Here is a 72,089-nt window from a genome sequence, read left to right on the forward strand (position 1 = left end):
TTTAATCTGTTCTATGCGTATAAAAGAGAAACGTTACCAAGGTGGAGGCAGCACTAAGGTAGAGGGGGCACGGGGGACTCTGTCCTCCCCGTCAGGCCAGGATCGTTGTCCCCCACTTTCCCCCAGAACTTGAATTTGGAAAAACCTAAAAAAAATGTATAGTAAATGCAGCTGAATAAGCATAGGCCTACATCAATACAACGTTTTCACTCATCAAATTTTAAACATTTTCTCATCCATGCAGTCACTGTTAGCACAAATCATTCGAGTCATTCAAAATTTAGCTTGCGCTTCGCGCTGGCAGTGGCTGTTGGTAATAGCTAATCTGTTCCATTGGATAACACGGGGCTAAAAAAGGTACGTGTTTTAGCTCAATATATGCACAAATTATTCTTCCCGTGATTCGACTTTTCATTATTTTTTTTGTGAAATACGCATCCTGCTTACTGACGAAGAAAGTGATAAAAGAATATTCTAACTCGAGCTACGCCTCGCATCAATTGTTTAGTTAGACACCCTTCCTATTTATGTTTAAAAACGTGATAAAATATCATCATCATCATGCATCTACTATAATCTTCATCTTTAAAGGGGTCTGCAGCCTATCTCGAAGATGAAACATCAACACTTGGAGGCTATGCTGTGCTTGATGTGTGATCACTTTTTTCCTATCGATGACTGGTTTGACACTGAATTATGATCAGCATACTGAATGGACTGACCAATCACTATCAATGTTACACGCGCATTAGGTTTGAAATACTGACCAGGGACCAATCAGAGCGGTTTTTTCATATTTGCGATTCATCGCAAATCTTTGTGTTACGGAGCCCAGATCTGATTTTTTTGGCAAGTCACCATAACATAATATACAGTAGCATAAAAAAACATGCTTGCACTGGATGACCCACGAAAGCACGAAAGCTTATTTCCAGTGGGGTCCTCAATATACAGAATTAAGATAATAAAATGGTAAAAATATACTATTTACATATTAAAAATGAAGAAAAAAAAAATCAGAATTTACTACTACCAATAGATAAGATATATAGACAATAAAGATATATGAGATAATATATACAAGAATATAACGAAGAAGAAGAAGAAAAGAAGGAGAGGGACGAGAATGAGAAGGAGACGGAAGAAAAAATGAGGAAGGAAAATAAATAAGAAGAACAACAGCAAAAACGGTGACAACAATAACAACACGAAGTGGAGAATAGAAGGAAGCGATAAAAGAAATAAAAAGAATAGAAGGACATATCGAAGTTGCATTCAAACTATGCAAAATACATAATAATACCTGGTAGAGAAGAGAAAAGAACTAGGTCAGTATTCAGGCTAAATCAACTGTACAACATATCATTTGCATCTTCTTTTTGACTCTCATGTGAAAGATATTCTTTCAATTTCCTCTTAAAATGCAAAAAGTTTCCTATTTCCTTTATATCATTGGGAAGGGAATTCCAATGTTTTATAGCATTGTAATAAAAGGAGTTACCAATACTACCTACCCTTTCTGGTAAGCAAAAGTTGAAATGGCTGTTTCTTGTATTATAGTTGTGTATTTCGGTAACTAGATTTAAGTTTGATCCAATGTAATGATTCGATCTATTGTGATAGATTTTATGCACGTGGTGCAAAATAAGCTGTTTTGATTTTTTGTTGACTTCAAGAAATCCTGCTCCAGAGAGTTCGTTGTAGCCAACATGGGTTCTGGGACCAGAACAGTTAATGAATCTAACCATTTTATTCTGTATAATTTTCAACTTCTTTTTATCGAGTTCGCTTATGCCACTAAACCAGGCAGGGTTAGCATAGTCAAATAAACTCTGAATAAGAGCAAAACAGAGAATACGCCTTGCTTTTTGATCCATACAACTTTGATACCTGTACGGAAATTTCAAACGGGCATTCGCCTTTTTTACGATTGATTCTAAAGATGAAAATGAAAGGGAGCTAGTCAACTCAATGCCTAAATACTTTACAGATTCTTTCCTCTGAATTATCTTATTATTGTATGATACTTCAAATTCAAATGAAGTTCTATGATTACTTTTAGAACAAAACAGAATGCTCTCGGTTTTGCCTCCAATCGATACATGTAGACAGCTTTTCGCTAAGTTTTTCTTCAACAAAATTTTGAACAAAGTAGCACGTATATCATCTGCATACAATAATAATTTACAGTCAGCTTTTATACAAATAGACATGTCATTTATATAAGTTGAAAATAGGATTGGGCCTAAAATACTTCCCTGTGGAACTCCACACGTTATAGGCATAATTTTGGAACGATATGTCGATTCGACAAATATGATTTGAACCATGCTACAGTAGCCAAAACCCATTATTTGTAATTTTTTCAATGCTATGATTAACTGTATCAAATGCTTTTTGAAGATCTAGGAGTACCATCCCAACGAATTGTCCCTTAGAAATATTTGTTCTAAGATAATCAGTCAAGTGAACAAGGTATGTCTCAGTCGAATAGTCATGTTGAAAACCAGACTGATATTCGTAAATCATATCATTTTCTTTAAAATGTTTTTCGATCTGAACACATCCCGCCATTTATAAAATTTTCTGATACTATGCTAAAAGCACTGATAGGTCTATAGTTTTCAACAGAAGTTTTATCTTTCTTCTTATGAATAGGAGTTACTTTTGCAATTTTCATATCCTCTGGGAAAGTGCTAGTAAAGATAGAGAGATAGATTTATCAAGAAATTTAATGGTTTGTACAAACTCTTTGCCCCTTCTTTTAGAAACTTCGCAGGTATCGAATCTAACCCAGTGCTTTTTGATACATTTAATTTACGCAACTCATTAAAAATGAATTAAAAATTAATCACTAACAGGTAATAATTCAAATTTATCTTAGCTTGTAATTTTTTTTCATAAAATTCACGAATGTTTTCACTGTCTGCACTGAAAACGTCTTTGCAAGATGAAGTTTATCTACCAACGTAGCTGCGACATTTGTAAAATAGGAATTGAATTCATTGGAAATAGTTATCTTATCATGACATAATTCTCCGTCAATTGAAACGACCAATTCTTGGTCCTTTCCATTTTTCCTTTTTAATCCCAAACTTTTTAGATTCTGCCAAAGTCTTTTAGAATCATTTTTATTTTCCTCTATTTTATTTTTGTAGGTATTCTAATTTGGCCTTTTTTCCTCTCTTTGAACCATATTTCTTAATTTCTTGTATCTTTCGGAAAACGTGTCATAATCCTGATCGCTTAGATTTTTCTTCATTTTTTATACGCCACATTTCTTTCTCGAATAAGAGAAATAATAGCTTTAGTCATCCAGTTTTCTGATCTCTGTTTAATTCTAATCCGTTTTTGAGGCGCTATTATATTCAACGTTGAAATAAAAGTATTTTGAAAAACTGACCAAGCCTTATTTACGTCAGTGCATTTGGTTAAATCTGACCAATCGACGGCAGACAGTTTAAGATCTGAAAGATTCTTCACTATATTTTTTCAACGATCTAATATCAGTGGTTCTGTGAACACCTATAGCCAGCCTAATTTTCTTTCGTGTACAGAAAGTAAAAGAATGGTCACTTAAGTTATACCAAGATCAATAACACCACTTTGACTTATTTTTTGTTCGTTATTACAAATAACATGGTCCAATAAAGAAGAACATGTGTGTGTGACACGGGTTGCATCTTTCATGACTTGGCTAAATCCGTGAAGACTCAATAAGTCAGTATATTTTTTAGCCAGTGGGGATTTCTGAAAAAGACAAAATTCATATCGCCTAAAAGTATGATTTCATCATCTTTCTTTAATGTATCGAGAATATTTGACATCTTGTCAATAAATTGATTGCTTTTCGGAGGCCTGTAAATGACGCCAGCAATAATTGGTTTTGATCTTGGTAAAAGCAAATTAATCCACAGCGATTCAGAATCACCTGTACTTAAAACATCTATGATATTGAATGATTTTGGTGATTGGTGATTTTTTTACCTGATTGCTAAGAAAGCATGAATGCTTGTATAAGTAAGCAACCAGAGGACCGACGGCTTAAGGTCCCCTCTGAAGGACCTGGTACTGAGGATTAATGCCTTACCAAAGGGCACTAGCGCACCAAGTGGGAATCGAACCCGGGTCACCGGAATACGAATCCCCCGCTCTACCGACTGAGCTATCGCGCCTAGCGCCTCCTTATGCAATATCATTTCTGACATAAAAGCCCGGGGGGCCACTTCCATTCACGAGTGGATACCATGCGCGACCATGGGGTCTCGAAAAGCACCCTAAACACGTAATTTCTATATTCCGAAAATGCACCCCTTAACAAGTATTGGCGTGTGAAACCCTACCCTTAACAAGTATTGGAAACAAAACGATACTCTTGGCAAATATTCCCTGAAATGAACCCCTAAACAAGTACAGGAATGTTTTATTGTTACGGGTCCTTCGGTCATCGGCTTTACCTTATTTGGTTTAGTACGACCCAACCTTCTACACCCCGTGCAAATCGGACACTAAACACGAAGTGTTGGGGCAAAAAGGACATCCTTTATAGAACATTTTAATTTTGTTTTATCATCCCCGCAAATTCGACCCTAAACACGTAATTTTCCTAGCGAAATAGATACCCTTTTTTCATTATTTTTGTGTTTTTGACACCCTTATCACGTTACGTACGTAACGTGCCTTATCGTGAAAAAGACATCCTTTTTACGTGTTTTTTTGGTCGCGCATGGTATCCACTCGTCAATGTAAGTGGCCCCCCGGGCATAAAAGCATACACCACCCCCAGAGCCTGATAATATATCATTGCGTATTACTTTGTATCCATGTATATCGATTTCTTCATCGTTCATCACCGAGTCCTTTAGCCATATTTCTGTGAAAGCAATGAATGAAAGATTCTTTCTCTTAAGAATTCGAAGTTCTGAAATTTTTGGTAGAATAGATCTAACATTACAAAGTGAAGACCTTTTACAGCAAATACGTTAGTGCATCTGGATGTTTACTTCACTCTGCATGACCTTAATCTTCCCCGGGACTGGCTACTTAACATGCAGCTATATTCAGCTCGCGCTTCACGCTCGCATTATTTATTTGGTTAGATACCTATCTCCATCGGTCACTGCAAGCAGTCTTTAACAGGTCCCTTTTCAGGTCAGTAGGGCCTATTTTGAAATTTTAACTCGCGCTTAATTCGCGCGCTTGATTTTTGGAGTCACAGACAGAAAAAAATCACATGTCTGCCTTCATTACAAAACTTTGTCTTTACGAATGGACCTCATCTGACACGGCCCAATTTCAAATTCCAAGCTACTTTCACTCGCCCCCCCCCATCCCGATATCAACAAAGAATGGTTATCCTTAAAAGAGATAAATGAAACTTAATTTCCCCCAAAACTGAAGGTGTCAATACCCCACTAGAGCTCCAGTTTACTTATACACGCAAGGCATTATCAGCAGTCAGATGAACCCCACCCCAGTAGGCCCATGTCACAATGGAAATTGACAGAAGTTGCGTTAAATTGACAAAATTGACAAAGATTGCGCAACATTATGCAAAGTTGACATGCAAGTTTAGGCAACTTTGCATTTGCTTGGGCAACTTTGCGCCATTTCCGGCAATTTTGCGCCCATTTCTGGCAATTTTCCGCAACTTCCGGCAATTTTGCGCAACCTTGCGCCATTTCCGGCAATTTTGCGCAACCTTGCGCCATTTCCGGCAATTTTGCGCCCATTTCTGGCAATTTTCCGCAACTTCCGGCAATTTTGTGCCCATTTCTGACAATTTTCCGCAACTTCCGGCAATTTTGCGCCATGTCCAGCAATTTTACGCAACTTCGCGCCATTTTCCGGCATTTTTGTGCAATTTTGCGCCATTTCGGGCAATTTTGCGCAACTTTGCACCATTTCAGGCAATTTTGTACAACTTTGCGCCATTTCCAGCAATTTTGTGCAACTTAGCACATTTTCAGGAAACTTTGGAAAAGTTTGCACAACTTAAGGGAACTTTGCACAACTTAATGTAATTTAGAGAAACTTGGTGCATCTATGAGAAAGTTTTTGAAACTCTGTGCAATATCAAACATTTTTTAGCAATTTTTAGCACCTGCACACAATACAATGCCACTTTGAGCAGGTTTTCAAAATATATATATTGACTTTTGGTGCCTGCTCTCTTTCATTCGTCTCAAAATCTTATCTTGGCATATGATTTCAAATATCAGGACTTTATAATAATACTATTGCATCTTTCCTGTGGTCATGCACTTCTGCCAAACAATCACATAGTTGAACATCATCTTTGAAACTCTGTATTCATACATGTACTTCAGTCACAGAGTATGAGGACACCAAGAATGGTGCAATGTCAGATGTGCATGTATATAAAAGATTTCTTTAAATTTTTTTTATTAATTTTTTAATCCTCTAGCCCTCTATAATATTTTGTTCATATCTAAAGGGATCATGGAGAAAATATTAACATTCATGTGGTTCCAAAATCTCCATATATGCAATACGGTAAAGTGGGGGATGATGCTGTGGAACGGATCACCCACCTTTTAAATTCTTTGGGAGATAATTACATGGAACTCTAGCATTAACTAATTAAATATACTATCGCAAATCTAACGATGACATGCAATGCCAGGAGTATTTTATGTGGTACTAGTGAACAAAATAAAAAGACCTGCTTGCAAAAATATTTTGTAATGGAAGAAACAATTTATTAGGTGGTCTGTCATTTATGACAGATCACCTCTTAATTTCGTCAATTTCTTCTTATTACTTTATTTATTTTTAACGATTTTCTTGTCGCCAAGTTATCTCAAAATGGACTTGATCAATTTCATTGAATTTCATGTCATTTATGGGATCTGTCATGGACACGTCAAAATAAGCTTTTCAAGGTCATCAGGTCATGATGACGTCATCTAGGCGCCATTTTGTAAAATCACATTATCAATCATATCTCCATTATCAATTATCAAAAATCAATTAAATTAACATCACATCAACTTCAGGTCAAAGGTCATCAGGTAATGTCATCAAAGGTCACCTGGAGGTCACGACGCGCGCGTACGCGCGCGTCAAAATTTCAAAATGCTCAAAATCACTTTTTTACCAAACGAGAGTACGTTTCAGGTCATTTTAAGCATTTCAAAAATTTGCGCGCGCGCACATATGCGCGCGCGTTTCCGCGCGTTACACCTTAACGAAACTCAGAAACACCGTTTTTTTTACATCATTGCATTGATAATATAATTCTGAGCAATTTGATACCAAATTTAGCTCTCTACGACCATTAATGACGAAATTAACACCCGTTAAAGTCTGCAGCACGTGTGCGCGCGAGCTCTCACTATAGGCCATATATGGGCAAAAACATGCCTATTGAAAATTCACTGTAGCTCTTTAAATAGTCCATTGACCCCAATTTTTTTTTCATATATCGATAGAGTATGAGTTGTAGATTTGATTTCATGTCATCAATGTCCCTAAATTATATCGTGACGTCATCAAAATGGCGCCTAAACTAAAAATTTCATTTTTTCAAAAATGACGTCATCAAATTTATGCAAATTTGGTTGTAACTTCTCGAATATAGATCGTTTTTCGCCCAGATTTCGATATGTTGTAGTTTAGAATGTACTCTTTCTCCTCAGTTAACATGAATATTCGTTTTGAGAAACGCATCATTGCGTAAAACAGCGATGAAAAGAGGCATGTCATTTTTCCTCATTTTGCGTGTAATCTCTATGGGACATGACTTTTTCTCAAAACCAGATTCGACATTCCTCTATTTCGTGAGCCATATCTCCATTTTTTCTTGTCAGTTTTCTTTAAGCTTTTAGTATGTTGTAGCTGAGATTCTAAGCTTTCGCATGTGTGCCCTTTATTTTTTGATCAGATGCCGAGATCATGCCTGTATTTCACTTGCAAAATTGGACTTGTAATTCTCAAAATTGCTTACGTGTATTCTCTATGGGGAATATCGTGGCTTTGACTGCTTCTTAAAGGGCGCGGGTTCGAGTCCTGGGGTGAACAACATGAATTTTTTTTTCACTTTTTTTTCTTTTTGCCGCTTCTTACATGATCCTTTATGATAATTTAAAGGTATAAAAGTTTAAATTTAGCAAGATAAAACAGATTATAATTACTTTTTTTCATATCACATGTATTTTGCGTGTAATCTCTATGGGACATGACCTTTTCTCAAAACTAGATTCGACATTCCTCTATTTCGTGAGCTATATCTCCATTGTTTCTTGTCAGTTTTCCCTGAGCTTTTAGTATGTTGTAGCCGAGATTCTAAGCTTTCGAAAATATGCCCTCCATTTTTTGATCAGATGCCGGGATCATGCCCGTATTTCGCTTGCAAAATTGGAATTGTAATTCTCAAATTTGCTTACGTGTAATCTCTATGGGGAATATGCTAGCTCAAACGCATTTGACGTGTTCGTCCGTATTGCTGACGTGTAGGTCCGTGTTGCTGACGTGGTGGTCCGTGTAGCTGACGTGTAGGTCCGTGTTGCTGACGTATTGGTCCGTGTTGACGACGTGCTCTGCCGGCATGATCCGTGTAGATCCGTGTGAAGCTGCCGTGTTGATGCCGTGTTCACAGTCATCTGGGGCAAAACTATCCCGGACCTCCCCGGATCATGCCGGCATTGCCGTGTTGATCCGTGAGGTATAATCATCTATCTTGTATGTATCTGTTTGAAGATGTATGTCTGACGATTGTCATCACCACATCAATAATCACATTTAGTAATGGTCAAAACTTATTCTTAGGATGTCTACGATCAAGATTATCAATGATATCTAAATGATTTATTTCATACATCAGACGGCACTGAATGACAAATCATGACAGACCACCTAATTCGTCCGCATGACGAATTAAATTCTAGTTATACTTAAAAATGTGATACATGTGATATGACTGCTGGATTTTGTTTACTACCCTTCCTCTAACTGTATTGAACAGTTCGTCGGCATTGTCTCTTAATGACATAAACCAGTTTTGGCAAAATTGATCATGAAGTATAGTGGGGGGGGGGGGGGGGTCAGGAAAAAGCATTTATCATAGTGAGATATAACTTCCATAATTACACACATTAAGAAGATTTTTGTGGCACTGAAAATGGAGAATTAAATATTGCTGACTTAGAAGGAACTTTTGTCCTGTGGCCATTTTCACCATTAACACTTGTGTAATAAAACACTCGCCATGAGTCCCTTAAACTATGTGCTTCCTTTAACTTAATCATGGTTAAGAGATTCCCTTAAGGGTACAGGATGCTTTCTTTTTAGCGCAGCTACAAAAAGATAATTTTCATGGTTTAGAATAGGAGATTAATGACAAATAAACCCTGAATGCTTTTCTTGGTCATGGAATACAAGTCGTACATTTTGTACACTTTAAATAATTTCTTAATGTATTGTGGTTTTTCAGTTATGTGTCATTTTATGAAGATGGTCCATTTCAACTCTTTTTACATCATAATTGAAGAACCACAAGACCCACAAAATTGTAACTGGATATTTGGATTCAGCATCACACCTGATTTAAAATCTTTACAAATTTCACTATAGCCGATTAGGACTCGCAAGTTACGACGAACGACCAAATCTCCTATGTCAAAAGGTCCTGTAGCCTTAAGTTTACCTCAAATTTAATTTTTTTCCATTGTCTTAAGTTATAATAAGCATATTTAGAGCTGGATTTTGCTGTAAACCCAACTAAAATTATTTGAGTTACTGTTGTAATGGTATGGCCAATTTAGTGCAGCTGAAAATAACAAAATACAAAGGGATTTGAACACTGTAACTGGCTATATCTCAAAATCAACACATCTGACAAATTACTGAATTCATTTGATCACATCACCTATTAATGCCTTTATAACCTAAATAAATAGTACAAATGAGTTATTACTGTAAACAGGTACAGGCATGTGACAAATATTGGAACACTTTTGCATTATATCCTAAATTTTCCAGTAGGGATTAACGCACAAAATCTAGTTTAGATCATTAAATCCCCACTCATGTACTTCAGGGTAGGGAAAACAAAACAAAACAAACAAAAAAACATTCCAAAGCTTGTATGTCCCACAGAATTCAAAACTGGCATTGAACTAGTTGTGAATGACCCCAAAGGTCGAATATTGATTCATATGTAGAGTACAAATGCCACTTTTAGGTGCTTTTGGACATAACTTTTTATTATATATATATATATATATACAGTGCATCCCAAAAAGAACTATACACTTGAAATGGCTACCAAATAAAGGTAATAAGATTCTTGGGTAAAATGTTTATATTTATATAAAGCTCATATCCTTAACTATCATTATGACACCAAAAATTCTGAAAAAAACGCATGCTTCAGTGAGTAATGCCCACTTTTGTAAAGGACACAAAAATTACCCTGCGCAGGAATTCACTATTCATTTTGCACGTGGTTATGAAACGCCATGAAGGAGTCAAAATTAATGATGGAATAAATCAGCAAACAGAGTCAAAAATAAACCAAGAGTTAAAAAAACAATCAATATTATGCAAAAATGTAATATTTTACTGTTTTGTTTTCATATCATTGATTTTTGCCTGTACTTCAATTTATTTTTGTCTTTGTTGGCCGATTGATTCCATCATTAATTTTGACTTATCATGGCGTTCCATAACCAGGTGCAAAATGAATAGTGAATTCCTGCGCAGGGTAATTTTTGTGTCCTATACAAAAGTGGGCATTACTCACTGAAGCATGCGTTATTTTTGGAATTTTTTGTATCATATTGATAGTTGAGGATATGAGCTTTATATATTTATAAATTTTTTCCCCAATAATCATATATATTCCTATTTGGTAGCTATTTAAAAAGTGTATAGTTCTTTTTGGGACGCACTGTATATATATATATATATATATACACCTAATACATAAGATTATTGTTCACTGGTCATATTTACTATCAATCTCACAAACTTGTCACAGGGAAAAAGTTACTAAGCTGAAATGATAGTGCCCTTTTTCTCTGTCCTAAGTCAAATGATAGAACAATTTTTCCCTGTGCATGTTACCATGGCACACGACACTTATGCTTGAAGGGACAGTTGACACTAGAGATGAGTTCATGACACATCAGTCTATCATCACCAACTTTGCATTGACACGTTGAATGGCGGACTAGGGATTCCATACAGCCAAAGATTTATAAACATTTAACAATTAAATTTGAAGTGGGTATGTGCAGGAATACATTTCAGTAAGTTAAGTTTCATTTACTCATTCCAGAAAAATACAGCAATAAATTTCCTAAATAAAATAAATACTAAATCGTTGTGCGATGAAACACCTGTATATTGCAATCCTTTAATTAGCACTATAATCTGTCGCAGCAAGGCTTGGCAGTGATGTCAGTGTGTGCTTTATTGCACACAGCTACAAATTACAAGCGTTCACAGAAATGCACTTGTGCATAATTATATGCGTGTGTTTAAGGATATCGCCTAGATTCACGCAAATATAACTGTCTTTTATTCCAGATTGGGTGGTTTGCTTCCGTTTGTACGTGATCAAATCCTTAGCAGGTTCAATCAATGTATTCAAATTGAGCACCCAAAGCAGATAAGGTGACACTTGTATGTATTGAAGGTTAAAGATTGTTTTGCTTGCCTGTGTGCTTAGAAAGAAACATTGGGTGCTTCTCCAAACAATGGTCCCACAAACTCTTTAAGCAAGTTTGCTTCATCACGTGCATGTTAGCATTTGTAAACTATTCATGGAAGTTGTAGATAAAATGGCGAGACCCTTTCCTCTGTAACAGTTGTCCCACTTTTATGAATAGCCTGTTGGCAAATCTAAGATCCTTGGTCATACTCATCCACATTGTGAGTCACTTCATTGTGCTGCCACTCAATCATTAAATCTGATAAGTTATAAATGGAGTTTTTAAAGACCCATCTCTTGGCTTTCTTGCTAATTAACAGAATGGTGTTTACTGTGAAATACACTAAATGTGTCCATTCTCAACATCATCAAAATTCACACTGATGTTGAATATGCTGATGCCAATTCTTCTTTCCTGAAATCAGTAAGAGTAGCACTTCAAGTTCAAAGGAAGGAAGGGAGGGATAGATTTCATGCTCTAATGCTTGCACAGTGACGTCAGTCCATTCAAATTATGTGAACATGACATCACTATGCTTGCTGCACTAAAGCATGAATAATGATAACATGGTGAGGGTAGACACTTTTTGTGTCTGAGTAGATCACATGGTGAGGGTAGACACTGATTTTGGGTGTTTAATAACTACATTTGTTTGATTTTATGTCTATGATTAATACCATTCTCTTGTTTGCTGTTTTCTTTTCAATGATCGAGGGATGAGTGTTTAATAGTTACATTTATAAAATATAAAGTTCAATTTTATGAGTTACACAGCTCTCTGTTAAATGTCCAATTTCAATTGTGACTTTCATTCATTGTTATCTTCTGCTTCACCTTCATTATGTTCTTCACTTGCTTCACCTTCATTATGTTCTTCACTTGCTTCGCCTTCATTATGTTCTTCACCTCCTTCGCCTTCATTATGTTCTTCACTTGCTTCACCTTCATTATGTTCTTCACTTGCTTCACCTTCATTATGTTCTTCACTTGCTTCACCTTCATTATGTTCTTCACTTGCTTCACCTTCATTATGTTCTTCACTTGCTTCACCTTCATTATGTTCTTCACTTGCTTCACCTTCATTATGTTCTTCACTTGCTTCACCTTCATTATGTTCTTCACTTGCTTCGCCTTCATTATGTTCTTCACTTGCTTCGCCTTTATTATGTTCTTCACTTGGTTCGCCTTCATTATGTTCTTCACCTCCTTCGCCTTCATTATGTTCTCCTGGCGTGCCTTTTTCATTCTGCCCTGTTTGTACCTCTCTCTCTCCACCTTCCATATCTTCCACTCCGTCTTCATCAGTAAAATTGTAAATGTCATTCTGATCCTGCAGGTTGCCAGTTACTACTGCAGGCAACTCTGTATATACTGACCTGCATGCTGTATCTGGGCTGCGTATCTGCAATGTGGTAGAAAAATAGATGCGATATTAAAACAGAGTACATTAAAATAAAAGTTTGCCATTGTGACATTTACCTTGCTTCTCCCCATTCCAGAAAATAACAACAAAAACATTTATACCATAAATAGGCCTACATGACACATGTCTCTCCCCCAATAATTCAATTAGCAGTTATTGGGAATAAAACTTGACATTTCAAATGTCATCAATTTCTAGGTGTTTTTGCACACTGGAACCAGCTGCAAGACTTGGAACGAGACATAATTTCAATTATGTTTGTTGTTGTTGTTGGTTTTATTTTCCAATGTTATAAAAATAATGATAAAAATCCGGCCAACCCTATTGGACAACGCTGGATCCGCCCCTGTATAATACTCGGGATGCTTACAATATAATTACTGTTATCAGTGGTAGATATGAACACACCTAACTTATTCTGGGGTCTCCTCCCCCTGACCCGTCCCCACCACTGTGCTTCTTGTGCTTCAGAAATTTTGAAAATGAATAAAACCATAATGTCCATAGGAGAAATCTATAAGAGTATAAGACTGGGCCTCCAAATACACATGAGCAAATAGAACATTGATTCTTGCCAAACGAAATAAGCTAGTGCGGGCATGGTAGCAGTTAACTCATTCAGTACAAAGTGACCACATCTTGTGATTTGGCCCACTGACAGCCTTACATTAGAAGAAAGAGTAAATACCACACAAATGCCCATTTTTATTGTTGCATCAGTACCCTTCGTTCACGGAAAAGGAAAAAAATAACTAAAATCCTAAAGTTGGCAACGTGATAGAAATATCCGAATTGCTCTTTTCCCACGCAAATTGGGGAAAAAAATAAACTTTTAAAGACATTCCTGAAACCTCAACTTAAAAAGGAAAAAAAAATGCAGCAAAGCTAAGCAACTAATCAATTGTCACGAATGAGAGTATTCAATGTATATGATAAAGGTTTGTTCTCTTATCGTATCCCATGAAATCCGTTTTGTTTGCCTGCGCTCTTAAAAGCCACTAGAACGTAAAGACATGGGTGGCGTAAAGACATTTTATGGCTTTTTTGCCGAGAACCAGCTCTAAATTTACGCATGTACACGAAAAGGAAATAAAAAAATGTATATACCACGCTAAATAGAACTGGGTCATTTTTTAACCATGCCCCTTTTGGATGTATTGAGTACATTCCTTCAGCGCCTTCATTACGGGGGGTTACATATATCTGATAATCATCAAGCATTTTGAAAAGGATGATTATACCTTTGATAACTATGTCTTGCACCAGTCTTCGCACTCATTCAAGATGCCATTTTAAGATCAGCGTTCATAGCTCCACTCAAACAGCATCCCAAATCTTAAGATAGAAGACGATATTTATGATAACAAGACGTTTAATGGCTTTTTTTGCAGAGGACCAGCTCTCAATTTACCCAAGTACACAAAAAGGAAACCAAACAGTGTATTATACCACGCTAAATAGAACTGGGTCATATTTTTAATCATGCCCATTTTGGCTGTATCGAGTACATGTATATTCCTTCAGCCAAGGTCAATATCATGTAAGTCTGTTACCGCGAAAGGAATGTATGTTAGAAATTAACACCTGTACTCTCTCAATATAATACTCTATCAGACTATCAGGAATTGTTAATTTCTCAGATTTTGATTTTTTTTAATTTCTAATGTCCCTTTGACCAGAGTGAAATTGTATACGCTATTTTCAAAATCTGAGCTTAGGGCAAGGAACAGAGAATTGTGCGGGATTAAGGATTATGAAGCATGAAATTTCACACAGCTTTTCATAAGGGAAGGTTACATATATCTGATAATAATCAAGCATTTTGAAAAGGATGATTATACCTTTGATAACTATGTCTTGCACCAGTCTTCGCACTCATTCAAGATGCCATTTTAAGATCAGCGTTCATAGCTCCACTCAAACAGCATCCCAAATCTTAAGATAGAAGACGATATTTATGATAACAAGACATTTAATGGCTTTTTTTGCAGAGGACCAGCTCTCAATTTACCCAAGTACACAAAAAGGAAACCAAACAGTGTATTATACCATGCTAAATAGAACTGGGTCATTTTTCAATCATGCCCCTTTTGGCTGTATTTGAGTACATTCCTTCAGTCAAGGTCAATTTCCTGTAAGTATGTTACCGCGATTGGAATGTATACATGCCTGTACTCTCTCAATTTAATACTCAATCAGGAATCATTAATTTTTCAAATTTGGATTCTTAAAAAAAAAAAACGTCCTTTTGACCCGAGTGAAATTGCATACTTCACTTCTCTAACTTCAAAATCTGAGCTTATAGGCAAAGAACAGAACATAATGGGGGACAGCATTTTAGCAATTAATAAGTCTAATAATTGTTTTTTAAAAATCATATTTTCTGACCAAACTAAAGGATTAAGAATCATGGAATTACACACCGCTTTCTATATTGGAAGATTACATGTAACTGATGAACATCAAGTATTTTGAAAGGGATGATAATACATGTACCTTTTATCTTCTTGCATACATCTTCGCACTCATTCAAAATCCCATTTTAAGATAAGCGTTTATATACATGTAACTACACTATTACAGTGTCCCAAATTCAAAGAAAAAAAATGATAACAGGATGTTCGCTGTCACATGATTTTGATATCAAGGCATCAAGAACATCTTTCAAATTCTAACCTGGTCTACTGTAAGACCAACTACAGTAGATAATCACCAGCCCAATAGAATACTGTAGGCCTACAAATGCAATAGGCTAAAGCCTAATTCATCTATGGTCAGTGCTCAAGATAGCCGGTATTGCATCAGTTTGCTCTAGTTTTGCAGTATTGCTGTAAAATAGGCTACTACATTTATAGACATATTCAACATCCCAGACCAATTAAATTTAGCCCCTTATACATGTACTTGCCTTAAGCAATCAATGTTGTTTGTTTCACATCAAGTACCAATTTAAACTTCCACCCCCCTCTCCATGCTCTATAACATTTAGGCGTCTTTTGATTAGAGTAAACTGTTTATATAACAGTCTGTACTCATTCCACTTTGTGAAAAGACAGTCATTTAGCACTTTCCTTGGAATACTTCTTCTTAAAAGTGCAACTGTTGAAGATGATGACATTGATGATGATGATAGCAGTGCTGATGACTTACATGTAGATGTATTTGACAATGATGGTAGCAGTGCTGATGACTTTGACGTATTTGACGACGATGCTAGCAGTGCTGATGACTTAGATGTATTTGACGATGATGGTAGCAGCGCTGATGACTTCAACGTATTTGACGACGATGGTAGCAGTGCTGATGAATTCGACGTATTTGATGATGGCAGCAGTGCTGATGAATTTGACATATTTGATGATGGTAGCAGTGCTGATGATGACTTTGACGATGATGGTAGCAGTGCTGATGATGACTTTGACTTTGGCGGCGTACAGAATAAAGGGGTGTGTTTTTCAGTCATTTTGGTTTGGATGCAATGGCTGTTATCTTCATTAGCTGGGCTATCAATTTTCATGTGACTCATTTGGGTATCATCCAAATCATTCCCAGCTAATTTTGTTTCTCTCATTGCTGATCTTCTTCTTTTCAAATATGCCCTTCTTGCTTCTTTTCTGTGCTTACCCATGAAGTTGTAAATGGACAGTAACTGCAGGCTATTCAATATGACATCTGGAGATGAAGTAACTAAAGCTGTTTTCTCCTTCTCTCAGTTCCATCATCTGTAACAGAAACATTTCTGAAACAGAACATTCACAATTAATAAACTAATTGATGAATGTTCAATTTTCATTAGTTGTTAGACTAGGGTTCCCAAACTTCCCGCTAGCCTTCAACGGCTCCTCTAATCTGTTGCACAACTGTAAAACCCAGTCAGGATATTTGTGTCCCTTAATGCCCCAGAGACATTATGTGTCAGGATGAAACACTGACAATTTCAGGTAGTGTAGGCATGTAAAACTAATTAGCCCCTTTTCAGCCAATGTTCAAAATGAGCAGTTTGAATGAAGTATATACATTATACAATTCACAACATAATTACGACAATTTGATATTTTGGAATATTCAGCCAATTATTCGTATAAAACAAGAGGAATGCCCCTGGCGGAATGGCATACATGTAATTATCAACTGAATCAATTCCAAATTTTGATTTGCTTATAAGTTTGAACACAGCTAATTTTTCTTTGAAAATCATGTAAAAGATAGATTGAGTTTTCTTATTGTTCTAATAATAATAATATTTGATATTTGAATAGCGCACATACCGGTATCCATCATTATGATGCTCAAGGCGCTACAATATTACCCCAGCTAAGCTAGGTGTCATAAGCGCTCACAGCATTGAAGGAATTCATTCCTACACCCATTTACACCTGGGTGGAGAGTTGCAAACGTAGATTCATGTTTTGCCAATGGACATTACTTAGTGCTGCGGTGGGATTTGAACCCTGAACCTCGTGGTTCATAGTCCGGGGAGGTGGGACTGATCCACAACACCTAGATATATTCTCTGTAGAGGTTTTTCTCTGTAAGCAAGTACACCCCAACAAAAAGTGGAATTGTATGAACAAAGAAAACTCAAACAAGCATACATGTTGATTATTTCATCAAAATCGTACGTGAAAGGAGAAAGTTTAGAAAATTTCATATATTTTCACAAATCTGTCGTGCACAACATGGGTGATAGGCAAATGGTCGAGACAGCCGATGATATCACACACTCACTATTTCTTTTGTTTGTTATTACATAAAATATAGAATATATCAATTTTAGCACTTTTGACAATAAGGAAGGTTTTTATTGATGTTGCAAAAATTGATTTTCCAAATGTTCAGGGAGGTATCAAACCTAATTGTTTAAAGTTTTATAAGAAATATGATATTCCATATTTCATACAATAAACTACAAAAGAGATAGTGACGTCATCGGACCCCCTCAATTCTAAACTGACCAGAATGTGGACATATAGGTCTAAGTGTTTTGTGGAATTAAGCAAGACTTTAAACTGTCATAACTTTATCATTTTACATCCTATTTGATGTAATTTTCAGCATTGTCCTTTACATAAAACAGGCCCTTCACCGAGCAGCTCACAGATTCGATCGAAATTTGATGAACTTCGCCAAATTCGCGCATGCGCCCAACAGTGCACGTACAAGTCTCAATCGGCCGATTGAACGTGCACTGTTGGGCGCATGCGCGAATTGTCTGTCTCTCAATCGGTAATCTGCCATTTTGTAGGCCCTATAGAATTTTGAAAGATGGAGTGGTACCGCGACAGAACTTACAGTAGAGGCGCATGGCCAATATGGGAGACTCTCTCCAATAGGGGAGACAATCTCCCACATTGGAGACTTGCTTTGTAAAACTAAAAGGACAAAAGAAACAACACCAACAAAAGCATGATTTTTTCCACCCGAAATTTTGTCTCACTGAGGTCAGAAGCCCATTTGTTTTGTGTGTGATTGACAACAAAAATCCTTATCAAAACAAAAGTAGACGGTGAATTTTTAAAGTAGACGGTGAAAAGGGGTAATTTTTCACGAGGAATCTGCTTATCACATTTTTATTTGCCGCCAAGGTAATCCTTTTGCAGCAAATGTAAACAAAGGAAATTGGTCTCCACTATTGGAGACTGTCTCTGAAATTGGATACCCAAATTCTTTACAAAAGTCTCTGATATTGGAGATAATCTCCCACATTGGAGACAGTCTCCAATATTGGCCGTGCGCCGGCCTCTACTGACTTATCGGGTTTTTTTAGGTTCGAGCCTTTGACCCGATGTCTGGATGCTGTCCTTAGTAAGACCATCATCCATATAATACATGTAAGTGCTTAATTTATGTTTCCACCTTTTACTTGACTCGTATTGATAACCATAAATACCCCTGTTACGGTCGGAGTGTGAATGAGCGGTCGGAGTGTGAATGAGCGATGGGCTGGGCTCCGGCCCGCGAAGCGGCCGGAGCTCCCTGGCCTGGGTGTCATAGGGTCTAACTAAAATTATAAAGCCAAGACTCTATACCGGTCTGGGCCCCTAAGGCTGAGATGTAGATCTAGCCCATTTACAGCCTTTGATGATTGAATAATGTCAAACAAAACTTACCGAAATAAAGTCAATGCAGCTCATTTCAGGTCTCTGATAATGCATTCAAAGCCCAGCTCTGGAATTGTTTCCTGCGATAACTCAGCTCTAGCTAGCGGCGGCGCGCATGTACTGTAGATTCACGTTTGATTGAATTGAGTCAAAGATAGTATGTATACGACATAATATGGTTGACGGTGAAGACGCACGCATGTACTCGAGCAGTTGCGATGCATGTTTAATTGTGCACGATTACGTTAATGCACACGTGCAAAGCTTTGCATTGCAACTTCGCACAAGTGTTTTCAATGGTGCAGCTAGAATTCAAGTTTTAATTCATTTTGGGGAAGGGAGCAGAAAGTGGAATTTTGTGAGAAGTTAATGGAACTTAGTACAATTTTATGTGACTTTGTGAACCTTTGCGCAATTTTGCATAACTTTGTGAAAAGTTAATGTAACTTTGTACAACTTTGCGCAATTTTTTGCAACTTTGTGAGAAGGTCATGCAACTTTGTACAACTTTGCACATTTTTGTGCAACTTCGTGAGAAGTTTATGCAACTTTGTACAACTTTACGCAATTTTTTGCAACTTTGTGAAAAATTTGTACAATTTTGCGCAATTTAGTGCAACTTTGAGAAAAGTTTGTGCAACTTTGTACAATTTTGCGCAATTTAGTGCAACTTTGAGAAAAGTTTGTGCAACTTTGTACAATTTTGCGCAATTTAGTGCAACTTTGAGAAAAGTTTGTGCAACTTAGTACAATTTTGCGCAATTTAGTGCATCTTTGAGAAAAGTTTGTGCAACTTTGTACAATTTTGCGCAATTTTGTGCAACTTTGTGAAAAGTTTATGCAACTTTGTACAACTTTGCGCAATTTTGAGCAACTTTGTGAAAAGCTTATGCAATTTTGTACAATTTTGTGCAACTTTGGTCAATTTTGTCAATTTTTGGCAACTTTTGTCAATTTCCACTGTGACATGGGGCCTCCCAGTTTAAGCTTTCCCAAGAATCTGAACTTGGGGTTTCAAATACCCCACCTGAGCTCCCATTGGCACAACACGCAAGGCAAGAGTTTCTGTGTTATGAGCTGGTGGGGTTATTTTTAAAGGACAAGTCCACCCCAACAAAAACTTGATTTGAATAAAAAGAGAAATTAGCACAACGCTGAAAATTTCATCAAAATCGGATGTAAAATAAGAAAGTTATGACATTTTAAATTTTCGCTTCATTTCACAAAACAGTTAAATGCACATCTTCGGTATGCACATGAGGAAACTGATGACATCACTCACTCACTATTTCTTTTGTATTTTATTATATGAAATATGAAATATTTTTATTTTTTCGTCATTTTCATGTGAAGTGAAGTTTCATTTTTCCCTGAACACGTGGAATTCCATTATTTTAACATTTTGTGGTTCAGGCAAGTTCCTAATTGTCAAATTCGTAAAAATCGAAATATTGTATTATTCAAACAATAAAAAAAAAAGAAATAGTGAGTGAGTGACATCATCGACTCTCTCATTTGGATGTAACTGACTCGTTCATATAACTATTTTGTGAAAAATAAGCGAAAATTTGAAATGTCATAACTTTCTTATTTTACATCCGATTTTGATGAAATTTTCAGCATTGGGCTTATCTGATTTTTCTCTATTGATTCAACTCAACATTTTTCTGAGGTGGACGTGACCTTTAAACACAGGATTCGCGTAATGTTCCCCCCCTAGTTTTAAAATCCCGATGCTGCCACTGACATAACATCTTATGGAAGACTGAGGCCCATTCGTAAAATTACAGATATTTTACAAAATTCCAAAAACTTTCAGACCCGGGCTCTCGGAGTAATACAATTTTTTTTAATTATGTGTTTTATTGGTATTCAAAATCACATATAATCACAATATTTACAGGTAATTGGAAATGATTTGAAACAGTTCAAAAGCAGTAAAATCACAAAACAAAGATAAAATAAAAAAATAAATGGAAAAAATTTAATAATAAGTGTGACATAAATCAAAATAAAACTTGGACGATACAGGTATACTCTATAGGGAATACACATCGAGATGAATTTACATGTATAATCATTTGTAGCATATTACTCTGTGCATTGTACAAGTCTCAATTTAAGATACAAAAACAAATAGAATGGAAAAGGGGGAACTACCTGTATCTAAAATAAAAATCATATATCAAATCGCCACTTCTTAAAGTGTACAGTGAGTTTGTTTCTTTTCGTGGCTAGGTGATGCTCAATTTCCTTTTGTTTCTTCACAAAACTTTTAAATAAATCCAAATTTGGTAAGATGTTCTTCATGAACTGAATTTACAAATATAAATATAATATTTGGCCAATAATAAAAGGTAAGTAACAAATCTATCCGTTGATACACCAAACAATTTTTGAAAATTAGTGAGATTGAAATCTGAAATATGTTTTTTTTTATCGTAGTCAATAGAAGATTCCAAATTGGGGTAATTATCACAGTCACAGCTAGCTATAGATGAATTATTGATTCCTCTTCATTATCACAAAATGTACAGTTTGGTAAATCTTTCCTTTTGATTTTATACAGAAATGCATTTAGAGCTATAGTATTATGAAAAATCTTAAAGTAAAAGGAACGGAGTTTAGTATCGATATAGTACAAAAGAAATTGGCTTTATGTACTTTTTCCACAAAGTGGGTACAGGGATAGGCATTCATTCCAGTAGTTGTACCGTCGATCGATCTATCTGTCTTATTTGCACATTCAAAATTTTATAGGCATAACATGGTACTTTTTTCGCATTAATCAGTTTATTAGTCAAAATATCATGAACGTGTACATTAGTCAAAACTGTTCTATTAAACCACTCCATTGGAAATTTTTTTTCATTAAAAAATTGTATTTTCTCCTATCAGACACAGGAATATGGAGTAATAAAATGTTTTGAAAAGGATGTATGGTAGGGGGTCCTAAAGCTGCGCGGGTCCTAAAGCTACGCACCATTCATCGCGCATGCAGTTTTCAATGGCAAATGCGCACTCTGTGTGTGGAACTGTGACTGCAGAGTGATGAACAATTCCTATTAATTTTTTTCGACAGAGGCTGCAGTAAATCTCTAAATGCAGAGAAAACCAACAATTGTTAGGAAGTTTGGAGTTATATTCGCTTTAATTTCATTTTATCCTATAATAATTTGAATATATTTTAGAAATTGAGGCACAGGAAATACTATTTTTTTGCATGATAAATCGAGTGCGTAGCTTTAGGACCCCTTCTACATCGGGCGGCGAAATCAAGAGGTGTTCGAAAAACACGACGGGATTTTCGTATTAGTGAGTTTTGTGATATTTTCTACTTGGCTAATGATCTTTAGAATATTTGCCACAAATTAGTGAAATATAATTTGTTGAAATATTAAAATTGGGACAGTTGTTATTGTTTGAAAACAAAGTGCGTAGCTTTAGGTCCCCCCATCATATAGTTTCGTTTTGAAAAGTGGAAGCACTGTGCACGCCCTCTAGCTCTATTATCGAGCGCGGGCGGCCTGATCATATTACGAAATAGCATCGAAGTTGCTGTACCATTTCGTGTTTTTTTAGGTTCGTATACTCTTACCTGTAAGTTAGTTTATTGCTATTTTTTATCTTAAAAAGTGAATGCATATATTTTGATGAATTAGACACAGTTTGTTTTTGATACAAAAGTATTTCAAAGCTGGTGTCGAAACATAAAATCACTCAGTTTGAAAACTTCATTTTGAACGATGGTCTAGCGTAGGCCTAAACTGACTTGGCTCTGCCTCTGCCACTCTGGCACCGGCAGTGACCTAAGCCAGGGAGGGAGCGCCTGCCCGCGAAGCGGGCCGGCGCCCAGGAGCTCACCGTGTATTTACCCATACTCACGGGACAAGGGTAGATTATGGTCAAAATATCTAGCAAGGTAAATTGTGAAAACAGAAATTATGCACTTACCACGATTATATGGATGAAGGTCTAACGAGTGGTAGAATCCTGATGTTGAGGCACAGAATAGTAAAACCTAAAAAAACTGAAAAGTTCTCTCCCCACTTAATCGGCCGTTTTTATTGTGAATCATAACAAAATGGCCGATTCGGACTGGGATAGAAGGAGAGAACTTTTTGGTTTTTTGAGGTTCCAGTCTGTGCATATCGATGTCAGGATTCTACCACTTCATAGACCTTCATCCATATAATCGTTGTAAGTGCATAATTTCTGTTTTTACAATTTATCTTGCTAGATAGACCATATCTAGGCCTACCCTTGTCCCGTGAGTAGGCTATGGGTAAATACACGGTAAGCTCCTGGGCACTGGAGCGATTCATCATTCACCGACCTTGCCTTCGGTGCGGCTTCCACTGCACTCCCAGGGCAGTAGAGGCGCATGGCCAATATGGGAGACTCTCCAATAGGGGAGACAATCTCCCACATTGGAGACTTGCTTTGCAAAAGGACAAAAGAAACAACACCAACAAAAGCATGATTTTTTCCACCCAAAATTTTGTCTCACTGAGGTCAGAAGCCCATTTGTTCTGTGTGTGATTGACAACAAAAATCCTTATCAAAACAAAAGTAGACGGTGAATTTATAAAGTAGACGGTGAAAAGGGGTAATTTTTCATGAGGAATCTGCTTATCACATTTTTATTTGCCGCCAAGATAATCCTTTTGCCGCAAATGTAAACAAAGGAAATTGGTCTCCAAAACTGGAGACTGTCTCTGAAATTGGATACCCAAATTCTTCACAAAAGTCTCTGATATAGGAGATAATCTCCCACATTGGAGACAGTCTCCAATATTGGCCATGCGCCTGTACTGCAGGGGCAGGGGCAGTGCCGCTAGCTTAGCGAGCACTGTGCTGGTGGCTGGTGCTCATTGCGGAGCTGGAGACTTTTGTGAGCTGGCAGCCGTCACTCTGACTGTTTGGAGGTTATTCAAGTAGGCCTAGGCTAATAAAAGATTTTATTAAAGCCAATGCATCAGAGTTCAGCTAATTCAGTGGAACAAGCAACCAACGTTGCGCGCTAGCACTAGTACTACTACCGTACTAGTAGTAGAGAGAATTAGGGACAGGGCCAGGCTGGGCGGGCGTCGGGCGATCCTATTCCGAATTCCGAGGCCTTATAATGTTGAGGATGCCATGATGATGTTCTTAAATATTTTTACATCATTTTATAGACTCTACTTTTACATCACGGAGCCTTGAAATGCTCACTTTATGCCTTTTTAAGCTAAGCTTTACCTTTACCCGAGATTCTATGATCCCAGCAGTCGTGCTTCCAGTTCAAGTCCTTCATCCTTCTCGTTAGTTAGGTATCTTCATAGCAGTCTAGCTTGGAAATCTGCACCTTAACATTACTTAGTGTGGTTTATGCTTCATAGGGTGAGCAGTACCGCTGGTCTGCCCACACCTTGTCTAGTCTTATTTTGAAACTGTTCACCGTCTGAGCAGTGACTACCTCTTCGGGCAGCGAATTCCAGTCGTTTATGATACGCTGGCTGAAAACATCTTGTCTGATCTTTGTCAAGCATGTGGGTTTTAAGAGCTTCAAACTATGCCCTCTGGTGTTGCCTGTTGCATACACAAAGAAAGTATCACCTGGAATGCCTTCAAATCTATGGATTATTTTGAACACCTGTATCATATCTTCTCGTCTTCTGCGGTACTCAAGAGAAGGAAGATTGAGTGCTGTTAATCTCTCTGTGTATGTGCAGTTTCTGATGGCATAGATCATTTTTGTTGCTCTCTTCTGTACCTTCTCAATGGCTTGACTGTCACTTTTAAATCTAGGATACCATATAGAGTTGCCAAAGTCAATGATCGGCCTGACAAGTCCTTTACACAGTTTTGGGATTGTAGATTTGTCTATACATTCAAAACTGCGGCGAATGCATGAAAGTATCCCATTGGCTTTTTTGACAACATATGCAACATGGTTATGGATTTTGAGCTCTTCGTCAACCAGTATGCGCGACTGGTCAACACGGCAAGACTTGTCAACATGGATGACTGATGGATTTCCCTAGGAAATCCAATACTCAATAGAGGAGAGGGTGAAAATTAGTTTGTTTCTCTTGATCTTGTTGATCTTATTTAGAGTAAATAGAGTCTATATGACTATGACAATGAACAAATCATACGCCTAATGTGTATAAAGGGGTAAAAAATATGTTAGTATAATATGAAAAATGAGATTCAATATGACATATGACATAGGTAAGACAGGAATAACCATCATTACTGGGGATTTATTCAACAATTTCTGACATTTTACTAACCGTCGTTTCTGGGGATTTATTCAATGATTTCTGACATTTTACTTTATCCCCATTCACCGACAGTAGTGTGTTAGTGTGAGCCTGCATGTGCAATCATTTCTTCCAATTTGGCTGACCGGGTTTATAACTTTATATATTTATATTTTTTTAAAAATTCTAAATGACATATCATCTTGAGCGAATGCCCACTATTTTTGTTAGACTCTAATCTTTCTTTTTATACTTAACAAATGCAATAAAATATTGAAAATGTACGTACCGATGATTTATTCCTTATTTTTTTATTCTTCTGCCGGAGATGAAAAATGGCAGCGGTGTGTTTCTGCCCTCTACATTCAATGAGTTGTGTTTTTCTCAAGGCTTTCCGATTAGAATTTCCGATATCCTGGCGAATCAATGCAAGCGACAAGTTCTGAACGCACGCACGTAGAATACAAGTGCAAAGCAGCAGCACAAATCATGGTACATAGCGACTGTTGATGATGAGCTATGTTACGAAGTGCCCAATTCATACTGCGAATCATAGAGTAAAATGATTAGTTATTAAGTAATAAAATTTGAATATTTATTGTAGATATTTACTATTAATATTAAATTTTATTATTTGATAAATAATTTTAAACTATGAATTTTTCTTCAAAACAGCACTTAGTAACAAAGCTCATCAAAGCTACAAATGGATCAAGGTATCTACACGAGATCGGTCTGGTCAGAAACCTCTCACTTTTCAAATTTACACTAACATATTTTTTACCCCTTCATACGCATTAGGTGTATGAAGGTTCATAGATAAGTAAAATCAAGAGAAACAAACCGATTTTACCCTCCGACTAAATATGGATTTCCTAGGGAAATCCATCCGTGTTGACAAGTCTTGCTTAGGCATGTATGGTGACCATTTCAAGGCTCCGTGATATAAAAGTATATATGTAAAAATATTAAAAAACATCACAGAGTCCTCAAGGCTAGGGTGATCCCCCCAAAAAAAATGAGAGCTCTGGAAACAAAAATTAATAAAGAAGGAGCCAGGACTCTTGAGTCTGAGTAAGAGGCATACATTATCTAACTTACGACTGAAGCAGTCTTAATTAAAGCTTGTTGCAGATTTAGGTAGTAAGTTGTTAAAGGAAACCCCCAAAAAATTTTTTTGCAGAACTCGAAAAAGGGAATTCCCCCATCTTAATAATGTCGTGCAGTACAAACCAAAAACTTTGTTTCTCGTGCATGCGCATCCCTTTAATCTTAAATTTGATCTTGTTTAATACAGGTTGATGATTGATTGATGACCAATGGATCACAGCGATTCTGATGAAGATGATAATGGTTCGACCATCCTCATCGAAAGTGATCAAGAGCTATACGATTCAGATGCTACAGAAATATCTGAGGATGAACACCATCAGGTTTGCATGACACTTTCAATATTGAAAGAAAAAAAAAACATACAGAGAGAGTGAATTATTGAGAGAAGGGGGGGGGGGGCAAAAATAGCACTCCTTGCAAAGCAGGGAAAGAATTACACCAGAGCTGGCCAGTGGGGGATGTGGAGTTGTCCTTGAAATGCTTAAATAGAAACTTTAAAAAACCCGCAACAACCCCCATTCATCTGTTGAAGCTTATCCTATGTTGCAGAATTCAGTGAAATTTGTTTGCTTGCCAAACATCGTAAAACTTACTATATCTTCAGAAATATAAATACTACCATGACGAATTTCGTATCCAATGAAAGAGTGTATTAAGCTCTTTCACATGATTGGGATTATGTTGGGATTAAAGTATATTTCAGGTTGAATTTCCTTTGAAGAAAAAAAGTAATATTCGTGGCAAATGTATTCTATTGTTATTTTATTTTCAAACATCGTTTCATAAAAATATATAAATGTCAAATATATGCTTGATATTACATTTTCTATCATATGTCACTACTGAACAACAAAGTGTAATCTGAAATGTTTGTGTTGAGAAGTGACAAGCACAAATATGAAATGTTTTTGTCAAGTTTTTATTTCTAATTTGTCTAAAATATGAAGAATTTCGGAGAAAAAATGACACCTAGATATTATTCAGCTCCTGATGACAAAGCAGTGCAATGAAGGGGCATGACATACTCATTTGTTCGATATCAAATTCGTCATGATAGAACAAATATTTTATAAGATACAGTAATTTTATGTTTGGCAATTGTCAACTTTTCTTTGAAATGTCCTGAGTGTATGTGAATTTCTGGCCTTAACTGTACATGTATGTAGAACCCTTTCAATCTCTAAGTCTAATGGTTCACAATCACAGTAAAGGTACTATACTAGGGTCAAGGTTGGACACATATGCTAATTCTGTGGAATAAACAACATCAAAGACACACATTTCTGTGTGAAAAAAAATCTTCTGGTTCTGTTTTAGCCCTTTTTTGAGATATCTCGTGACTCAAATTTGACAATCTAGAGGGGATGTTTTTTCCAAAAAATTCGCATCATCTCACTCCTTTCATTTATTAGTGCCTCTGAATGTTGTCAGAATTTTGGGAAAAATGAGTAGATTTTGCCTTTTTTGTGAGGGAAAATCTGATTTTTGTTGTTGATGCTTGCCAAGGAATTCTGAAATGCTGTTTGTACTCTCCCATTGGTCTACATACGCTTACACTGTACACGTGCATTATCTTTGTGAAAGCGGTCCTCTGATATTATTTGTTACCCAATACCCATGCAGGAACAAGAGGGAGGTTTATCACCGACAAGACTTGGGCAGGAAGAGGGACGTGATTCATCCCATCCCGCTGACCCTAGTCAAGGTCAAGGGTCGCAATCGGACAGTGAATCACTTCTGATGCTTCCTCACCAGAGAAGTGAGAACCGGTTAGATCCAGTTGAATCCAGACAAGACAGAGTGCCTGATGTGGACATTCCTGGGCCCAGTGGCCTGCAAACTTTCAGAACTAGCCAATCAGCTGCCAGCTCAAATGCACATGCAGATGAGCCAAGAACTTCTGACCAATCACAGCCACGAATAGCTTCATCTTCCCAAGGAACTTTGGAGAGTGGTGGTAATGGATCTCCATCCAATGTTGATGGGGGTCAAAGGTTATCTGATGCTCCTCAAGGACACAGCTCCTCCGATGCTCTGAGGGGTCAAAGTTCAAATGATGATGGAGCGCAGCTACCAAATAGCACCGACCCTCAAAGCACAGCAACCAACCAGAGGCCAGAAGCTAATGATATGCATGGAGCATCAGCCAATCAGGATGAAGATGATGATGAACCAATGGAGACAATGACAGAGGATGAAAGTAGTAATGACTCTATGGCTGACTTTCAGGAACCAAAGAAACCAGGAGCCGGTGCTTGCAAATCAGGAAGTGATGGCAGTGGTAGCGATGACGAATCTGTAAGTATACAGATACTGCCTACTTAGGCCCGTATTCTGAAGTCAGGTTTAACTTAGACCATGGTCTAAATCTGTGCTAAAATTATGGGAAGCCAAATGTTCAAAAATTCTGTTTGTATTTTTTTTGTTTCGTATGTTCACTATTTTGTTTCTTTTTGCTTTCGTAATGAAGAAAAATACTTCAGTTAACATTCCCAGACAATTTTGAACAATTCAGGTGTCATATGGGTTCATAATTTGGATGTGTACTGTTAGAGATTTGTGAACCAATTGGCTCTCCATAGTGAAACCACCACTTTAAACCAGCGTCTAATTTAGACCCGAGTTCAAAATATGGGCCTTAGAGTTTGAATACATCGTCGCATGCACCACGAACTGTCCTCTCTGCGCACTTCGATCCATCAGTTAAGCGCACTGTATCTATTCCACGAACTGTCCTCTCTGTTACGTTGCCCACTGTGGTGTAAATAATTAACTTCAAGAAAATATAAAGATACGGGATGAAACTTTGAAACCTGAACTTTTTAACGAAGACACTGGTAAATAATTTGCTCTCCTAGTAGGTGCACTTATTGCTGGTTTAAAAAAAAACTTTTCTTTAAATGCGTTTTCTGCAAAAGTAACTTTCGCATAGAAGTGCGCAGAGTGGTGTGTGCAACGATATAACATTTCATTTTCCCAATGGTGTTCCCAAGGGGTTGTATTTTGCCCGAAGCATGCAGAGCTGAGGGAAAAATATTGCTTCAAAGCAGAGTTGAAATGTTATTTATTAAGATAGAATAGGTAATATGGTCTATGTAGATTCACCGTCAAGGCCACCGCACACTCGTGCATACTTCAAGGAAACTTCCCCATTACACAACTTATAAACAGCGAGTGACATCACCTCAGTGGATGTGATTCCACAGTTTACAGGATTACAATACAACACAGTTGAATTCAGTGAGGTGATGACAGAAGTCTAGAATAAGTGCGAGCTGTACAGCTATGATAGTGTGATGGCGTATTGACCTACATCAGGGGACCGTTTCATCAACATTTTTGTCTGACAAGTTGTCAGATCTGACATCTTTCCTTGATTATGATTGGCCGAGAGGCACTGTTCCTATGGTAACTGTCGGATAAAATGGGACTTGTCGGATAAAACGTCCGACAAGTCCTTTCATGAAACGCTCCCCGGGGCTCCACACTTAGGGGAGACCGGGGTTAGTTGGAACATGGGGTAAGTTGAAACATTGTAATTTTCTTTAGCGCCTGCGAAGTAGATTTATGCAATACTGCCCTCAATTTATTGCTATTAATAATACAACAATTGTAGTATCAATAACAATAAATTGAGGGCAGAATTGCATAAATTTACTTTACAGGAGTTACAGAAAATTACAATGTTTCAACTTACCCTATGTTCCAACTAACCCGGTCTCCCCTACCCTTTTTTTCTACTGGTCCGACCTGATAATGTTGGGCCAGTAGATACCCAGTTTACTGGTCCAAGCCTAAACTTTTTAGGTCTCCAAAAATACAGAAAAACATATAAAAAAGACCGGAGCTTGTTTTGCTGTCTGTTATTGCTTATTGTTACCCCCCAGAAAAAAACGGTCCACACACACATAAAACATAATTCATTAGAGCCATTTCTCAATTTTAGAGTCATTTTTTTGGATGCCAGAGCCATTATAATTTATAAAAAAGAACAAAATATCACTGTATCAGTATGATATATTGTTTACTGGTCATGTTGGACCAGTAACCAGCTATGTCTGAAAAGTTACTGGCCCGACAGCAATTTTCATCGGTCTGGGACCGTCGGACCGGTGCCAGTGTGGCGTGCGGCCCACATGTATCACTGATTCAGATCTGTACATTGTAATACATGTAGGACCCATGAAGCCCATCACACACTATGGGATGTGATTGCACTAAGATCCGACTGCATCAAGTTGCCAATCCCTTCTCGGTGCAATCGCATCGCATTCCTTTCCTTATTGTCTGCAGATAGAATAGGACAATACGCAGGGGGATCATACATGTTGCTTTACCCTCAGAGAGAGGTTGCTATCCCTGCCTATTTCTTTCTCTTATATAAATAGTGTACAATCTATTGTAGAATATACTGGATTATATGTACGACAAATATAAAATCATCCTGAGTACAGGTTTATTTCACAGAGGCTGAAGGCCGAGCTGAAATAGACCTGCATGAGGGATAATTATTTTATATTTCGAGTTCATATAGTCCAGTTATATTGTATGATAGAAGTTCACTATTTATTATAGTAAATTTTACAACGCCTACTTTGCTTGTACGTGAGCAAATGGGAGTCTGAATGTTAGACATTTGTACAGTTTCACACATACCATCCAAAATGTACCGTCCATAATGTAAAGTTGCGCAAGTTTGGAAAAGTTGACGTTACTGTAAAATCTGATTAAATTAATTGATGATAATGATTATAATAACAATCTGCTTTTATATAGCGCTTTAGTACATCATAATGTCTTAACCGATGCTTAACAGATATTATTAAGTGCTTAACAGATATTACCATGGCCATGGGATTGAGGCTTGCCGGCAAACAATAATAATACGCTTTTATATAGCGCTTAATACATCGGAGTGACTTCTTGAAGCTCTTTACAGATATGTTATTACCCCTGTCATAAAACGTATACAATTTCTCCACTCCCTGTGAAGCATTCCCACATAGAGTTCCAAGACTCAATTGCTCGGCATACTACATAGGCTTTCACATCCTACTGGGTACCCATTTAACACCTGGGTGGAAAGTGACAAAGTGTGGATTGATGCCTTTCCAAAGGACTCTAGGCCAGGATGGGATTTGAACATGCATGACCCTCTGATTACATGGCGAGTGTCAGAAATGGTACACCTCGACGCTTCCACATTGCACACACTTCCTCCGCTCCCTGGGGAGCAATCTGACAAGAGTTTTCAAACTTGATTGCTAGGCATACTTACAGGTTTTTGTATCCCAGCCATCATTTATTGTCTATTTTTTTTTATCTTTGCCTCTCTTTCTTTTATAATTCTAGCAATCGTGTATTATCTGTTACGAGCCGTGGACGACGTCTGGCTCACATCGTCTTGTTTCACTTCGCTGCGGCCATCTTTTTGGCCAGAGGTAAGCTTGCTTAACTGCAGTGGTAAAGCCCACACTTCAAAAATACCTCCCCTCCCCCCAAAAAAAAAAAAAAAAAAAACAAAAAAACTGGGGTTATCATGAAAAGCCTGGGAGTAAAACTTGATCAATGTATTCCATCAGTTTACAAACAATTGACAACTGAATACTCCTTTTTACACTGAATGAATGTTTATCAGATGTTGAATACCGATTCAAGACATTCGATTATCAAAAGAACAAGGAACATCTTTGATATCTGACAGCAAAGCGCAAGATAACAAATGAAATTTATACTAAAATTTAATGAATTTCAAGACATCAATGTCACAGTCGCACCAGTGACCATGATGCATCATTTATCTGTGTTGATTGGCATGTCATGGGCGCTATACTCGACTGAGTTAGCTTACTTATGTGCAATCACGGGTAGGGAATCTAAATAGGTCATCTCATTTTTATTATTTCTGATAATCCAGGAATCTCAACTTGAACTATTCCAATTAATCACCCTGGTGAACAATCGAATGGCAAATCGGGTGTTTGTTTCAGGCCATGGTGATGATGATAAATTTTGGCAGTGATAATGATTTTGATGAAAAAATGAAAGTCCATATTTTATTGTTCGAAATAGACATAATTGAAATACTCTCAAAATTTGTTTTGCTCAAGTGATCATGGGCCCGGAAGCCCCTATGCAGCGCCAGATCGACATGGCTCTATCCCTTAAATCGTTGAATACCAAATAGGGTAGCAGCAATTCCCATCTTTTAACGTCCTTTGGTCTGACGCGTCCGGGTTTGAACTCCCAACCTCCCGGTTGTGAGACGGACGCTCTACCAACCGAGCCAACACACCGATGATGGTAATGAGAATGATGCTCTTGTATCCTGTTTCCTTTTCTCTCTTATTTTCAGCTGTATTGAGCAATGGCTGAAAGGCCAAGGTGGTAAATGCCCACAATGCAACAGCAAGGCCAAGAGGTCCGATGTCCGAGTGATCTACGCCAAGGCACTCAAAGTTCTTGATACATCCGAGCGGGACAGAGCACTGAAGTAAGTATTGGTAATACTTCGGGTGTTTCACATATAGTTATGTTTTAATGGATTTTGCGGGTTTGGTCGTAGGTAAATTTATGTGTTGAGTCGTCATTAATCAGTGGACTAATGAATAAATAGCGTTGATAACCACGGCAACAGACGTTAATTTAATTTGGCGCACTGTGACAAAAGCGCGCATCAGGATTGGACATTTTTCATACACGCGCCGGATACGCGGGAAATTAAGCGTAATTTATATAGGAAATCGGCATAAACCTTGGACTCAACCGTGGGTTTTCAAAACCACCTTTGTGAATTCAGGCCGTGTGATTGAGGGATACCCGGTAGTGCGACTCTTGCGCATGATCTGACCAATGTGGTGATGTGTTATGTGCCACACGGTACTGAAATTTAAGTGCAACTCTAATTCACACTGTAAGGTAACAGTTGTGGTAATAATCTCAAATAAGTTCGAACAGAATCCAATTGAATTACGACAAAAGTGTGTGTATGAAAAAAAATATGTGCCAAATAACTCTGGAAGAAAATGTGTCATTGCTGAGAAATGAGCAAAATGAGCACAGAATTCCATCGAACGTCGGGTACTTTTGGAAGCAATATTAATACACTGTCCCACATGTGCTTGTCTGTGTTAGCGATCATCAGAATGATCCCCATGGACTTGTTTTTAGTAATCTGTTCTTCGAGTTATTATTAAGTGCCAAATCCAATCTGTAAAGTGATCAAGGCCCATAAAGAGCTGGGAATTGAATGAAAAACATTCTTAGTAGATATTAAAAGATGATTTTTCATGTCTTTAGGAAGGCTACTTTTCAATGCCATGTAGGGCATGCATGAGCAAAGGTTCTTTCCCCAAAGTTCATTAAAGGGAACCCAGCCTAGGTCATAAATGTGTCGGAAAGGAGAAAAAACAAACAAACAGAATGGTGAAAATTTGAAAGAAATCGGACAAGTGATAAGAAAGTTATGGCTGCTTTAAAATTGAGATCCCTAAGACTATGTAGATTTAAAATTGGCAACTTGGTAAGTAAATTATGACAAGGGGCAAGAACGGTTTTCCAATAGGCCATGTACTTAAGTATCAGGAATTTGTAGTACCCATTCCCCTGGACAGTAATCTCAATATAATCCAGGAAGTATATTTTTTATGTCCTCAGACTCCTCATGAAAGAAAAAAAAATCAAGTATAACTTATGAAAAAATGACATTTAAGCCATTTTCTGTATTGGAGTACATGGAAGAGTAGTTCTTGCCTTACATATATGCAGCCAATTTGAAGTCTCTGTGTCTATAGTGATTACCAATTTTTACACCTTAAAAAAATTCATAACTTTCTTATTGTTTGTCCGATGTTGTTCCAACTTTCACATATCAACTTGTCTGATTTGTCTTTTTCCACTTAAACAAGTTATTATTTTTGCTGATGTGGTTTACGGTACACCATGTGGAGTGTTATAGAAGCAGTGGATAGAAGAAGAGAAGAAGTGGATAGGCGAGAAAGTGGAGATTTGAGAATAGAGTATTCTTTCTTGAAAATAGTCCTGAAAAGGACTGTAAACCAGAACGAATGTTGAGTGAGAACAGCTTGAGTAGTAGAGCTGATGAGGAGATGCTGGCTTGAGTCGGCGAGTAGAGATGATGAGTAGTAGAGAGACTCGACGTTTCAGACAGGTTGACTGTCCGTCTTCAGGAGTCTTCCTGAAGACGGACAGTCAACGGACAGTCAACCTGTCCGAAACGTCGAGTCTCTCTACTACTCATCTCTACTCGCCGACTCAAGCCAGCATCTCCTCATCAGCTCTACTACTCAAGCTGTTCTCACTCAACATTCGTTCTGGTTTACAGTCCTTTTCAGGACTATTTTCAAGAAAGAATACTCTACTCTCATATCTCCACTTTCTCGCCTATCCACCTCTTCTCTTCTATCCACTGTTTCTATAACACTCCACATGGTGTATCATAAACCACATCAGCAATTGTACATGCCACCATGCAAACCTTCAAACAAGTTATTATTTGGGTTGGATTCCCCTTAAACTTTTTGGAATAGCAAGGTAACCACAAGTTGATGAGTGTGGACACCTAAATTAGTCTTTAGTAATTGATAAAAGAAAGATTGTATTGGGTGCTGATCGATGTTGATCCATCTTCTGTGGCCCATTCCATGAAACTTGTTGGGATAACAGTTTTTCAGTAATAGTTAAAAGCTACTGAAATTCTTCAATTTGATTGGCTGATGGTAGACTTGTCATAGAAATTGTGCATTGGTTGCTATATCAAGTCCTCATGAACGTGAACACAGACATGGTGAATTTGTTTGAAATAGACGTAAGAAATGTAACACTCAGAAAATTTGTTTTGCTCAATTGATTGTGGGCCCGGCAGCTGCTGTGCAGTGCCAGATCGATGAGGCTCTGTCCCTTTAACCGTTGGAACGTCAATCACGGTCGCAGCAGCTCCCTTCTTTTAACGTCTTTGGTCTGACGCGGCCGGGGTTTGAACTCCCGACATCCCAGTTCTATGAAACTTGTTGGAATAACAATTTTTCATTAATAGTTAAAAGCTATTGAAATTCTTCAATTTGATTGGCTGATGGTAGACTTGTCATAGAAATTGTGCATTTGTTGCTATAACAAGTCCTCATGAAACTGAACACAGACATGGTGAATTTGTTTGAAATAGACGTAAGAAATGAAACACTCAGAAAATCTTTTTTGCTCAATTGATCGTGGGCCCGGCAGCTGCTGTGCAGTGCCAGATCGATGAGGCTCTGTCCCTTTAACCGTTGGAACGTCAATCACGGTCGCAGCAGCTCCCTTCTTTTAACGTCTTTGGTCTGACGCGGCCGGGGTTTGAACTCCCGACATCCCAGTTCTATGAAACTTGTTGGAATAACAATTTTTCATTAACAGTTAAAAGCTATTTAAATCCTTCAATTCGATTGGCTGATGGTAGACTTGTCATAGAAATTGTGCATTTGTCGCTATAACAAGTCATGAAACTGAACGCAGACAGGGTGAGATTACTGGGTTGTTCATGGTATTACAATGGGGCAGACCGTATCGTGGAGCAGCAAAAAGTGAAGTCCTTTTCCATTATGTAAAATTGTGTTAAGTGAGAAAATTTTCCAAATTACAGTCGGTGTGCTAGTGCCCTTATTTGAGAAGGTTTCCTCATTACCATGTCCCTCAGAGAGGACCTTAAGTCTTATGTCCTCTGGTGACTAATCATATCGCCTTGTACCTTACCGAGGATGAAAATTCGCTTTTCAGGGCTTGCACTTTATTACATGGTGAGAGACTTGCCATAATGTTTTATATGTAGTAAATAAAGAGGCTTTAATAGGAGGGTAATAATAATTTATGAACAAATTTTCGGCATTTTTTAACTTTAAGATCACATGCTAGATCTGTAATGAAAATCATATGTCAGAAACAATTGGAGCCAGTAGGATTCGAACCTGTCATCTACTGCTTGCCGGACAGCAACTCAACCACCAGGCTATTCTGGTTCACGGCTTAGTCACAATGAACCGGAATACAAATACCCTCGATCTTTCTGACTCATTAATATGCAAATGCAGTCCACCGTGGACAATAGATTTTCTGACTTATGATTTTCATTACAGGTCGAGCATGCGATCTTAAACACATAGCAGTAATGCCAAAAATTTGTTCACAAATGTTTTATATGTACAGACATCTACCATTTATTTCTTTTTCCCCCTTTATTCACTGTGAATGTAGAGAGCTTGAAAGAGAGAAAGAACTAAGAAAAAAGGCGGAGATGGACGCTGCACAGACGCAGCTTAGGTACGTCATGGCACTGGAAGAAGTGAAGAGGATGAAAGCAATCTTTGAATCTCATCAACAGTCAACATCACGAAAGTGAGTATGTGGGACTGTATAGATATTTTTCATTATATAGTCTCATTTATCTATCTCTTTATTCAAATTGCTTGTATCAGATATAAATTGAGATTGAAAAGCATTTCAAATTTTGCCAATTTAAAGTTTCCTTGAAACATTTTTGTTTTGCAATGAATATGAAATTATAACAATTATATATGATGTATTTTGGATCTCTGTATCAAAGTTATTAAATGTAGATGCAGAGCTACCAAGTCTCACGCATTATGCGTGAGACTCAAGCATTTTGGACTCTTGTTCATCCCCTCAAATCTCTGTCTCACGCAACTATCACAGCCTATCCCATATACATTGTACACAATGTCTGTGATCTCACTCAGATTCACAGAAAATCTCACGCATAGCATGGTCTTTGAACTTGGCATATCTGTAGATGCCAGTTGTGACAATATAATAATTAATCCGAATGAATCCAATATGAAATGACCACCAAAGTGTGTAAATGATAAAATGAGTTCCAATTAATTCTGGTATCAACGAAATAGGAGAAGTTGACAGAACTAGCATGGTATTCCAGCTATATTTTGGGGCTTTTCCTCAGCAATATTAATGCACTGTCCCATCTATGCTTATCTGTGTTGGTGATAATCAGTGTTTTCAGTTTTTAGCTTAGATTGCATGATATCACAGAGTTGGGTTTAGGTACATGTAGATAAGTCTGATTTAGATATATATGGTGTTATAGTAACAGTTTGAGATAAATGTCAATTGTTGAAACAATTTTAAATTAGAAGAAAACTATAAATAATGAGAGCAGAAAAGACCATGGACGCTAAATACTAGCTGTAGAGGCAGGCTTAATTATTACAGTTCCTTTGCCTGATATATTTACAGAGACAACAAGTCACAGGTGGTCATTTAAAATCCACAGTCTCTTTCGGTTTCATTCAGATAATTGCAATAAGCTCACCAAATGCCTTCGCTATTTAAAACATTTCTAGGACTTATACTATGTAATATTAATGTTTTTTTTTTTCAATTTCATGTTCCAAATGTAGATTGCATTGGTCATGTTACATGTGTATGAATTTATATAATCTTCATGATGTACGGCATGTAGACAAGAAAAATTTCCATTTATGGAAAATAAATAAAAACTTATACATAAATGTTGTTTCATTCTAGCATTAGTTCTTAATGTTTTTTCCTGAGTTTTATTAATCATGAAACCTTAATTGTCTTGTTTGATTTTGAATGCAGTCCACTGTCTACCATATCATCTAGTAGCAACCAGCAATCACATGGCAGGCCAGCTGGTCAGTACATGCTAGACAAGACGATACAAGTATCACCGGTATGTATATCACATGATCAGTCATGTGACGTATAATGTACAGTTATATCACATGATCAGTCACATGACGTTTTGTAATGTACAGTTATATCACATGATCAGTCACATGACGTTGTGTAATGTACAGTTATATCACATGATCAGTCACGTGACGTTGTATAATGTACAGTTAAATCACATTGATCAGTCGCATGATGTAGTATAGTATAATTAACAGTTACTCTATATCACGTGGGGAAAAAGTGGTCTTTGTAGTTGAATATTCAATACAGGTGATAGCTGTTGCAGGTTCAAATGTAAAATGTTCAGTGGTAAAATTGAGTCCTTGCTTATTACCACTAAATAGTAGCTAGTTTATTCATTTCATGAATGAACTATATTCATTTCATTCATTCATCCATCCATCCATCCATCCATGAATTTATGAATTCATGAATTAAACTCGTAAGATGTTTGATACATGTATGTATTTATATATTTTTTTTAATTATAGAATGGTAACTGTCGTGTGATGACTTACGATGCTGCCAACCAACTTCTTCTAGCTTCTATGCCCTCAACTAATGTACTCTTTCAAGGATTTGGATTAAAGAAGGTAAATTCCATTCTCTCAGGATTGTAATAATAATAATTGGATTTTATATACCGCATTATCAATCTTTGACTGCTCAAAGCATTTCACAATTCTTATTACCCTATCACTGGATTCATAGCTTTTTGGCAATCCCATAGGCACACGCCTGCTAATCCAACCACAATGACACTTGTTTCCTACTGGTACCCAATTAGCACCTGGGTGAGAGTGGCAAAGTGTGGATTGGCACCTTGCCAAAGAATGCACGATACAGAGTCAGAACTGCTACACCACGGCGCTTCCACATAGCCAGCTAGAGATGAATAATTTCATTCATGTCACAGGGCTCAGTGCTTGGTGCTGGTCCGGTCTCCAAACACCAGCAAAAGGACAGTTTAATATCTATGTCAAGCCAAATTTGCTGGCCTGAAATGACCAATAAAAATAATATTGTCATGCCCATTAAACATAGAAATCCATGAATTTCAATCAATTTCTGCATACCAATACAAATAAACTTCTAAATCTGCATTCGGACAGATTGTTTAAGGTTGATAACACTGTTGGGTGGCCCTCAGCTGATTAAAAGGAAAATAGAAATAAGAATAAGTTGCATATTTAATGACTAATTTTTGTTCTTTCTCTGTGACCTTGCTAGATTGTAGGGATGGGATCAAAACCGCCCGGGGGGGGGGGGGGGGGTGAATCAACACCTCCCTCTACATTTTGGCGACTTGGTGACAATGCTGCAGCACAAAATGTTTTTACAGAGCCACTCACCGTCTGACTTTCTACTTTGAAGTCTTGCGCATCTTTTGAGTCCAAATTTACGATGCCTGGGTATGTTTATCTACATTTGCCATTCTCCACCCAGATGTAGTAAATGGGTACCTGGTAGGAAGGAATTCCTTGAATGCTTGATGCGCCCTATCAGGATAGCCGTGCTTAATCCGGGGTAATAGTCTGCAGTAGTTGGAAACATTGTATTAGCACTATATAAATGTTGCATGTTATTATCATAGATTTTGTATCACTTCAGTAAAACCTGTTTTTGTTTTGTTAATCAAAGCAACAATGATAATGCGCTATTTGCTCCATGCACCATTGCTCCTCCCCGATGATATTAGGTGAGGGTAGGGGCTGTGGTAGGGTCTTTGGTTTAGTACAATGTGAGGATTAGAGTAAGGTGTGAAGTTTAGCTTTATTTGGATTTTCTGAAGGAGCAATTTTGAAGGAGCACTTTTTGTTGAACCCGAGCAATATCTTTGAGTGGTCCAGGCTGTAAGCCTTATTTGGTGGTCAATTTTCTAGACTATATCTTTATAACTACACCCTGAATTCTGCAGAAACCACAGCTTGAATTTACTTATTCACTTGTTGGAGCTTGAAACATCATCTTGTGAGCCCATTTCAATAATAACTATTTCAATTTGTGATATTGAGGCATATGCTCGTCAAGTCACAGATCTACGTACAACCAACCATTTTGAATTTTTGTCTCACCTGCATAGCAGTGTGAGACTATAGGCTGCTTTTCCGACGGCGGCGTCACACCAAATCTTAACCAAAGGTTAAGTTTTTGAAATGACAGCATAACCTAGAAAGTATATGGACCTAGTTCATGAAACTTGGTCATAAGGTTAATCAAGTATTCCTGAACATCCTGCCTGAGTTTCATGTCACATGACCAAGGTCAAAGGTCATTTAGGGTCAATGGTTGCAGAGTTAGGTGTCATAAGAGAGTCTCGCATGTAAACTTTAACAGTGACCTGAAAAAGGCCTTTGACCTAACCATGTGACCTCCGACTGCAGCATGATATGCAGGTACCCCAAATCCATCTACCATCCAAGTTTGGTTGAAAAGTGACTTACGGTTGCAGAGTTAGGTGTCATAAGAGAGTCTTGCATGTAAACTTTAATGTTGACCTGAAAATGACCTTTGACCTTACCATGTGACCTCCGCCCACACCAAAATCGATAGGCTTCTTCGCTATACCATACTCAACCTTCATGCCAAATTTGAAGACGATTGGACAAGAAATGCAGCTGACAGAGCGCTCACAAGGAAATCTCTGCGGCGGACGCGGCGGCACGACGAGGCTAAATCCATAGTATCCTCCGAACTCTGTTTGGGTGATATAATTAAGAATATACACCCTCCATTGTACATACACAAACCAAGATTATAATGATTTGATAACAGATTCTTCAGTTATTGCAAGAACAAGGGGATTAAATATATATAATGACCTCTATGACCTTTGAACTTTGACCTCACAACCGCCCATAAGTGGTTTAGCATGGTATTATAGAAACAAATGTATATTGAAATGGATTTAAAACTCTGCAACCGTAAGTCACTTTTCAACCAAACTTGGATGATAGATGGACTTGGGGAACCTTCATGTTATGCTGCAGTCTGAGGTCACATGGTGAGGTCAAGGGTCATTTTCAGGTCAATGTTAAAGTTTACATGCAAGACTCTTATGACACCTAACTCTGCAACCATAAGTCACTTTTCAACCAAACTTGGATAGTTTACATGCAAGACTCTCTTATGACACCTAACTCTGCAACTGTAGGTCACTTTTCAACTAAACTTGGATGGTAGATGGATTTGGGGTACCTGCATATCATGCTGCTGTCGGAGGTCACATGGTTGGGTCAAAGGCCTTTTTCAGGTCACTGTTAAAGTTTACATGCAAGACTCTCTTATGACACCTAACTCTGCAACCGTAAATTACTTTTAACCAAACTTGGATGGTAGATGGATTTGGGGTACCTGCATGTCATGCTGCAGTCGGAGGTCACATGGTACGGTCAAAGGTCATTTTAAGGTCAATGTTAAAGCTTACATGCAAGGCTCTCTTCTGACACCTAACTCTGCAACCGTAAGTCACTTTTCAACCAAACTTGGATGGTAGATGGATTTGGGGTACCTGCATGTTTTGCTGCAGTTGGAGGTCACACATTAAGGTCAAAGGTAATTTTCAGGTCAATGTTTAAGTTTACATGCAAGACTTTCTTATGACACCTAACTCTGGAATCGTAAGTCACTTTTCAACCAAACTTGGATGGTAGATGGACTTAGGGGACCTGCATGTTATGCTGCAGTCGGAGGTCACATGGTAAGGTCAAAGGTAATTTTCAGGTCAACGTTGAAGTTAACATGCAAGACTCTCTTTCTCCGCAACTATAAGTCACTTTTCAACCACACTTGGATGGTAAATTGACTTGGGGGACCTGCCTGCTAGGGTAATTGTTGCCATGGTAATTGTATTTTTTTGGTCAAATTTCTGTGTGAGCTCTATATATCGCAATGACGGGTGACGCGGTGGGTTCGGGGGATACATGTGCTCGGCTGCGCGACCCACCGAGCATCTCTAGTTGAATGTCATATTTTTATTACCTGACTTCACGATGGAAACATTGCAGGACTTGCGCACTTTGAATATGTTCATTTTCTGGTGGTGTTCACTATAAAATTTTAAGCATCACTCTAGTTGCCAATGTTTTTTTTTCATTTTTTTTCAGATAAGTGCAATGGACTTCAAGTCATGTCAATATATTCCTATCCATGGCAAGCCAATCCGTGGATTGTCTTTGAGTGGACGAGATGACGGGCTTCTCCTTAGTGCATCGGTTGATAAGATGCTCAAGATTACAAGTCTAGCAAGCAACACAGTCGTACAATCGTAAGTTGTGATGGTAAATTGCCAGTTCGCCTATGGCCACTCATCACATGGTCTACTTTCATTAAGTCTGCCATTCCGTCCATCAACATTTTGTCTAACAACCATTTGGTCCAATAACCATTTGGCCCAACATCACTTCGTCTAATCACCCGTTTGTCTATGACCATTTCGTCTCATAACCGGTTGGTCGAATATCCATTTCATTTTCATTTCATTTTTTTCACAATGAACACTAAGTCCAGTGAGACCAAATGGACTAAATGGCTATTTGACCAACGGGTTATTAAAGGACAAGTCCACTTCAACAAAAAGTTGATTTGAATAACAAGAGAAAAATCTTAGAAGCATAACAATGAACATTTCATCAAAATCAGATGTAAAATAAGAAAGTTATGACATTTTAAATTTTTGCTTAATTTCACTAAGTAGTTACATGCACATCCTGGTCTGTATGCAAATGAGGGTCTGATGACATCACTCACTTTTTCTTTTGAATTTCATTATCTGAAATATGAAATATTTCAATTTTCTCCTCATTGTCATGTCAAACAAAGTTTTATTCTGCCTGAACATGTGGAATCGTTATCACTCGTGCAACATTTACAAGTGAACGCAATGCCACTAACACAAACATTTAGCAAGTAAATGCAACAAAACTGTCATGCCATGCCCCCAAATTGGTATGAAGTAAGGATAAAAAGGAGAACAAAGTTTCGTGTGTTAGTGATTGCTTTGTTACTCCATTACTATCCAGGTACACCTGCCCCATGCCTGCCTGGTGCTGTGCATGGAATACAACCAACACCAACTACGTATACGCGGGACTACAGAATGGAACGGTTGTCATTTACGACACTCGTAAGACGGACACCGAGGTCAAGACCTTGACCAAAGAGGGTTCAAGGTGTCCCATTGTGTCTCTGAAATATGTACCAAGCAAGGCTGGTGATCCCCTTCCGTAAGTAGTAAATATGCAGCATCTACGTAGTGCTCCGAGATAAATACCAGTTGTGGTAACATTCTCAAAATGAATTCGAACAGAATCCAATAAAATGACCCCCAAAGTGTTGCATGTATAAATAAATATATTTGTCAAATGGCTCTGAAAGAGAATGTGCAACTGCAAGTGCTGTGAAATAAGGAAAATAAGCACAGAATTCCATCATTTTAATGAATCAGCCATGCGAAGACCTCTCTTATCCGGACACGTTGGGACCAGCACCAATCCGGAGAAGGGATTTATCTGGATCTAGGAGACCCAATAGCCAAATACACACAGCTGCTTCCCCAATGGTACCTACACTTAATCTATTGTAGTGGGTGTACACAGACAGTATTTCACTGCTGTCAGTGCAAATCTTGGATTTATCATGGATTTACGCAAAAGAGCAAGTCATGATTCTGAATGCGAGCCTTAAAAACAAAAGATTCTTTTTTTTAATAAGAAATTTCAGTGTTGACAAGTTAGGAGAAGAAAGCAGACATGGATTTACTACTTTTATCTAAAAATTATGACTTTTGAGCTTGTAGGGAGAATTTCATCAAAATCTGAGACATGTTTTCAGATCTGACATCTTTCGGGATTTCGATTGGCTGAGAGGCACTGTTACTATGGTAACTGTCAAATAAAACAGAATTTGTCCAGTGAAACGTCCGATAGGTCCTTAAATGAAACGTTCCCTTGGATTAATACTTTTCACATTTAAATGTTTGCAGCTCTGATTACTGCCTTTCAGCTCTTTGAATTGAGCATTTATCTGTATAAGCAGGAAATGTTTTGTTTTTTCATTTGTTTACAATTCTCATTCAGTAATTCAAAATTTCAGTCCCATTATTATCATTATTTGTTTGGCATCACCTGTGCCTGGGAGGCAAAAAACAAACTGAATCACTATGACCTGCAGGTATCTCCCCATATAATTGATTATTGGGAGTGCAGGTGGACCAATACTCCGGAGTTTCCCCCTACTCTTGTACGAATAGTGCAGCGAGATCTTAACATCCAAAGGTAGTGACTCTCCTCTACACGGGATCTCCATTTAACATCCTATCCAAGGGACGGAGTGTTTTCCACTGTAACATAGCCTGCATCTATGACATCGTATTATTTATATCCTCTGTTTCAGTTGTGGAGGAATACTCATTGGAACTCTGGAGGGTGCTTCATTCTGGGAGCAGTTATCATGTGAGGAGTATAGGATTCATAAACTACATCTTGAAGGTAAGCATCAATTGCCATTCGGTCTAATACCAGGTGGTCTAATACCATTTAGTCTAATTATAGTAGGTAAAAGCAGTTTTCATGTGAGGAGTATAGGATTCATAAACTACATCTTGAAGGAAAAGCCTCAATTGTCATTTGGTCTAATACCAGGTGGTCTAACACCACTTAGTCTAATGAAAATATTATGGGAGTAGTTGTCGTGTGAAGAGTTTAGGATTCACAGAGATGCCAACCCTCCCGATTTCATCGGGAGGCTCCCGAAAATTCATCCCAACTCCCGCCCTTACGATTACCATCCTTATCCTCCCGAAATTACGATTTTTTTTGCATTGATCAAATTGGATTAGGAGGACATGTATCGTCTGCTAACTTTAGCATGTAGTAACTCCATTAATTTCGCTGCTACTAAATTTTGTGTGAAAAGTAGACAAATAAGGAGCAGCGAAAAGCTGGTGCATGTGATATGCCCAACGGGAATCCACTGTGCACCAGGCCGGTAGGCCCGGCTAGCTTCGCGAGGCGTGTGCGCTCGCGGCCACTGGATTTGTCAAGTCGTGCGGTGGAATATTGGTGTGTGATTTCGGCGTATTGATGGGTTGATATTGACACGAAATGGCGGAAAATCAACAAAAGAAGACCAAGAAATGGTCTCAGAAGTATGAGACTGAATACAGTCTCCAGTACCTGTGTGTTCGGAAGTCGGAAAGAGGAATTTACCATGCATTTTGCGCAATTTGCAGCGTGGACATTTCATTTTAGCATTGAGGTCGTGATGATAATTCGGAAGCACTTTCGTTCGGGAGCAAACGGCATAGGCCTACGGACATTGCGATGACAAGATCTTCGAGCTCCACTAGTACCCTGTTGTCTTTATTTCACCAAGCAAGGGACCAGCGCTGAGCTTTTCTTTACTGGATTTATAGTGGAACATAACCTGCCTATAGCCGATAGTGATAATTCATCCTTATTATTGTTGTTGAACAGGTACTTCTTTTGTCCCCCATTTTTTATTTACAATGTGAAAATGCATATTTGATATTTTTAATGTTAAAAAAGTGGGAACAATGTTTATTTCAAAACATGTGAAATGCCCCAAAATAAGGGTCAGATTGCACCAGAGAGCATCTAGAAACCCAGAGCTGGACCCGCTATGCGCACATAATTTGGTGGCGGTTGCATACATGTATCCTCCCTAATTCTGTTTTCCAAAAGTTGGCATCTCTGGATTCATAAACTACAGCGAGAAGGTAATCATTCATTGTCATTTGGTCCAATTGTACCACATGGTCTAATACCATATACTCAGTCTACGTATACCATGTGGTCTGAAAGCAAATATGCAGGAGTGCGATGGCACAATATTTCAAATGAAGTGAAAGAATGATGCCATATTCAATTCACCAACGTTATCTTGTTGAATCTGAAATGTTATAAAATCAACCATTATATTGAGAGGAATGTCCGCCCATTGTGTTCTACGTGCGCCTCAAAAGTTAGAGAAAGTACAAAGAAACTCTGATGAATAATCCACTGGTTTGTCTATGAAAATGAGGAAATAATTATTTGAAGCAAAGAGCAGAAATTAAAAAAATCCTGAGTAGCATATCCAAGCCTGAATCATATCGGCAGTAGCAATGCACACGTCGCAAGTAATATTGATGATGATTTTCCTTCAGCAAGAAATTAACCCACATTGTGCTGCACTCAATCCAGGTGAGTTGAATGGGTACCCGGTAGGAAGAAATTCCTTGAACGCACAAGTGCCCGATCAAGGTAGCCTTGTTAAATCCAGGGTAATAGTAACACTGTTCTCCGTGCGGATCCTTCTAAATATGTTACTGGAGGAAATATATAACATAAAAAATATATAACATAATAATAGTGATAATAATGTTTTTACCATGGGGTAGCCTCTTCAGTTACATGTAGGAATTGGTTCTACCCGCAGGCCCTGCATACCACACTATGTTGTTGTTATCTTGCAATAAGGCTGAATTTACTGCGTTTTATACATAGCAATGTTTTCCCGGCTTTAAGCTAGGAGCCCCGCATTTAGCGGGGCTATGACTGCAGGGGATGAAGACCACAACCTTCCTTTCATGAGGCAGACACTCGAACCCTAAGCAACCATGCGCGGTAGGCTTGTGTGTATTGAACCTGCTTTAATTTACCCAGTGTAATTGATTGAATGGTACTCTGAAGTCGCCTATCTGGGCAATGGCACATTCTGAAGGTACTTGTGTGACCAAGCCTTGAAATAAGTGGGCGCTGAGCGCAAATTCGCGCTCATAACGCCATCAATTGCGCCCATGAAGCCCCAAAATCATCAAAATTTTGACGACCGGGCGCAAATATTTTCCAGGTAATTGCGCCCGCCGTGAGTGAGCAGTGAAGCCATATCATACATGTAATTTAAATATCTGTAAAGCCAAAATCAAATAACTTTCAATTTACGATAAACACAGTTTAAAATTGCCAAGTGCGTCTTTTTTTCTGTACCATAAAAAGTGAGCTACGTCCGTCTTTTTTTCGATCCCGTAGCGGTTTTTCTATACTTCACCATGTGCAATTTCTAATGCACACATTTCCAGTCGGGATATCACAATTCTGTGATATAGTAATTTGAATTGCACAGGAGATAAATCCCTGTTCACAGCACATACGATGTGCAAGTCTTTTACCCTCACAGTCGCCGACCTTGCTTGTCAAAACGGAGCCTTAATAATCCAAAATAACTTAGCTTATAGTTGTGAATTGTAGCTTTTTAATTTCTTTCCTGGAGAGGGGTAAATATCAGACAATAAATAATCTAACAAGGCTCCATCTAAAAAAAAAATAGGAGGACGCCGCTTGCACTTGAGTGTGGTGTTAGCAAGCCAGTTTTGAGCTCATGTCTGCCAGAGCTCTGGGTGAGAATTCTATCAGTAATGGCCTAAGTGATGGTGATTTTCCGTTTGAGATAATTTCGCTGTGCGAAATTTTTTGACCGCGCCGCTCGGTGACTTTTTACTTTCAAGTCTTGCGCAACTTTTGAGACCAATTTTGCGTCACCCGGGTACGTGGTTCCGAAATTACGCATCATTTTGTAAGTGCATGTCAGACCGAAAATTGCTCAAAAACGTGATTTCGTGTACAAAGTCAATGCAAATTGTGTTTTCAACCAAAATTCATAAATGTATGATTATTTTTAGTTTTGCTGGTCTAAATATATTTATTTTATGCTTTTTATGATCACAGAAGAGTCCCCAACAAATTTCATTGAAAAAAACAATGAAAAACAAAAGGTCAAAAAACAAAGAAATACATAAGAAATTGCAAAAAACAATATAATACATAAGAAAATGATTTGATATTGCAATTTTTGTCATGTACACTTGCTAAGAACACCACAAAGAGCTTGTATACCAAAAATTAGTACATTTGGAGCTTTATTTAGGGAGTTAGAGGAAAAAGTATGATTTCGCATACTAATTACGCATAAATTAGCATAATCACTTAATAGCAATTCGCATGAAATAAATTACTATACAATCTTGTAGATTATGTCCCAAGCAACCCGCGTGCCAATTTTCGGCGCGGTCGACGGCCGAGATCTTAAGGGGGGCCTGGGAGGCCCCCCCCGGCCTTATGAACTCCCAAAATACCCCGGCCTAGATAGGGTTAAGGTACGTGAACCTACAATACATGTACATAGCCTGTGGCTATGTGCTGGAATTTGAATAGACTGAGTTATTTATTGATTTTGTTTCTTAATTTCTTTAACATAATTCGTATGCAATCCAAGTGCACCTCACAGCCACAATCACACACAAACACTCACCCACTCCCATGATTCAAACCATAAAAAAAACCTTAAATTTTTTTTTTTTTTCTAAATTTATTATTTGATCTGAATTCTCTCTTTCTCCATCTCTCTCTCTTTTTTAAATTTTTATTTTATTCATTTATTTAGATTTTTTTTTTTTTGGGGGGGGGTTCATTGATCATGGTTCATTAAAGACGAAAAATAAATAAGCCCATGTGTGTGTGGTTGTAATGGGGATGTGGAGTGAGGGTGCATGTCAAAACACTTAAACATTTAAATCTGATTTCTTAAATGTTTGAATAAGCCTAATACTTAGCATATGCTATTCATTTACTAATTAAAAAATTGCAGGAGCTGCGCTTACTATAAACAAATTTGCGGTGTGGTTCACCGTTATATATATATATTTTTTTTAATTGCCCCTGGTTCCAGAAAATTGCCCCCGGTTCCTGTAAAAAGCCCGTGAGCCGGGGGCAATTTTAAAAAAAAAATGCCCCCGGCTCACAGGTGCTTATTTCAAGGCTTGTGTGTGACGTTGTGAATGTTGCACATTCAGCCTCCCATTTGCTTGCAAAACAAGCTCAGGCATTTTATGAGACCATTTGGTCTAATAGTACCACATGGTCTAATACTAAGTCAATGTCATCAGGCCCTGATTAATACCTTGGTCACATTTGCTCTACGGCGGCCGTACGGCGAGTCGAAAACAGCCGTTATACTATTTTTTTGTCCAACTACATGTAGGTGGTCTGAATTGAAATGAATAAAACGGCTGTTTTCGACTCGCCGTACGGCCGCCGTAGAGCAAATGTGACCAAGGTATTAGATTCAGCTAAGCTTGTCCACTGATGTATGTGTATATAAATGGCAATACAAGAAAACTTAGCTGAATATGTATGTTATTACTACACGTATGGTTGATTTCTTTTGAAGAAAAGGAGAAAGAAATCTTATATTTTTTTCTTATATTAACAGGAAGTTGTACAGGTGTAGCATTTGAACCCCTAACCAGACACTGCCTGGCTTCATTCAGACCTACCAAGAATCACCGCTCAGCTAGATATGTGGTAAGTCAATACGTACACTTCACACCAGGAAAAAGTTGATACGCATATATAAAAAAACCAGGGCTCTTTTTTTCAACTGATTTAAATCTTCAACGTTGGGGAAGTTTCGACTTTGCAGTGAACGTGGGTTTTGCAGGGCTCTTATTTTATTTTCAAGATTTTTTTGTCCACTTCAGGGGCCGAGATCTCCCCAAACCCTCATGAAATCTTTTCCCCTGCTGCACACAGAAATGCATGTATGGGACTACACACAAATTTTCAGCCCAAACACTGTCGACATCATTGTCTATGACACTAATTATATTTTTAAATTTAGGCCGTCTGAAGAGCAATCCTTGCCAGTAGATCATTCACTTTGTCATATCCTTTCTAAATAATATGAAATGTAGTAGTTAATAAAATAATAATGTATGATTTTATATAGCGCACATACCCCACCTTTTTAGGTGCTCAAGGTGCTCCTATATACTCTAGGCTAAGCTATAGTCTAATCGGGGGTTCCCTTGCAGCATCGGGAGTATATTTTTTACAGAGCTACCAAGTAGTACTGATTTTCAGTATTTAGTACTGAAAAGTGAGAAGAATACTGGTAGTTCCATGTAAAATACTGATTTCTAAAGTTTCAGTTGTATGTGTGGTCCTATGGTATTTTTTGAATTCTTCTTCTTCTCTTCTTCTGTGTAGTCTGCTTCCTTCAATCCTGAAGATTCTTGCAGAACTTGGTGAGGTGTGTGTCACAAGGATAAAGTGCATGTGCCAAATATATACATGGTGCAAGTAAAAACAGGTATTGATCTAGCTGTTGTTGCCTTTCGTCAGTTGCAGACGAAAGGCTTCGGTTGATGGTGCTGTCACAACATTTACTGGGAGAGTGTTCCACATCTTGATGGTTCTGGGGAAGAAGGAGCATTGATGTTGTTGGGTCCTTGATTGAGGCATCAGATATCCTTGAGTGTGAACAGCTCTTGTTGATCTGGTACATTTGGTGATGTATGCATCAGAGTTGAATGGGACAAGCTTCTTGTGGATCTTGTAGAACATCACAAGGCGAGAGATTTCCCGTCGTTGTTGAAGGGATGTCCATCCTAGCTCCTGCAGCATCGATGACACACTTGATGTGTTGTGATATCGATTCAGTGTGAATCTAGCTGCTCTGCGTTGGATCATTTCAAGCTTGTAGATGTTCTTGGAGGTTGATGGATCCCAGACAGTAGATGCATATTCCACCAAAGGTCTGACGAGTGATTGGTATGCTGTAGCTTTCAACTTGGGAGAGTTTACTCGCAGGTTTCTTGGTAGGAAGGCAAGGGTGTTGTTAGACTTTTGACAAACATTGCTGATGTGACTGTTCCACTTCAGGTCTGATGTGATAGTGACACCAAGATATTTTGTTGCTTCTACAGGAGTAAGGATAGCATCTTTGAGTTTATACTGGTGTACAATCCTGTTTCGCTTCCTGGTGACTGTGATGACTTCACACTTATTGGTGTTCAATTCCATCATCCACTTACTGGTCCACTCACATAGTCTGTTGAGGTCATGTTGTAACTGGTCAGCATCAGCATCTGACTGAACTGTGAGGTAGATGATAGCATCATCAGCAAACAGTCGTACTCTTGACTTGAGTTGATCAGGCAGGTCATTGATGTAGTAGAGAAAGAGACAGGGGCCGAGGACAGAGCCCTGTGGCACGCCTGAAGTTACGTCGACTTGAGATGAACTACGACCATCCAGGAGCACTTGCTGTTTCCTGTTATGAAGAAAGTTAGCAATCCAGCGGTTGTTATGTCCTCTAACTCCATAGAACTCAAGTTTCCGGAGAAGGCGCTGGTGACCGACCTTGTCAAAAGCCTTGCTAAAGTCCAGCACTAAGATGTCTGTCTGCTTTCCACCTTGAAGGTTGTTGGTCAGATCGCTTACCAGTCCTAACAATTGTAGCTCACATGACCTGTGTTGTCTAAAGCCATGCTGAAGAGGGTACAAAATATCCTGGTGGTTTCCATGCTTCATGATGTTACTTGCAAGGATATGCTCCATCAACTTACATGCGATGCAAGTTAGTGAGATGGGTCTGTAGTTGCTTGGTTCAGCTCTATCTCCCTTCTTGTAGACAGGCACTACGTTGGCATTTCTCCAGTCCTCTGGTATCTCCCCGGTGCTATAGGACTTCCTGAAGATATCCCTCAGGGACGGTGCAATAACACCTGATAGCTCCTTGAGTACTCGAGGAGTGATGCCATCAGGACCGGGTGCTTTCCTTGGCTTCAGGTTGTCAAGCAGTTTCTTGATACCATTCGTTGTGATGATGACATCTGGCATGGTTTCATAAGGCGAAGAAGGGGGAAGCAAGTCAGGAGGCACTGGATTTCCCCAATACTGATTTCCCCATCGAAATACTGATTTTCAGCTTAAAAAATACTGAAATGTTCCTTTTCAGGTTGGCAGCTCTGTTTTTACCAACTTTTTAATATTGCAGAAGTGTGCAGTCAGTGAAACTTGATGCTTCCTTTGCCAAATCATTTTATCATATGTTAATCTATAAAAATGAGGAAAAAAATGTTGAAAGTGAAAAGCAAAATTCCTCAAGCAGCAGGGTGCTACTAGCCAGATATCCCTATGCCCATTTACATGTATTTATTTGCTAAGTGCAATGAGTCGATTTGTATTGTGATGTTTCCTCCTAAACCGTTTGGACGCTAATTTGCCAATGGTACAAATGTTGCACATACGGCCTTCCCATTTGCTTTCGTACAACAAGCTTAGCTAAGTAGGCATCTTTCCTGCAATATACTCAAAGGATATTGCCAATTTGATTTATATATTTTTTGTGTTCAGATGTGTGAGATGAAAAGACAGTCAGTTGGGGATCAGGGCAACAGCTTAGTCTCGTGTAACTCCGTTCAAACCTTCTTTGGTGGAACTACAATGAAACTGCTTACGCAGTCGGCTCTATTCCCCGCACCCCATGATGACAATAAATTAATTGCATGTGCTGGAGATGAGGCCACATCATCAGTAAGTATAGAGATTCAAAGCTCAAAGTAGAAGGGTATTAATCTAGTCTCATGTTCACACCTTTTGTAATTAAACTACTCACACTGTCTGCTATATAATATTCCCTACACCCCATGATAACTAATTAATTGAATGTGCTTGAGATGAGGCTACATCATCAGTAAGTAAAATTGCTCAAATAATGCAGCGCTATACCTTCTTTTTACTGAATTGATTTAAATACAGAAAAAGTTATATAAAAATCACTGCAAATTATGCTGGCGCAAACATTCACTACTGAATGATACGGGCCGTATAAGCCAAAACACTAACAACAAAGCACATAATTATATTTCACTATAATATGTTTATATTACTCTACCTAGGAGAAAAATAATGATTTTTATTTTCCGTCACAGATATATAAGTGTCAGCAGGAATTAGATTTTTTCTTACTTAGGGTTTTTTTCTTCAAAATCCAAATGAACAATATTAAGTACAACATGAACCAAATTTCAGTATTTTTGTCTCACCTGCGAAGCAGAGTGAGACTATAGGCGCCGCTTTTCCGACGGCGGCGGCGGCGGCGTCAACATCAAATCTTAACCTGAGGTTAAGTTTTTGAAATGACGTCATAACTTAGAAAGTATATGGACCTAGTTAATAAAACTTGGCCATAAGGTTAATCAAGTATTACTGAACATCCTATTAGAGTTTCATGTCACATGACCAAGGTCAAAGGTCATTTAGGGTCAATGAACTTAGACCATGTTGGAGGGATCAACATCGAAATCTTAACCTGAGGTTAAGTTTTTGAAATGTCATCATAACTTAGAAAATATATGGACCTAGTTCATGAAACTTGGACATAAGGTTAATCAAGTATCGCTGAACATCCTGCACGAGTTTCACGTCACATGACCAAGGTCAAAGGTCATTTAGGGTCAATGAACTTTGGCCGAATTGCAGATATCTGTTGAATTCCCATCATAACTTTGAAAGTTTATGGATCTGATTCATGAAACTTGGACATAATAGTAATCAAGCATCACTGAACATTTCGTGCAAGTTTCAGGTCTCATGATTAAGGTCAAAGGTCATTTAGGGTCAATGAACTTTGGCCGAATTGGGGGTATCTGTTGAATTACCATCATAACTTTGAAAATTTATTGGTCTAGTTCATTAAACTTGGACATTATAGTAATCAAGTATCTCTGAACATCCTGTGCCCGTTTCAGGTCACATGACCAAGGTCAAAGGTCAATGAACTTTGGCCGAACTGGGTGTATCTGTTGAATTACCATCATAACTTCGTTTATGGATCTGATTCATGAAACTTGTACATAAGAGTAATCAAGTATCACTGAACATCCTGTGCGAGTTTCAGGTCACATGATCAAGGTCACAGGTCATGTAAGGTCAATGAACTTTGGCCATGTTGGGGTTTTTTGTTGAATAACCATCATATCTCTGTAAGTTTATTGGTCTAGTTCATAAAAAGTGGACATAAGAGTAACCATGTATCGCTGAACATCTTGTGCGAGTTAGAGTAGTATTCAAAGTCAGCACTGCTGCTATATTGAACCGCGTGATGCAGGTGAGACGGCCAGAGGCATTCCACTTGTTTAAATAAAGAATTTGTTGTGTAAGCCTATGTCTTTAATATATTTTATTTTCTTTCTAGGTATTTACCTGGGATGCTAGTTCAGGCAGCCTCACCCAGAAGCTTCCCATCGGGAGTACAGCCCTGGATGTATGTCCATTCAACCTAGGAGATACAAGCTACCTTGCTGCATTGACCGATAAACAGATTAAACTCTGTAAATGGGTGCAACGATGAGTGTATTGATCTACCATGTACCAACGTTGTGATCTTTTGGCTGTTCCTTTTAACCAGAGGTTCCCTATCGGAATCACAACGCTGGATGTTGTCCATTTAATCTGGGAGATACAAGCTACTTTGCTGCATCGACTGATAAACAGATTAAACTGTGCGAATGGATGCAATGAGGAATGTATGGATCTACTGTGTACCAATGTTGTGATCTATTGGCTGTTCCTTGTAACCAGAGGCTCCCCACAGCACTGGATGTATGTCCATTTAATCTGGGAGATACAAGCTACCTTGCTGCATTGACCGATAAACAGATTAAACTCTGTAAAGGGTGCAACAATGAGTGTATGGATCTACCGTGTACTAAGGTTGAGATCTATTGCCTATTCCTTGGAACCAGTGCAGCATTGTAATTCCGACAAAGATCCACTTCTGTTGCTCCCTATCGGAATTACAATGCATTTGCATTACTGATAAACAGATTAAACTCTGTAAATGGGTGCAATGATGAGTGTAGATATACTGCGTGCCAAGGTTGAGATCTATTGATTGTTCCTTGTAACCAGAGCTTCCCTATCGGAATTACAACGCTGGATGTGTGTCTATTTAATCTGGGAGATACAAGGTACCATCCTGCACTGACTGATAAACATATTAAACTCTGTAAATGGGTACAACGATGATATGAATCTACTGCGTACCAACGTTGTGATCTATTGGCTGTTGTAACCAGAGGCATCCCACCGGGAGTACTGCCCTGGATGTTTGTCCATTCAACCTAGATACAAGCGAACTGGCTGCGTTGACTGATAAACATATTAAACTCTGTAAATGGGTGCAATGATGAATGTGTGGATCTAATGTGATTTAATGGCTATTCTTGCGAACATTATCGAGAGGCACCCATTGGAATCACAAAAGTGGATCTTTGTCCATTCTCCTGCCAACGTGATGCTGATTCCGACAAAAAAGTTATGTAAGTGGGTACAACCATGAATCTTTTGATCTGTATGTCAAGGTTATGTCTTAGTGGCTATTCCAATCCAGGAGGCTACCATTGGAAGCTCAACATTGGATTTAAGTTTATTCACGAGCTAACTAGGTTCCCTTACTAATGAATAGATCAAGTTATGCAAGTGGGCACACCAATCAATCTTTTTTGTACTAAGGTTGTGTCCTAGTGGCTATTCTAGTAACCTGACCCAGATGCTCCCACAGGAAGCGCAGCATTGGTACGTTTGTCCAGTCACCACCTTCAATAACTTGCTGTCCTGGTTGATGAACAGATCAAGCTATTTAAAGTAGGTATGCCATTGAACCATTTGGTACTAAAGTTGTTCTAGTGGCCATTCTGGTAAGAGGCTTCCACAGGAAGCGCAGCATTGGATGTTTGTCCAGTCATCAGCTTCAATAACTTGCTGTCTTGACTGATAAACAGCTCAAACAACGTAATTGGGTACACCATTGAATCTTTTTTGTACCAAGGCTGTATCCTAGGCTAGTGGCTTTTCAGGTAACATGACTCGAATGCCCCCATTTGATGTCAGTCCATTCATGAGCTAACTTGCTGTCTTGACTAATGGTGCAACCATGAACTGATGAATCTCTTGTATTGCCAAGGCAGTCTGTCATATTCTGAACCCATACTGTATCTACAATTTTCAAATTGGCAAATTAAAGCTAATTTGCCAATTTCTCCGTATTACAGTAGTTTCAATATTGAAATCAATTCAAACAGAAGTATTGGTTGAAATTTGTCAATCATGTATGAAAAGTGAATTAAGCTTGCACATTATGTTCTTTGATGTATTTCACTCAACAAATTTTGAAATGACAGTAGATGCAGACTCATTTACTAGTTTCTCAGCAAATGTTTTCTGACATACCTCGGTTCTATTGCTGATAATTTGCCACGTGTGAACAATTTAAAGTATTTTGGTCTTAATTGGTAAGAGAGATTTCACTTTTGCTATTTGTTTTGTCAAATTTGAAACACATTTCTACTAGAAATATTAAAGACAAAGAAGACAACGTCTTCAATACAATCTACTGAAAATTTCTTGCTCTGATAATAATGATAAATGAGGCATTTAGGAACACTACACATAGTACACTAAGTCATAGCTTTAACACTGTAGATCAAATCGACAACACCTAAAGGCTACTTCTACATGTAAACTGGATACAAGTAAGTTTTCAGCTGTTTCTTAAATCTATCAGGAGTAGTTTCAAATCTCTGTGAAATTCCAGCTTTGGCATTGAAACATTCCTTAGCTTGCAGAAGCCTCTCTAATTGATCAACTCAATGGACCATGGGAGATGATAAGAGGATCGATAGAAATCATGGAATTTAGCATTTTTGAACATTTCTTGTACATGTCCAAACTGGTATTAGCAGTCACCTTGTTTTTTTTTTTTTTTGTATGTTTGTTGTCTGTTTTGTTGTTTTGTTTTTTTTTTTTTTTTTTTTTTGGGGGGGGGAGATTAGTGCTAAGTCAATACATGCACCTTCTTTGTCTACATGGAGCCATTTCATAAAGCTCTTTGTAAGTTAAGAGCGACTTGTGAACCTTTTTTTATGACTTAACCATCGCCACTGAATATACCATTTACCACAAGAAAGGATCACAAGTCTTTCTTAAAGTTGCTCTTAAAGGTCAAGTCCATCCCAGGAAAAAGTTGATTTAAATAAATAGAGAAAAATCAAACATGAACACTGAAAAGTTATCAAAATTGGATGTAAATAAGAAAGTAATGACATTTTAAAGTTCCGCTTATTTTTCACAAAATAGTTATATGCTCCACTCAGTGATATGCAAATGAGAGAGTCGTTGATGTCACTCACTATTTCTTTTGTTTTTTGTTGTTTGAATTATACAATATTTCAATTTTTAAGAATTTGACAATTGGGATCCCCTTGCTTGAACCACAAAATGTTAAAATGATGGAATTCCATGTGTTCAGGGAGGAATGAAACTTTGTTTCACATGACAATGACGAGAAAATAAAAACATTTCATATTTCATATAATAAGATATAAAAGAAATAGTGAGTTGGTGATGTCATTCCCTCATTTGCATACCAAACAGGATGTGCATACATGTATAACTGTTTTGTGAAATTACCAAAACTTAAAATGTTATAACTTTCTTATTTTACATCTGATTTTTATGAAATTTTCAGTGTTATGCTTGTTTGATTTTTCTCTTGCTATTCAGATCAGCTTTTTGTTGGGGTGGACTTGTCCTTTGACTTACGAACAGCTTTATGAAACACCCACCTGTTATGGTATTGCCCCACATGGTCTAATCCTACCAACCACTAGGTCTAATTGCCATTTAGTCCATTCTCCAGTATTAGCTCGTAGTTGAATGAGTAAAAAACACACAGAGAGAAAGAGAGTGCATGTGTCAATATGATCATTGTTAATGTACAAAGAATTATAGTTCTTCAAAGTGGAAACCACTGTATTCTAAAAAAAATATTTAATACGGATTGACTAAAGCTTTGTGACATGTACTCATCAGAGCAAAATTGCATGAATGAACAAATCTTGAACAAAAAATATATGATAGAACCAAAAAAGACTGAGGATGCTAGAAATTTAATAGCTGTGATTGACTGTCAAGGTATAAAATAAATCAGGCTTCAGTATATCTGATTTTAACGCTATTTACCAATTTTGCAGTACCAAACACTTGCCATAGAAAAGTATACAGGTGAATATCATACGGCAATTGAGCAAAAATTGTATATGATTTAAAACGGGGCCTTGTGATGTGCTCTGTTGACAACTCAGCTACATGTTGGGTATCACATCTTGATTTATAGGGGCGATGTTTGAGCCTTTGCTAACACATTTTACATGTAGATAGCAACAGTAGCAGACATTTCTAGGGGTTATAATAATACCAACATGCTTATACAGTGCGTATAAAAAAAGGTTTACACTTTGAAATAGCTCTGGGAATTAAAGAATATACAGCATTTGGGTAATTTTTTGGTCTCATCTATCCAATGAAAGTAAAAGTTTTGACAGAATGTTACACTTGAGTGAGCACTGTCCATTTTTGTAAAGCTCGTAGAAATCTGTTTGCGCAGAAATGCTCGATTTCACGCAGTGTCAAGGGGAAAGGGCAAAATCAAACTTGCCCTGCGATACATTTCCCTACATTTTCCTTGAACTTTTAGTCAATTAAGATAAAACAGATATATTCAAGCATTTTTAAACAACTTTGCCACCATAATTGAAATTTCAACACTTAGTAAGCACAACTTTTAACTGAATCTGAACAAAATTTTACATCAGACATCTCCAGCACTTTTTCCACAGTTTTTTATTCAAAGTGGATTGACATGTAATTTTTCATTTAATACTTGTTCTCCACACTTTTCCCAAGCTTGACAATGATTAACAGAATGAAAATCAAGCCTAAATCATTTAATGTAAATCACAGATCAGTGTAAATCAAATATCGTCTTGATGGCCTTGGTGTGTGGGGGAGTGGGGCGGGGCGCAATGCACTCTTCGAAGTGTATTGGGCAAGGAAACAAGTTAAAAGAGGTCAAAGATATCTTCAAATCAATTTTACTTGCTAAATTCTATGTGTTCTTCATGATAAAGGTTTACTTTTATTCGCATAGCTATTTCAAAGTTCTGCGCAAATCATTTTTCACTAACTTTTCAAAAGTAAGTGGTGCTCACTCAAGCGGAAATATTTTTCGATAGTTATATCGTCATTTGCTTAAATGGATCTGTACCAATGTTAAAATGTGGAAAAATCTTCAGGATATTGCAAATGTATAATTTTACAGGATTTTTTCAAAGTGTAAACTTTTTTTTTTTGATATGCACTGTATATTGCATATCACTGCCAAATGCGTCCCTATGCGCTCCATTTGGATATTATTACCCTGGCTTTAGCCCCGCAGCCTTTTACAGCGCGGTGGCATTTCAAGGAATAAATTCCTGCCAGGTACCCATTTACCTCACCTGGGTCGAGTGCAGCACACTGTGGATCAGTTTCTTGCTGAAGGAAATTACGCCATGGCTGGGATTCAAAGTCCAAAGACTAATCCACTGGGCAATAAAATCACCCTAATTATTGTCCAAGCAAGTGAGTGCAGAAATTTATTTCTATGTGACACACACCTTGTTATTTTGTATTTGATTCCCTTTTTTCATGAAGTTCATGAAAATTTGACCGTAAGAGAATGTATTCGTTTGTTTTTTCGCGCTTCCAATTGATTGTATCTTAATGTGAAAATGTATTATGTTGTATGTATTTTTATGAAAAAAAATCAACCAAAGGAATTTGAAGTTGTAATGTAGATATAATGGGAAATCTTAACTATTTTGCTCTAATAAAACAATGAAATTTTAGATTTGAGTCAAGGTGTCATAAGTCTGAATAACAATATTGTGAAAAGAACATTAACATATGAAAAGTCTGTACTTATTAATAATTTCAGACTTGAGCAAGAGAAATAGAGGAAGGAGAGAGAAAGAAAGAAAAGGAGAGAGAGAGGAAGAGATGGAGAAATAGATAGATAAAAGACTATATGATTTTTTAATTAAATGTGAGATTCTGACTTCAAAACAATTTGGCTTTCGTCAAAACTATAGTACTGATTTGAGCATCATTAATTTTACAAATAATATCCTCCGTGATACTTCTAATGATATGTTTTGCTATGGAGTGTTAAAAGCATTTGACACCATCGACCACCATATTTCACTTTAAAAATCATATCATTATAGTATTTGTGGTGTTTCACACCAATGGTTTTCTGATTATTTACTTAATAGAAAACAGTATGTGGTGGTCGATGGTGTTGAATCTGATTACATGAATGTTGACACTGGAGTACCACAGGGATCAGTACTTGGACCGCTTCTTTTTATTATTTACATCAATGATATTGTCAATTCGTCTAAATTACTTAATTTTTCTTTATTTGCAGATGACACTGTCGTTTATCATTCACATACTAACATAGTACAACTGGTTTCCCTTTTAAATGAAGAATTAAATAAATTGAATGTTTGTTTTAAATGTAATGAGCTGTTTTTAAATAATGATAAGACAAAATATGTAATTTTCCATAAGAAGAAAAAGAAAATACCCAATTCTATTGAATCTGTTAAAATAGACAATGTTTTTATTGAACGTAACTTACGTAAGCAAAGTATATTTTTCTCGGGTATTTACATCGAGGAGTGTCTTGATTGGAAATATGTTTTGTCTGTTCTAAAATTTCTCGTAGTACTGGTGTCTTGTATAAATTAAAAACTATTCTTCCAAGGAACATATTAATGAAAATTTATAATTCAACAATCCTTCCACATTTAAATTATTGCAATGTTATATGGGGAAAAACATAATAATAATAACAATTTTATATACCGCAAAATCGCAAAATTGCGGTTAAGACAGAGGAAAATGAAGTATAAGGAAATAGAAATATAAATACTTTGCACAACAAAATGTATTGAAACTAATATTACAATTTACAACTTTGTCACCAGATCATGAATAAAGAAATACCATCAAATGGGCCAATAAACATATGATATGATTAGTTTAATATTTAAGCATAACTTTAAATGTATTAACACTGTTAGCATTGCGAATTTGTAGGGGGAGATTGTTCCAAAGAAATGAAGCTGCATAAGAGAAAGAACGTTGACCGTATTGTTTGTAAGAGGTATGAGATCGAGAAAGAAGAGATTGAGAAGCAGAACGTAAAACTCAAACTGGCTGATATCGAGGAAGGAGTTCAGAAACGTATGAAGGAGCTAGACCATGATATGACTTGAAAGCAAGAAGAAGAATTTTGTAGGTGATACGAGAAGTAATAGGAAGCCAGTGGAGTTTGCGAAGCACAGGAGTAATGTGGAAGAACGAGGGACACAAGAAACAAGACGAGCCGCGGTGTTTTGGATGCGCTGGAGCTTTGAGGTCATTTTTGTGGAAATGCCAAAAAGGGAATTACAATTATCTAAGCGAGATGTGACAAAAGCATGAATAAGACGATGGGATGTATTCTGATCAAGAAACCTACGAATTTTACTTATTCTTCTTAAAGCTACAAATGCAGACTTACATATAACATCAACATTTTGAGACATGGAAAGAGGTGAATCCATGACAGCACCTAGATTCCGCACTATATTTGAGGGCTTAATTACAGACTGCCTGATCCTTACACTAATTTGCGGAACATCAGAACATACTTAGAATGAAAGTGAACAAGTTCAGTCTTAGAATCATTTAAAGAAAGCTTTTATTCTGAAATGACCAAGTTCTAACATCCTTCTAACATAAAAATCAAAACTAGACAAAATTTATAAGTTAGAGAAACGCATAGCTCGCTTAATTACAAATAGTCATCATTTATCCTCAAGTTTGTCACTGTTTTTAAAAATGAAAATTATTCCTGTAACTTACTTAAAGCTTAATACATCCATGTTCATGTTCAAATTTCACAAAAAAACCTTTACCGCCTGTTTTTATTAGTATGTTCCAACCAAATTCTGCACTTCATAATTTTCCAACTCGTCAAAGCAAAAACTTACATATTCCTCATTGTCATTCAACACTACTCTATAATTCTTTATCTTCTGTTGGGGTACGTGAATTGAATAATCTAAATTATGATATAAGATCCAGTACTACATGTACGATAAATCGATTTAAGTGTATGTATAAGAGATTTATATTTAGTAAAATGTTGTCCATGACTGAGTAGGATACTTATCTATTTCATCTTCTAAAGTTTTTTTCCTCTTTCTTGCTTGTATCACTCTCTTTCCTTTCCTATTTCTCTACGATCTCGAGCTATGTGTTTGATGTGTATGGATTGATGCGTGGATGTACATGTATTAGGATGGGTATGTACGTGAGTGTATGGGTGGGTATGTGTACAGACTATACTCTAATATTTTATATGTATTTTTATGTAGGGCCCAGTTTATAAGCAGTTTTGCTTCTTTTGGGTCATGGCCATTTGTAAATTTTTATCTTGTTTTGTCAATGATTGATTTGTATGATACTTATTTTATGATGTTCATGTACTTTGTTGATTATAAATGGTCAAATAATTGGTATGAAGTGTCAAGTAATACATTTTTTTCTCAAAGATCCAAGGGAGGTTCTAAAAATGCTTAAAAATGATGCTGTAACAAACCCATGAAACAATACGAGTAGTCCTCCTATGCAGTTGTAGGTGTCAACATTATTATGCACAGATGGAGAACTATGACCATTTTTGCCTCGCCTGCACAGCAGAACGAGTATATGCACCGCTAATATCCGGTGCCGTGCGGGGGACTGCGCGATGCGTCGGCGTCGTCAACTTTGAAATCTCAGCCAAGGCGAAGTTTTTAAAATATCATAACTTTGAAAGTATATAGACCTAGTTCATAAAACTTAAACATCGGGGTAATCAAATATTGCCAAACATTCTGCATGAGTTTCAAGTCACGTGATCATTGTCAAAGGTCATTTAGGGTCAATGAACCTAGACCAAGTTGGGGGAATCAATATCGAATTCTTTACTAAGGTTAACCTAGAAGGGTATTAGTGCATCATTGAAGATCATTCCCGAGTTTCAGGTCACATGATTATGGAAAAAGGTCACTTAGGGTCAACGAACTGTGGCCAGGATGGGGGTATTTATGGCACTGTCATCATTACTTTGAAATTTAATGCATCTAGTTTACATAACTACAATTAAGTATCCCTGAACATCCTGTGCGAGTTTCAGGTCACATGATGAAGGTCAAAAGTCATTAGGGTCAACAAACTTTGATAATGTTGGGGCTATGTGTGGAATTGTCATCATGAATTTAAAAGTTTATGGATCTAGTTCATAAAACTGAAACATCGGGGTAATCAAATATTGCCAAACATTCTGCATGAGTTTCAAGTCACGTGATCATTGTCAAAGGTCATTTAGGGTCAATGAACCTAGACCATGTTGAGGGAATCAATAACGAATTCTAAACCAAGGTTAAACTAGAAAGGTATTAGTGCATCATTGAAGATCATTCCCGAGTTTCAGGTCAAATGATTATGGAAAAAGGTCACTTAGGGTCAACGAACTGTGGCCAGGATTTAATGCATCTAGTTTACATAACTACAATTAAGTATCCCTGAACATCCTGTGCGACTTTCAGGTCACATGATAAAGGTCAAAAGTCCTTAGGGTCAACAAACTTTGATAATGTTGGGGCTATGTGTCGAATTCTTAACCAAGGTTAAACTAGAAAGGTATTAGTGCATCATTGAAGATCATTCCCGAGTTTCAGGTCAAATGATTATGGAAAAAGGTCACTTAGGGTCAACGAACTGTGGCCAGGATTTAATGCATCTAGTTTACATAACTACAATTAAGTATCCCTGAACATCCTGTGCGACTTTCAGGTCACATGATAAAGGTCAAAAGTCCTTAGGGTCAACAAACTTTGATAATGTTGGGGCTATGTGTGGAATTGTCATCATAAATTCAAAAGTTTATGGATCAAGTTCATGAAACTTTGACATACGAGTAACCAGGTATCCCGAAATATTCTGTGCGTGTTTTAGGTCACATCACCAAGATCAAGCTATGGTATTCAATTTGGCCGTATTCGGGGGTAATTGGCATCATAATTTGGAAATTTCATGGATCTACACATGTATTTTGTGAAATATAGACATAAGGGTAATCAAGTAGTAACCTGATCATGGTCAAATGTCATTTTGGGTCAATAGACAGTATTTTATTATCATATGAGTGTATTTCTATTGTGAATTCAATAGTTGTTTCCAAAGTCAGCATTGCTGCTATATCAAATCGCGTAATGCAGGCGAAACTGCCACAGGCGTTCTATTTGTTAAATAGGAGTAATTTTAGACCCCCCTGTGGAAGACATCTATGGTTTTCAGGCAAAATGGACAAATGCATATCACTATAGCCAGTCTCAAAGTGACATCAGGGGAGCGTTTCATGAAAGGACTTGTCGGACGCTTTATCCGACAAGTCCTGGGGAGCGTTTCATCAATATTTTCATCCGACAAGTTGTCAGATCTGACATCTTTCCATGATTTTGATTGGCTGAGAGGCACTGTTCCTATGCTAACTGTCGGATAAAATGGGACTTGTCGGATAAAACGTCCGACAAGTCCTTTCATGAAACGCCCCCCAGTTTTACCCGACAGTTGCTATAGTAACAGTACTTCTCAACCAATCAGAATCCATGAAAGTTGTCAGATCTGACAACTTGTCGGACGAAAATATTGATGAAACGCCCCCCTGATCCTTGAAACCCTAGTGTAGACACCAAACTCGTATCCCCAGGTGTATTTTAATGAAATATGTCCACTTTTAAGTCATTGTGGTCATTTTAGACCCCGTTTTTGAAGCCATCTTGGATTTTTGGACATACTTGAAACCCGACTGTCCTTTCGACCTGTCCCAATTTATTACTTGTCCCTTTTAACCATGGTTGATACACCAAAATCATATTCCTTAGACGGATATTGAACAAACTGCATTGTAAGTAAGGGCAGACATGACATTTGACTCCGTTAATGGAAGCCATCTTGGATATTTGGACTTAATGGACTACTGGCTGTCTTGTAACTTGTCCTGATATATTTTTAGACCCTTGAGACCTTGGTTAAGACACCAAAGTCCTATCAAAATGAGCTATGTCAGCAGCCATTTTATAATGAATTTTGAAAGCCATCTTGATTTTTGGACTTATACCAGACAGTACTGTTATTAAATTATTACATGTCCCTATCAACCACTTGACCTTTAAATTCGTTGAATATAAACCAAATTAAAGCCACTTAAGAAAGTGATATATGTGAATAGTGGATTTAACGCAACGGCAGCCATTTTGGACACCATCTTGGATTTTCCCTAGGTACAGTGGAGTGGTTGTATTCACTCTAACCAGGGCGCGGGCGTTTCATGAAAGACTAGTCAGGCGTCTTATCCGACAAGTCCTGTTTTTTCCGACAGTTGCTATAGACCATTTCGTAGTTAGTCCATGGGCAATTTTGGTCAAATGACCTTTCATTTCTTTCATCATGATAGGCAGATTTCAAAGCACGATATTGCGTAAGCTTGCCTTACATAGCAGGATGAAGATATTGAATAGACCAGGTGACTAGAATAGCACACCAATGAACACTTAATCAAGGTATTTTTTGCATTCCTACTTTGAATACATATCTTAGCATGTTGCACAATGTACTTTACAAACTGTGAAATACCAGTCGTTCGTGGAAGCATTGTTGTTTTTTGTGGATGTAAATGAAAACGACAATTCAAAAGAATATATGAATAATCAAGACATCAAAGTTGGTGCTTATCTCATTAGATTTTAAAGCACCATGTCACTTTGGTACAAATGACCTTCTTCTGATCATGAGTAGAATCTTTTGATCATGCGCAGAAAGGAACTACGAACTGGCTTATAGGAACAGTGCTTCTCAGCCAATCAGAGTCAGGAAAAGTCAGATCTGACAACTTGTCGGGCAAAAATGCTGATGAAACGCTCCCCTGTATTAACAAATCTTTTCACCCCCTAGACCATGGAGTGTGCACCTAAATAGGATGTGTAGCCTAGGGTGGATAATAAGTGAATTAAGTCCATTTTCAGTGACTGGCGGCCATCTTAAAATAAATCACTAAATGCACAGAAATCCAGCCACTGTTTGGAATTTCGGAATTATATTCACTTGATTTCATATTTTATTATAATGTGAACATATTTTAGAATTTGAGGCAATCAAGGAGTGTTCGGAATACACGGCGGAATTTTCGTATTAGTTGAGTTATATTTCTTATTAGTTTAGGACCTTTAGAATTATTTACCACACATTAATGAAGGATACATTGTAAAAAGTGAAGTGCCAATTTAATACTTACAGCGCTTGTATAGTGACTGCACTACAAGTATTGATTTTCTAGTTTAAATTTTTAACTAGAATATCAGCACTAGTAGTGCAGTCCCTATGCATGCACTGTAAGTGCTATATTAGCACTTAATTTTTTACAGTGTAATTTCTTCAAATATTAAAATTGGCATAGTTTTTATCGTTTGTAAACAAAGTGGGTAGCTTTCGGTCCCCCAATCATACATTAAAATTATTTCAAAAAGTGTCAATTTGACTTTTTTTTCTTTATTACTATGAATTGTATTTTGCGTTATAAGTCAATAAGTTTCCAACGCAGACGAATGAGGATTTTAATAATTGCGATTGGTAAAAATGGGTGTACGATAGCGCACGGGTGCACACCATTGCGGGAAGCCAACGCCCCTCAATGAATGGTAATCTTTACGATTAAAAAGAAACATATAATAAGAGTGTGCAGTAGGCTATCCAAAGATGCAAAACCTATTTCGAAATTTCAAGTAAAACTCAAAATATCAGCAAATTACAAAGGACATAATAATGATAATAATAGTGAAAAATTAATCCAAAGTACATTCTTGCGGGGTGCCGACGACACGCTCTAATCAATTCGTTGTTTTCATGATTATTTTGGACATTTAGATATCATTACCAATATAAGAAGAACGCCACGAAACAACGCACTGTATTAACATTTCTTCTTCGGGTCTACTGTTGAACGGTGGAGTGTGTTCGTGCCTGAATAGCAGAACACACCACTTCGACTTAAGTTAGTGAAGATCACACTTGTGGATAAAAATGGTATGTATTAGTTTTTTTTTCGATATTGCGTATAATCCTAATTATTTTAAGTATTCTTCAGTTAAGTTAGAGGCTTTAATTTTCAAGGATATCATAGGGTTATCATTAATCTGGATCTGGGGTCTGTTGCAAAAAGAGTTGCGTTCAAACGCAAGGCAAAAAATCAGTCTCAAGTCCCAAATTATGCGCACTGTTGATTAGTTGAAAATCAAGTTGCGCATGATTTCTAGAGTTGCGATCGATTGCAACTCTTTCTGCAACGGGCCCCTGGACATGTATGACCTTTTTTTCTCTGCATCTTCGTGTCGGAATGTGAATGCTGACACGAACATAGTCACCTGTTTTTAGATCTACACCTGGGGACCGTTTCATCAACATTTTTGTCCGACAAGTTGTCAGATCTGACATCTTTCCTTGATTCTGATTGGCTGAGAGGCACTGTTACTATAGTAACTGTCGGATAAAATGGGACTTGTCGGATAAAACGTCTGACAAGTCCTTTCATGAAACGCTCCCCAGGTTACGTCCATATAATTATATTATACATGTATATGTTTATTTAGATATACGCAGGTTACCCCTTTTTGTTGAATTTTTTGAGTTACATTATGCTATATTTTGCCTTATGTCATTGTTAGATTAATTATGAATTGAATATTTTTTCTAACTTTTTTTGTGACAACGTACTTGTTATATAGTGTAATGTATTTGAAAAGCTGAAGTAGGGCAGGTCCTAGCTATTTGACTTGTGACGTATGTGAAATTTAGAGACTTTAAAGTTGTGTAACATAAAAATAAATGCACAACAGAGAATCTTTTATGAATTTTGGAAGGCAAGTTGTGCCCTCTTTATTCAGTAAAAAATAGTGATCTACAATTCCATGAACGATGTAATATTTTAATTGATATGCGCTGTGACGTACGGGACCAGAAAAACCAGATTTTTCTGAAAAAAAGTTTGTCATTAAAACTCTGTGAACTGGAAGAAGCTGGAAATCTCTCATTATCATGTTTTCATCTTGTATCTTATCAAGTTTCATTAGCCATGAATGAAATGATAGAACTCATTGTTGTTATGTTCATCCTCCAACGTTCACAGCATAAGTCTTACAAATCTCTCATTACAAACCATAACGCACCAAAAAACCAAAATACACGTTATTTTGGGATTAGCCTGCCAAGCTACTAGCACGATCGAGCCGGCGAGGTCTTTATTCAGTAATATCAAATAATCAATACATTTGACAACACAGTTGTCATAAAAATAAGATATGTCACAAACGCGAAAACAAACCAATTGCTTCTTCAGTATGTGTTTTAAGGTACATCATCTTCGTAGGTTTTATCCTTTTTAATCCTAACACGGGAAATTTGACTCTAACATTTCCCTATCCTATTAGCCCGGGCTGAAAAAACAGAGATAAAAACTAATAAGCGCAAAAACTCTGAAAAACCCTAGGCTATTACAAACGTTGTTACCAGACATAAAACGAAATAATGGATTCTTAAAATATTAACTCGGGTAACTAATTGGTCTTTTTTTAAAAAAGACGTGCTAGTTCTATGCTGTAGAAGGCTAGAATGATCCTCGGCGTTCTCTACGCCCAACTCAAGAATCTACTTCTTTTCATATACAAATTACCCTATACGTCACATTCAAATTACCCAACGTCGTCAAGACCGCTACGCTTGCCTGACTTAGCATTCATACGTTGCCGTCTAAACAAAATTTACCAGCTATACTCCGTAACGCTGGAAAATAAATGTTCATCCTCCAACGTTCACAGCATAAGTCTTACAAATCTCTCATTACAAACCATAACGCACCAAAAAAAACCCGAAATACACGTTATTTTGGGATTAGCCTGCCAAGCTACTAGAATAAACTACAAAGAAGGGCGGTATTTACATTTAACTTCATTAAATGTATATGGACCTAATTTTGACCAGTTACGAAAATTAGAGCATATATATGTGCTCGTGTCATGTGATGACGTATTCAAAAACTGATAAAATTCTAATTTGTTAAATAATTGAAATATTGATGAGCGATAGAAGCTGTTACATTAAAAATTCAAACTATTCTGAATCGAAAGTAATTCATACATTCCATGTAAGGCCTTTTATTATCATTGTCATATCCAACCTGAACTTCGAACGTAGGTTAGTCTCAAATGGAATGCAAGATACAATAAATAAAGATATTATTCCTCAATTTGGAGAAATCAATATTTATAATAGATGTACCACATTACAAACCAAGAGCTTTCGATACAGATAATCTATCCTGTAAGCTATCCTCTACGTAGCCGTCTTTGGCTCTCTCACCTTTCCACCTACCATGTCTTTTCCAGACCCTGTCATTCACCTTGCTCCTTGCGGCGGCTGTGGCCCCGCTAGCTCTCAAGGAGTGTAGACCAATTTTAGCGTCTTCACTACTCACTTCCTTCAAACGAGCTACTACTGTTTCTCGTGTTCTAGTATAACTCATTGATTTATTTTTATGTATCAAGAACTTTCCTCTCCGGTTACCGTAAGCGGGCTTAAATAAAAAATGATCTGAGGCAGAATTAATCCCTGTGCTAAACATATATCTCTTCAAGATACTGACAGGGCATGCGTTTGTTTGCCCTTTACTTATAACTACCTCGTCTCCTTTTCTGTATTGATCAGTTTTACTTTTACAAATTTTTACAGACATATAATCATCGAAGAAGGTAATATCATTACACTTGAGTGATCGCGCTTCGTCGAATCTGAAGAATCCGCTGTAACAAAGTGTGATAAATGCGAGATCTCTCAGAACGAGAATGTCTTGTGTATCTTTATACTTGTCGCAAAGGTTGACTATCTGCTCATTCGTTAAGATGTCCTTCTTCGTCGTTTTCGTGTAACTTTTTCTCTTAGCGGCTTCCACCAAATGAACTACAAAGCCATTGGTCGTCGGATCGGCTAAACCCTTCAGTTTATGTGCCCATTTGATGGCGTATAAAGCGCCTTGGATAACTGTTGAGGACTTACCGGCGTCAATCAAACTAGTTAAATATAAAGCAATGTGTATAGGTTCAGCAGGTAGCGCCCTCTTGCCCTCAGCGTTGATAAATTCTTCGAACTTTTTGAAACTACAGAAGTAATTGTTGGTTGTACCTTCACTCCTGGAGTCGACTAGATGGGTTGCCATGCTATCTGCTAATCTCAGCAGCTTGCCCGAAGCCCCAGAAGCCAACACTTCGTTTTTGATTGATGTTCGTAGCCCTAAACCTGCAAAAATGAATAAGAATGTCTAAAAACGTAATTTCAAAGCAACCATGGAAAACCGTTGTCCCACGGAACCAAAAATACCGTTGTTTCCTTTTCCTTTCATAATTTCTTGACATGGAAATACATAACTTTCTTTCACAAATTGAACAAATTTTCCTCCTTGGTAAATTTTGGGCCAGAATGGAGCAGATTCCCACACAGGAACAATTAAGGTACCCTCTGCCCTTTCTTTCACTATTTTTCCAATTGCTCTGGCAGCTAAACGAGGTGGAGGGACCCACCAATTGATTTCATTAGCCCAGGACTGTTTGAAAGCATCAACACCTTCTGTACTGGGGCATCCCCATCTCGAATTAAATCGACTGCATTTTGCATTGTAATCACATGAAAATCTGTCGACCACATGTGGTCCCCATATTTGGTTCAGATATTGAAATACATCATGGCTAATGCTCCAGTCATCACTGTCTGATATTCTACTAAGACTGTCTGCCATAACATTCATTTCTCTTGGAATCCAAACCATATCTATGCCCAATCCATAAAGATCGCATGTATCATGTATCTCGATTGCTATCTCTTGCAGTTGTACATTCTTACTGCCTCTCTGAACTATGCTAGTAACGTTTTTGTTGTCTGTGTAACAACGAATATCCTGCCCTTCCAGACACGGACCGACTGATTTCAGAGCTCTATTTAACGCTTCGATTTCTCTCCATGAAGAACTATATTTCATTTCGGAGTCTGTCCATGAACCGACCACTTCCAGGTCTGGTATTTCACTAACATACGCCCCGAATCCAGTGCCCGACGCATCGGTGAATAAACAGCAATTACATGACTTTACTCGTGAAATTGATACACCGTTAAGCCTGTCTAAGTGTTTATACCAGAACAATAATTCTGTAACCGCTTCTCCTGTAACTAATACGGGGGCGTTCCAAGAGGCTCGGTTATTGATGCACTTAAATATTTCTTTTGATTTCAATTGAACTATTGTACCAATTGCCGGTTGCATAGAAATTATCTGGCCTGCTACGCTGGCCAAAGTTCGAACTGGTATTATATATTTTCCTTTTTGGATTTTTGTTAAGACATCTTCAATTGACTTTTTGCATTTTTGCATCCTTGTTTCTGTAATGTAAACATCTCCCTCGTGAAAATCCCAAAACATACCTAGCCATGTCGCTTTATTCTGGGGAAACCAATCGCACTTGGTCTCAGCTAAAACAAATCCCAGCTTATTTAGATCGGCCTTGATTTGTCTGCTCATTTCGTTTGCAACTTTCATGTCACTACAACCAGCAATCCCATCGTCTAAGAACATGACAACCTTCTTTCCTTGTGACCTCCAATAAGTAACTGGTACTCTGGTTAATTTTGTGAAGATGTAACCAGCAGTAGATATACCGAAGGGTAAAACATTAAAGACAAAGTATCTCTTCTGACCATGGAACTCCCAACAAAAACCTAAATATTTCCTATGTTCTTCAAAAATCTCCACATGATGGTATGCTGATTTAAGATCGAATGTGAAAACGTTATCCCCTTGCTCAAAAATATCCCTAGCAACCGAGGCATCTTCATACTTAAATTTGTTCTTGTACAAATGTGGATTGACATGTCTGCAGTCT

At 37.6% G+C, this 72,089-nt stretch overlaps 3 protein-coding genes across 3 annotated transcripts in view; 1 reads left to right on the forward strand and 2 right to left on the reverse strand.

Annotated features, from left to right (window-relative positions):
• Nucleotides 1–12,801: 12,801 nt before the first annotated feature.
• LOC121417225 (putative protein TPRXL) lies at nt 12,802–17,146 on the reverse strand. Its single transcript, XM_041610852.1, has 2 exons — nt 16,252–17,146; nt 12,802–13,080 (listed from the first exon to the last, which is right to left on the reverse strand). Exons 1-2 carry the CDS (start codon nt 16,727–16,729, stop codon nt 12,998–13,000), a joined length of 561 nt encoding a protein of 186 aa, XP_041466786.1. The 5' UTR covers nt 16,730–17,146; the 3' UTR covers nt 12,802–12,997.
• A 9,601-nt stretch (nt 17,147–26,747) lies between these two features.
• On the forward strand, nt 26,748–56,682 carry LOC121417226 (E3 ubiquitin-protein ligase RFWD3-like). The gene is made up of 13 exons (XM_041610853.1): nt 26,748–26,883; nt 28,187–28,861; nt 31,916–32,004; nt 32,919–33,056; nt 36,809–36,949; nt 38,192–38,285; nt 38,779–38,880; nt 42,394–42,554; nt 43,309–43,512; nt 44,681–44,775; nt 49,559–49,650; nt 52,486–52,665; nt 54,329–56,682. The coding sequence occupies exons 1-13, from the start codon at nt 26,770–26,772 to the stop codon at nt 54,482–54,484; spliced, it is 2,241 nt and encodes a 746-aa protein (XP_041466787.1). The 5' UTR covers nt 26,748–26,769; the 3' UTR covers nt 54,485–56,682.
• Nucleotides 56,683–70,459: 13,777 nt separating this feature from the next.
• LOC121417227 overlaps nt 70,460–72,089 on the reverse strand; it is a 3,062-nt gene continuing 1,432 nt past the window's right edge. The window contains exon 1 of the mRNA XM_041610854.1: nt 70,460–72,089. This exon is cut by the window's right edge and continues 1,432 nt beyond it. Within this exon, the coding sequence (XP_041466788.1) occupies nt 70,478–72,089 (1,612 nt within the window). The 3' untranslated portion in view covers nt 70,460–70,477.

The sequence above is a fragment of the Lytechinus variegatus genome, chromosome 6, assembly GCF_018143015.1.
Source record: "Lytechinus variegatus isolate NC3 chromosome 6, Lvar_3.0, whole genome shotgun sequence".
NCBI classification, from domain to species: Eukaryota; Metazoa; Echinodermata; class Echinoidea; order Temnopleuroida; family Toxopneustidae; genus Lytechinus; species Lytechinus variegatus.

Bases quoted from the DNA above. Each gene is read 5' to 3' on its own strand.
- LOC121417226 (XM_041610853.1), top strand. From the start codon at position 26,770: ATGGATCACAGCGATTCTGATGAAGATGATAATGGTTCGACCATCCTC. The intron at 42,555-43,308 runs GTAAGTTGTGAT...ATTACTATCCAG, and splicing joins AGCAACACAGTCGTACAATC to GTACACCTGCCCCATGCCTG. The intron at 49,651-52,485 runs GTAAGTCAATAC...TTTTGTGTTCAG, and splicing joins ACCGCTCAGCTAGATATGTG to ATGTGTGAGATGAAAAGACA.
- LOC121417225 (XM_041610852.1), bottom strand. From the start codon at position 16,729: ATGGGTAAGCACAGAAAAGAAGCAAGAAGGGCATATTTGAAAAGAAGA. The intron at 13,081-16,251 runs GTAAGTCATCAG...ACCACATTGCAG, and splicing joins ATTGTCAAATACATCTACAT to ATACGCAGCCCAGATACAGC.